Source organism: Ursus arctos, chromosome X (assembly GCF_023065955.2).
Source record: "Ursus arctos isolate Adak ecotype North America chromosome X, UrsArc2.0, whole genome shotgun sequence".
Taxonomy (NCBI): Eukaryota; Metazoa; Chordata; class Mammalia; order Carnivora; family Ursidae; genus Ursus; species Ursus arctos.
The window spans coordinates 80,276,638-80,348,271 of NC_079873.1; the positions used below are offsets into that span (position 1 = coordinate 80,276,638).

Sequence of the window (71,634 nt, forward strand, 5' to 3'; positions counted from 1 at the left end):
AACTGAAGGCCATCTTGTTTCATCTATAACCCCACCCACTGCTCCCCCCCACTCCGATTTTTTTTTTAAGCTCACCGAATAGCTGATTTTCTGCATTTTATTATGGAAAATGTCAAACATATACCAAAGAAGACGGAATAATATAAGGAACCCCGTGTGCCCCATCACTCAAATCAAACAATTATTAACTTAGGACCAGGTTCGTTTCATCTATACCCCTCCCCACTTCCCCCTACCGCTGAGATTATTCTGAAGCAAATCCCAGTCATCAACGTATCTGAAGTCATTCCCAGACATTTTATTACTTAATCCGCAATATTTTCCTATATATCTCTACAAGATAAAGATAATTTGAAAACATAACCATTAATGCCATTATAACGTCTTAAAAATCGACATCAATTCCTTAAACCATCAAATCCGTCTTCAAATTTTCCCGATGCATCTTAAACAGGTTTTCTTTTTTTTTACTTCATGTGTTCGAATCAGGATCCAAACAAGGCCTACTCATCGCATGTGGTTCATCTCCTGATCGCTCTCGTTCTCCATCTCCCCCCACCCCCGCCTTTTAAACTTTTCAATATGGAAAATTCCAATCCCCGCTATTTTGAGCAAATTCTCAAATAGTATATTATTTCATCCGTAAAAACTGATGTATCTCTTTTATAGCTCGAATTTCCTATAGGAAAGAATTTGACGGGCAGGAAAAACACTATAACGAACGAATTTACATAATTTATGTTTTTTTCTCATTCTGTTACGCGGGTTTTTCACTCCACAATAATAGCGAATAGCTTTCGGAACCAGGATTGGTATTAAGTATCTTATACGCACTAATACACAGTACAAGCCTCTGAGGTACACGTCTCTGAGGTAGATACTATTATTATCACCATTTTACAAACATGGAAACCGAGACACTGAAAGAACAGGAGCCAGCCCAAGCTGGGCGTTGGCGACTAGGAATTTGAACGCAGCTCTGCCCAACTGTGAAGCCATTAGTTAATCTTCTCAATATATGCGACGATAAAAAGAAATCGTCAACCCTTTCACCCCACCCCCACCCCGAAACCTGAAACGAGAATCCAGTTCTTTCCAGCAGCCGACGTGTGATCACTGCCGTCCCTCCAACCGCCATAGTAAAGCCAGGTTTCTCTGGCAACTGATATCCATAGGCAGACACGTCACCCTGGAGGCGGGCTTATGGCCTCCAGCCAATCACAATCGTCTTGTCTAAGTTTTAGAATGTTCCATAACCAAATGATTGGACGAGGCCTAACACGTCAGCGATGACACTTCGCCGCAGTAAAGGCGGGTGCTAGCAACCTGCTTCTTCATGGTTAAGGCTTGAAGCAAGCCAATCATCTTTCTCCTTTAGTGCGGACTCTGGCCAATGACGCTCGTCCTCTTAGGTTCTTAGCCCGCCCCCCAAAAGCGCGACAGCCGTTGGGTCATAAGTCTATAGGGCAGGGTGTTCACGTGGCCTATTTTCACGACCCAGAGTTCCTCTGACCAGAGGTTTTTTTTTTTCCTGCAGGGAGGCATTATGGGTTTTTTTTTTCCACTGGGAAAGGAAGTGTCTACGTGGCCTGCGGAAACAGGATGGGCGGAAATGAGCTAAGGTTCCCGCGAGTGGGGAAGCGCGAGGTCAAATTTGGGGCCACGCCCCCCAACCTCTTGCGCAATTGTCGGAGTAAAAAAAATAAAAGCGGAGCGGGGGGTTTTAATAAGTGTGTTGGGGTGGTGGGTGTGTGGGGGCGTGATGTTGGGGCCCGTGTGTTTGTGCGCGGACGATCTCGCGTAGCCTTGGGGTTGGGATGTGTGCGCGGCAGCCCTCGTGGCGTCGCTGGTGGTGGGTGTGCGCAGGCGTGCGCCCCTAGCGTTGGGGCCCGTGTGTGTCCCGTAGCGGGGGCGTGCGTGTGTGTGCGCGCACATGTGTATCTGCGTGTGTGCGTGCCCGCGCGCTGTGTACGGAATGGTCTCTACTTTTGTATTAGTTTGAAAATTGTTCTGATGAAAAGGAAAATGAGTCAAGGCGACTATAAGCAATAAAGAACCTTTGCCAGAAATATTTTGGCCTCTCCTATCGATTTAATTTTCAGACCCCAAAAATACACTTTCTTCCCACGTTTTTCTCTGTTGCCAAAATTCTGTTCTAAACCATAGCCCTCCAATAATTAAGAGTCAAACGCTCCCATCCCCATATTAGCAATTCCAAGGTGGCGCTTCTTCCCGTTCCCTAGTATTCTCTCCCTCCCCCCTCCAAAGTTGCCTGCCATTCTCTTGGCACAAACACAATTTTCTGCTGGTAATATACGTTATAGCCTTCCCCTCCAGTCTCTCTCTCTATATACACACACACTCGGAATTTCTGCAGGGACTGAGGCTCTCTTACCTTTTTGTCCTGATCTCCAAGCACAGTGCCCTTCAGACAAGTACGCACTCAGCTAGTTTTCCAGAAAGTTCTCTGGGTGAGGTTTATACCTCTTGAGTCTGCCACTAGATGCCACCAAATCCCAGCAAAGGATTGGCTGTTTAGTCCCTGGAATTATGGGATTTTGTTCCCCCCTTTCTGATTTGTTGAACTCCACAATGTATAGGGATCATGTATATCTTTCATTGCTAAGAAAAAAATCAAATTAACTTTTGTAAATAGCCCAACCAGGCAGAGGACTATGGCCCTAGATCCAAATGTTTTTCCTTGTTTCTTCTTAAAAAAAAATTCCCCCCTCTCTTCATTCCTTCTTGCATTTTGCGGGGTCAGAATTGATGAATGACTCCAGGCACTGATGCTGATGAAGATCTGAATCCTTTCTGTGCACCTTCTCTTCCAATCCTAACAACATTCCCCAGTGGAAAATATAGGTGGCTGTTTAGTCAATAAAGACAGATAAAAACTTAGATCCTGGTATTTTTTTTTTAAAAGATTTTATTTATTTATTTGACAGAGATAGAGACAGCCAGCGAGAGAGGGAACACAAGCAGGGGGAGTGGGAGAGGAAGAAGCAGGCTCATAGCAGAGGAGCCTGATGTGGGGCTCGATCCCATAACGCCGGGATCACGCCCTGAGCCGAAGGCAGATGCTTAACCGCTGTGCCACCCAGGTGCCCCTAGATCCTGGTATTGAAAACTGATCTTTTTCTCTTGAAATTTTTATTAAATATGTGTGTTTGCAGTGGTACTGCTACACTTTGTTATGTCTTTAGAGTTAGAGACCTACTTTTAATTCCCCACTTATTAGCTGTCAGACCTTGGGCAAACGATTTATGTTCTGTGATACTGTTTTCTTGCATGCTTTCTATATATTAGATGCTATGTCATATCCTTTACATGGATATTCTTTTATTCCTCACAAAACCTCATTAGATGGGTATGAATAAAACTCAAAAACCAAAATATATCTTTCAATTGCCAATCATATACACTTGTGTGCATGCATACATGTGCACACACACACACAGGGGATGGGGCAAGATTTAGAGATGTGGTTCTCAAAGAGTGTTTTCCAGACACACCAGTAGCATAATTATCACTTTTGGGGAACTTGTCAGAAATTCAGATGCTCAGGCCCCACCTCAAACCTAATGAATCAGAAATCCCGGGGCCAGGGTTTGGTTATTTGTGTTACACTGTGCTGGTGATTCCAGAGTACAATGAAGTTAAAACCATGGCTTTGGAAGGCAGAAATGCAATGCTGATATTTGTACACTCCACTAGAGGGTGCTACAGAATGTAAAGTGCAGTAATAAATGCTATGTTTATTGAGACACCCTGAATATTTTATCAAAAATTTTTGTCCTTTTTCATTGATGTATAGTTGACATACAATGTTATATTAGTTTCAGGTATGCAACATCCAGCATATTATCAGACCCATTTTAAGATTAAAAACTAATGTACAGAGGTGTTCAATTGTTTTTTTGGTGCATACCAATATGGGAGTCAGGATTTGAACTTTACCTGCTTCTGAAGCCCAGGCTCTTGACAGTACTCTGTTTTTCAGCTATCATAGCTTGTCTTTCTTTGCCTCAAAATACATTACAAATACCTTGTTCCCTGCTTTGGATAACATTGACTAGAGCGCCAAGAAGAGGACAGGAAAGCAAACCAAATTAGTGGAAATATTTTGATGATTTCATACCCTCCCTCATAGCTATTCTATAATAAGATATCATGTAAAGCTCATGAGTGTTTTCCTTCTTGCTTTTGTATTTCCCAAATGCTCTCTCTACCCTACACTTCTCTTTTTTCGTTTTTGTCTGAACCTTTTCTATGTGTGGGAGAGAAATAAGGGTGGTGAGGAAACACAGTTGTTGAAAGCCTATTATGGGCCACACTATATAGCTCTATACACATTAATCCCAACAGGAGGCCTGTGAATTAGGTGATGATTATCATCATTTTATAGGTGATGAAAGTGAGTTCTGGAGACAATAATTATTTTTCTTTGGTCATACAACTAGTAAGTGGTGGAGTCTGGGTAATTCCTGGTATATCTGACAGTATTACCCTGCTAAACTTTCTGCTGCTCAGTTTTGAATCTTGTTTAGTTACGGTTTATGTAACTTTCATCATGTTCTTTAACTTTTCTGAGCCTCAGTTTTACCATGCATTAAGTGTATGCAACATCCAGCATATTATCAGTGGGAACATTAAGTGGGAAAAAATATTCCTATTTCATAGTGTTAGAGTTGCAGTATCCAAAACAGTAGCCATTAGACACATGGGTATTTCAATTTGAATTTAAGTTAAGTAAAATTAAAAATTCAGTTCCTCACTTGTACTAACCACATTTCAAGGGCTCAATAGCTACTTATGGCTCGTATTAGTACCATCTTGGACATCAACAGATACAGAACATCCCCACCATCCCAGTAAGCTCTATGGTACAGTGCTGATTTAGCATATATAAAGTATGTAAAAGGACTTAGCATAGTGTATAATTCATCCAAAAAAAGTGATTTCCTTTGCTCTTTCCTTTCAGCATTAGAGCTAGGTATGTTCTCCTGTTTTATTTACAGAGTCAGGAGAGGGGAGTAACTTACCCAATGTACTATAACAGAGGATATGTCCGGCATTGGGACCTACATCTCCTAGCTCTCACGCCAATATTCTCTCTAGTGGTCCCATCCTTATGTGCTACTCTGTTGAATGAGATCTCCAGGATGAGGATGTGAATAATGTGAATTAACTTTGGAGTCAGGGTAGTAGCAGAAAAAGACATAGGAACTGAATGCCTTCTATGTGCTAGTCAACACTGTGCTCAGTTCTTTACATTTATTATCTTAGGGAATCTTCACTGAAGCCCAGGGAAGTTAAAAACTCACTTCAAGTTGCCAACAAGTAAATGGCAGAGCAAACATTCAGACTTCTTTCTGACTCCAAAGCCCATGTTTTGTTTTGTCTTGTTTTTTTCATTATGCAATGCTACCCTCTCCAATGTGAAAACTCTCCTGCTCCTTCCATTTACTAAGTAGGATAAAGCTTCAGCAGATTACTGCTTCTTAGCGGGTCTTCAGAAAATGCAAGTTACTCTTCTTCCTTTTGCATTTATAGCTGAACCATTGTCTTCACAATCTGTTTCAACTGGAAGGGAAAGATAGCTTAAATTACTTTTTCTTTGGCTTCAAGACCCAAGTCCAGACAGAGAGTTTACCGTCCCAGCCTTCAGAGAGAACACCAAATGGCTCCAAGATTTCTACATTAATTTTCAAGGCTACCATTTGCTCATACAATGCCTTTGTGCTAATTAGAAACATGAGCCACCTGGGGGCAGACAAACTGTAGAGAAGTGTCCACTCCAGTGAAACAATGAGAAAAATACTTTTCTTTCTCATCGATGTTGGAGCTCCACTAGGGCAGTGGAAGAATGAATTTCAGCCTCTGCGTGTTCCCTCTCATTGGGTACTCCTGCCCTGCCTAACGGTGTCTGTTGCCCTTGCCTGGTGGCTAAGAGCCTTCCTAGGTCTGGAAGGTAGTGTCAGTCTTTTCTGGAGAGAGTAGATAGGGACACCAGTCATGGTGTCTGGATAGTAGGTGAAATTGTTGCGTTCTTAGGTTATTTTGATATTTTTTCATTTGGTTCTTACTACTTATTGGATGATTTTTAAGAGACTTTGGTTAATTTAAAAGTTAAAAACCTTAATATTTCAAGGCTAAGCAAAATGGTATTTCTTTAATAATAATGTTTTTCTATCTTTTTATACCTGCCTCATTCCATAGGGATTTCACAAACCAGTTCAGCAAATTATTCTGCATCAGTCTAGTTTGCTAGCCTATGACAGACAGGGCAAAGGATGGAAATAGTCATGGGAAAGTTTTATCCTTTTAAGATATTCTCTTCTAGCTCCTCTCTCCTCCTATAATCAACCCTCCCCTGCTTCAACTGACCCATCCGTTTAGTAGAAAGAGGTTACTTCAAATGACTGAGACCCTAAATCTAACCAATGTAGTCCTTGGGTGATCCTGCACATAATGCCTTGGTGTCCCCTTCCTGAGTCAGTAGTTTAGCATGCAATATGCTGAAATTTGTGGTTTTGTGAACCACAGGCTTTACTTGGAATCATCATGTTAAGTTATCCATGTTATACATCAACCAACAGCGATGAGGACTGATTTTCACCAGTGTATGTAGACTCCTATAATCTGATCATTGCCTCAAGTGGATGCCTTGAGCCAGTTTTCCAGAGATGACTTGCTTATGCTTATAAACTGCACCCACAGTCCCCATTTTATTGGGAATGAGAAAAGCTATGTCTTTTGAAAACTTCAGCTGCCATATTATTAAAGAGGACAAACCAATAGTACTTAAAGTGCTGCATCTTCAAATTGTTGAAGATTTATGATGGGTACATGGGGGTTCGTTATACTATTCTTTCTACTTCTGTGTATTTTTTGAAGTCTTCCATAATAAAACACTTAAAAACAACAACAAAAAAGTGCTTCATCAGTCATGGGGAGAAGAACATACATAGGTTCCTCTTTAGAAGAGTACTAATTAACCTAGGGGTGGGGTGGAATGTACACCCCTTTAGTAGTGATGTGCCATGTAAAAATCTGGGGAGGGGAGATTTTAAATTGAAAAGGCCTGTGCATCAGAAATTCTGATAAGATCCCCTAGAAGGACAATCTCCTCTGGCCTGCAGTCCCCCTCCACCAAACCCCTGAAGAAGCTGCTGGAATCAGCCACTATTAGTGAAAGAAGTATATCATATCCCTTGGGCATTTGCGAGTAGGGGGAGTTTGAAAACCATGGAAATAGGCATCAGGTAATTGATGGAAGCTGTGTTAGCCAGCAGGCAGAGAATCACAGGCAAAGGGTACCTGGGGGCAAGAGACAGCTAGTACTATAAAAAAAAAAAAGGCTTCATTCTCATTCCAGGTGAGTGCTGGAGAGGGCAAAGCTACTAAGGAAGTGGGCCAGGGAGCAGAATATGTGGCAAAGAGGACCCCACTTGGAATCTCAAAAGGTATTCTTTGAAGACTCCAGACCCTATCTGATTTGCAGGCTTTAAAACAGTTGGGAAAGCCATCTGAAGGCAAAGAGTACACACACACAGACAACATATATGCACGCACGCATACATGCGCTCATGCCCAAGGAACTGGAACCTGTCTGCTGAGCTTGGAACCGGCTCCATAAGGTACACATTGAAAACTATGTGGTTTGGTTCTTGTTATTGTGCTTTTACTGTGCCACTGAGCAAAGAAGGGTATTAGTACATTGCTGGAAGTAAGATATGGTTGGAGAGGTGGGGCATTGTTTAGGGCGTGGGGACCTAGGAGGACATGTTCTTTCAAGGCCCTGAAGGTTGAGGTAACATGATTAGAAACTGGGGACAGAGAAGAGAGCAAGGGCAGTTCCTAAAAAGGTACAAAGCCGAGATTCACCCAGTTGCTCCTAGGCCAGGGTTGTGGGTGGGACGTCAGTGAGACCCAGGCGGGTGCCGCCAGCTTTCAATAGAGCTGGTCTGTGAAACTTGGCTGGGAGGACAGAGGAAGATTGATGTTTGCTTCAGAGTGGGGCTGTCAGCTGTGCTCACCACCTCACCATGGTCCCAGCTGTAAACAAAAGTCCTGGCGCTTCATGGCACTGCAGAGCCGTCCAGGCTGGCGTAAGTCTCTGAGGACAGCTAGACCATTTTCTCATCCTGGCTGACAACCAGAAGACAGAAGAAACAATAGAAGGTGGTGGCGGTGGTGAAAGGGGGGCAGGATTGGAAGGGGGTGAGAAGCAATGACCAGTGGGAAGGAGCTGTCGATTTCAAATCTTAGGTCTTTGGATGCAAGTAACAGAAATCTTTCAGAGAAAGTAGACCCCTTTCCTTCTCAGCTTCACAGATAATAGTAAGTTACTAAAGGAGCCCTGCAGGGACTACAGTGCCTCACTCACTCACTCATTCATTCATTCATTCTTTTTTTTTTCAATAGGCTCCACACCCAACAGGGGGCTTGAATTCATGACCCTGATATCAAGAGTTGCATGCTCTACTGACTGAACCAGCCATTCGTTCATTTAATAAGAGTAACTTAATGTGCCCATCAATGGGCTAGGTACCTGGGATGATGCCAAAGTCATAGAAGACAGTTCATAAATTCAAGGACCTTACAAGGAGTTTGGAGATATGTATAAAGTTAAGTAAAAATACTAAACAGTGTATCTTTAAATGTTAGGCGACAAACATGGAATAGGAGTTTAGAAGCAAGAGAAGCCATATCTGGGCATGATCAGAGAAGGAGGGATTTGAGATGGCCTTAGAAAGATAGACATGATTTGCCTAGAAGGAAAAGGCAGTTGGCATTCCAGGTTGGGACCAAAGCATTACAAAAATGAGGACTGCTTTGGCTAAAGCAGTTATTGTGTCAGAGACTTTCTTCAACTCCTCACCCCCAAACTTCTCAGCATAGCTAACCCAGACTTCGGGTCTCACTTGAAATGTCATATCTTCAGAAGACTTCCTTGATCTCCAGGCTAAGTACCCTTGCTTTATGTTTCCCTAGCACCCATTACTTTCCACTTTTTAAGCCATGACTGTTTTCAACTAATAACCTACTCTTGTCTTCCTACAATTTTTTTCCTCACACTGCACTCAGAATGTTCTTTGCAAAATGCAAATCTGTTACAACACTTCCTTCTTTAAAACTCTCCTCCCCGACCCTTTCATTCTTCTTTGCCTCCCTTTATGTCTTCCCTGCTTCCATCGCTCTTACTTTTCTTTTAGATCATATCTTAAATGTCTCTGTCTCAGGGAAGCCTTCAAGGACATCTCTTCTCCAAATTTCAACTACAACTAGGTCAAGTCCCTCTCTTAAATATTTCTTTTTTTTAAAAGATTCTATTTATTTATTCGACACAGAGAGAGAGACAGCCAACGAGAGAGGGAACACAAGCAGGGGGAGTGGGAGAGGAAGAAGCAGGATCCCAGTGAAGGAGCCTGATGTGGGGCTCGATCCCAGGACTCTGGGATCATGCCCTGAGCCGAAGGTAGATGCTTAACGACTGAGCCACCCAGGCACCCCACCCTCTCTTAAATATTTCTATAATACTTCTACATTTTCTCCATTTTATTATTCTCTAATAACTTAGTACAAGTTTGTCTCCCACGCCAGAATACAAGCCCTCTGATGCTGGGGCTATGTTTCTTTTTCACTGTGTTGCCCATATATTTAGTACAATGCCTGGCATATTGTGGCAGGTGCTGCACAAAAATTTATGAATGAATCCAAGGGAGATGAGGCAATATTGGTAGGTGAAAGCCAGCCTGAAGAGATTGTTCTTACATCTAGGGGCAAAGAGAAAGCTTTAAAAGTTTTTGATTATGGAATGAGGAAATAATTAGATAATACTGACTTTTAAAAAACAAAACAAAAAACCGATTCAAACAAAACCCAAAGAGCTCCAACCTCAGCTTACCCCAAGCCCTAGCCTCCCAGTTATCTTGTGAACTCCTATTCTCTCATACCTGTTCCCGCTACCACTTATTCCTCCAAAAATACAAGAAAACTTACTCATTGATTATTCCAACCAGAGAGATTTGGCACTAGAGCTGAAAGCATTTACTTTAACACTTGCATTTGTTCATTCAGCTGGTATTTATTGCTCACCTCCACTGTTTCGAACTCTGTGCTCTCAGTTACAGATGAAGAAGATATTCGTACCTTAATGGAGTTCACAACTGAGTGTACTCTTTATACTGTCACTCACTTCATAGCTTCAAATTTCTAGTGAAGGATTTTGCCTTCACTGGGCTCAATTAGGGAGATTTTCAGGGCACTAAGAGCCAGAATCTCAGGGTTAGGTCCTCTGTAAAACGAGGAGTCAGACTCAGAGAATGGATGCTTATGCCAACCCACACTAGACATTTACCTTTCTATGAGAAGGCTAAATAGTATGGTGGAGAATGTCTGGAAGGGCATCTGGGGAACAGCCATTCCTTAACCTCATGAGGCTGGGCCTAGTAAGGCAAATAGGTCTCCAAGGTGTACCCCTTGAGTGAACCAGAGTAGAGGAACTCAAGGAATGACAGGAAAGAGGGTTAGACTTTCGAATAAAAATTGAAGAGTTGTCCTGTCCCCTGAGGGGAGCTGAAACAAAAATGTGGTCCTAAGAAACCTTCCAAAGATAATTGGAAAGTACCAACCCTCACCCTGGGGTAGATATTAATGCCAGGGGATGGCTTCTTTTCATCTTAGATTCATTTCCGAAGTGGTTAGGAGGATAGCAAATGGGGATGTCAGAAAGGCAGTACACCTCTGCCCTGCTCCAAGGAAGAGTAAAGGGAAGAAATGGAAACTGTTTTGTAGCTGTAGTCCTAACTGATAATCTCTTGGTTGAGGGATAACATCAAAAAAATGGTATCAATAACATTTTGAAAATACATTGATTAATTTTGACTCCCTCTCTCTCCCTTAAATCCTTTACCCTGAACATGAATCCACCACCAGGATACCAGAGAGAGGGAATACATAAGTAGCAGATAGACATGAATGAGATAAATGTCCATAATTCATTGCTCTACTCTATTAGGTGGCTTTGGGTGAAGATGGTTCATACACCTGGAATTTGAAATCCTAAGACATGGGCAGGAAGAAATCAGTAGAGCATATTTCATGGAAGAATAACAATGTATTCTACGTATTTTGAAACCATATTGTATCCCTCCTAAAAGGACCAACCTGAAGTTTAAGCCACCCAAATGGTGATAACAGGATATGTTTCTTCTAGGGAAAGGCTGAAAAAACTATAAGCTTAAGGGATTCACAAATAAATTCACAAATAAAATTCCCCTCCAGGGAACCCCTGGAGGACAATGAGTTTGTAGAATTTGGAGCTTGGCATGGCCATTTTTTAAAATGATTTTATTTTTAAGTAATCTCTACACCCACTGTGGGGCTCAAACTTAGAACCCCAAGATCAAGAGTCACATGGTCTACCAACTGAACCAGCCAGGCACCCGTTGGCATGACCATTTTATACCTGTCATATCCTAACTAGTGCCAAGATTTGGACTATCCTCTTTCTATGGGGACTGTGGATATCTAATATGGGTATCAGCCAATGATTAACATGTCAGAGGCTGGGGACTGAATGGTCATCACAAAGACAGTTTCCTCAGCTACAGATTACCTTTGGCCTTTAAATCATCTGTAGTCTATGTGTCACAGAAGTCTCAGAAATGAGCCTCTGAAGCTGATACATTATGACACACTTTGGTCCTTCACCTTCTCCATTCTTTCCCTTTATAGCTTCAACTAAGTTGGAAAAAAAAGGGAATTACACCTACGGCCTGGGGGCCCTCAGTGTCCCCATGTTGTCTGATGAGCAGACCAGACTAAATGATATGGGAAGGCCCTTCAAGCTCAGTTGTACCAGGTTCTAGGATTCCAAGACATTGTGATCCATTGACCCAGTTGCCTTATGGGAATCCCATGAGAGATCGGTTTTCTAAAAGAGCGAACTCTTTGTTTCTCTGTGTTGGAATAGTGGTAAATGCAGTCAAGATAGCAAATGTGCTGCTGTTGACCAAAGGTCCTTTCTGATGGTCAGGGCTGCCTTTATAACAATGATTCTCACTGCCTAAGTAGTTAGGGATTAATGCTAAATTGAGGACTGTTAAGACTGTGATCAGTCAGCAAGGCATTGTCAGTTAGTTAAAGGGGAGCGAGGCTAATAAAGATTCAGGACTGGGTTGATAATTCAGAGGGGAGCATAGAGTCAGAAAGATCCCTAATTGTTAGATTCCTTTGTCATAACTGCCCTTAATTTTGGATTATTCTCAAAACAGCAAGTCTTCCTTTATACTATTATCCAAATAATACTGTTCTAATACCCTTGACCTGTTAAATGAATTACCTCTGTAAGTTATAGGTGATGTAGTGTTGTTCTCATATTTTTAAGAGCAGGAGTAACCTCTCTTGCTTTCCCTATCCCTACCCCAAACAAAATATTATGGTGAACTAAATATATCAGCTGAAAGTAAAGTTAGTCTGACTAAAATGTGTGTATAGTGTGTGGCAGGAGGAGGAGAGGGACTGCCTGTTGTTCTAAGGTTTTTTGAAGCTTTGAAAATCCCTTGCCCAGTAAATGGGGCATTGATCCAAGAAATGGGAAACCTGCGTTTTGGTTTTGCCACTGTCACTATCTCATAGTGACACTTGGGTAAGTCACTTGGCCTCTCTGAGTCTCATTTCCTCATGTCTTGAATGGCTACATGGTTATCTTACCTCAAAGGTTCACTTTGAGAATGACATACCACCTACCTGCTTTGAAAAGAAAAAGACTACAAGCACACTTGTTACCCTGATGGTATAGTCCCTCATGACAACCCTTGCAAAGTAAGTATAGTTGGTGAGAACTGATGCTGCAATTGGGTGCTAAAAAAATATTTTTGAAGAACCACAGTGCTCACTATTTAAAAGAAATTAACAAACACTAATTCATTTCATGCTGTGAACTTGGTGTGGGGAATTCAAAGATAAATACATGATAATCCTTGACCTCAAACTCGTATATATGTGTGAGGGAAACAGACAAAAGAACCCTATATAATCTTACAAGTATAAATAAAGAGCTATGTACAGAGTGTTACTGGAGAACTCAAATTTCTCTGCGTGTTGGGGTGACAGGGGTTTGAGATGGTTTCACAGAAAATGTGGTATCTGGTTAGAGTCTTGACAGATGAGTAGGGACCTCAGGTGGAAGAGGTCATAGGAGGGCATTTAAAAGCCTAGGGAACAGCAAAGGCACGGAACATTAAACAGGATGAAATATTGGGTTCAGGGATCTGTGGGTGAGTTGGCATGGCCAAATGCAGGGTGCATTTAGGGAACCAGGGGATTGATGAGAGAAGAGGCTGGAGAAAACTGGCAGGGGCCAGAGTAGAAAATCTCTTGGAGGTCAATTTAAGGAATGTGAACTTCTTCCTGAAGACAGTAGGGAGCTATTGATGGATTTAAAGCAAGGAAGTGTCATAGGTTTGTGTTTTAGAAAGGTCAAGTTGGCGATAGTGTAAAGGATACAAAGTAATACTGGAATCAAGGGTTGAATCAAGATGAGGTCAGGGAGAATAGAGAACAAGGGACAGACTTCAAAATATTTGAAAGGTATACTCAACAGGACTTGGTGATTGATATGATCTGAGGGCTATGGAAGAAGGCATTGTCAAGGATAACTCCTAGGTTTCTGGCTCAGGTGACTGGGTAGGTGGAAGTCCCACTGATCAAGTTTGGAAAGATTGGCAGAGGGAGTGGAGGAGGAAGTTTGAAGGAAATTGTGAATTTTTTGGCTGTAGATATGTTGAATTTGAGGTATTTGTGGGATATCCAGTGGAGAGATTCAATAGAGAATTGGAAAATAGGACTAGATTGGCAGAGAGTCTGAACTGAAGACAGAAATTCAAGAATCGTTTGCATACGGGTTATCACAGCCATGGAAATCATTGAGAACAGCCAAGCAGTAAGTAGGCAACAAGGAGGATAAAGTCCTGGAGAATAAGGAACGCCAAGAAGCAATGGCCAGAGGAGCAACAGAAGAAACTGGAGAATGAAAGTCAAAGAAGAAGAGAATTTCAAAGAATCTGTGACAGCTCTGACAAATCTTACAAGAAGTCATGAAAGCTAGGACAGAGAAGTATTGACTTGATATAGCAATTACAAAGGCAGAGTGAAGAACATGGGAAAAGCATTTTCAGGAGGGAGTTAAGGGGAGGAAGCAGAGGATAGATCACTGTGTTAAGGAATAAATGGTAGTCATGAGCACGTGGAAACATCTAATAAGGATAACCCTTTTAAGAAACTTGGTGATGAATGGAAAGAGCAATAGATCAATGGGTATAGGGAAATTCAGGGTCAAATGAAGGGTGATTTTGATTTTATTTTTCATTTTTAAAAAATATTTTATTTTTAAGTAATCTCTACACCCAGTGTGGGGCACAAACCCACAACCCTGAGATCAAGAGTCGGATGCTCCACTGACTGAGCCAGCCAGGTGCCCCTATTTTTTTTAAGTAGGCTCCATGCCCAGTGTGGAGCCCAACATGGGGCTTGAACTCACAACCCCAAGATCAAGACCTGAGCTGGGATCAAGAGTCGGATGTTTGGGGTACCTAGGTGGCATAGTCAGTTGAGCTTCTGACTCTCGGTTTTGGCTCAAGTCGTGATCTCAGAGTTGTGAGATCGAGCCCTGTGTCAGGCTCTGAACTCAACACAGGAGTCTGCTTGTGTTTCTCTCTCCCTCTGCCTTGCTGTGCTGCCCGCCCCCCCCCCCCCCCCCCGCTGCATCAAATAAGTAAATTTAAAAAAAATCGGATGCTTAACCGACTGAGCCACCCAGGTGACCCAGTTTTTAATTTCATCATATTTTTTAAAGATTTTTTATTTTTATTTATTTTGACAGAGAGAGAGCAGGGGGAGGGGCAGAGGGAGAGGGAGAGAGAGAATCTCAAGCAGACTTTTGCTGAGTGGGGAGCCCAACTCAGGGCTGAATCTCATGACCCTGAGACCAGGACTGGAGCCAAAATCAAGAATCGGATGCTTAACTGACTCAGCCAGCCAGGCACCCCCCTGTTTTTCACTTTAAATGGAAGAGATCTTCCCTCTTTCTCTTCCCTCCCTCCTTGCCTTCCCTTCCCCTCTCATCCCTACTTTTCTCCTCCCTTTGCTCCTCCTTCTTCTCTTCCACCTCCTCTTCCTTCTTCTTCTCTCTCTTTGAAAAAAGCTAAGGCTCAGAAAGAAATTAAGCAATTTGTCATGGTTATATAATTTGTAAGCATGTTATACGCTAGCAGGAAGAACCCAGTGACAGTAGAGATTGAAAATACAAAACAGAGGTGATTTTAACTTGACCCTTTTTGTGAGTGTGGACTCAGCAAAATGAGACACACAAAATGGAAATCTGAAGTTCCAGTCTGGTCCATATGCTAGGAATTTGATGCGTATAAGAGAAAAAAATATGATGATGTGGTCTGCTCATGTAATAGCTTATCTTTATTAAGTGCTTACTATGTGCCAAGCACTGAGTTAAGCACTTCGCCTGAGTTATCTCATTTTTATTCTCACAACAACCCTATGAGGCAGGTACTATTATCACCTTCATTTAACAGATGTGAACATTGAATAACAGAATGTTCAATGATTTGCTCAAGGCCACATAGTTACCGTGTGCTGGATCTTTCAGTGCTTTCATATGACCCTCTAGAAGAGGAAACCGAGGCTGAGGGAGGTGAAGTCATTTGCCCAAGAGCCCCGTATCTAGTGAGGATTGGACCTGTAATGCAAATCCAGGCTCTGTCTGGTACCAAAACCATGCTTTTAATCACTTCGCTGTCATGAATGGAAGCTATTAAAATAGACAATATGTGCATATTTTTCTAGATCCAGCTCTGTAAGGCAAAACATTCCTTGAATTTAAGTGGTACTAGAAATTGCCTTTATTCCGGGGAATTGATAGTAGAGTAAGTTCTTCCTTGTAATGCACCACACAGTACAATGGAGCCTGGGCCTTTGTAGAAAGCCTCAGGGCGAAAGCAGAGACTGAAAAAAAAAACAAAACAAAAACCAAAAAACAAAAAACAGAGCTACTCAGGCAGAGTGGCAACAGCTGAGATCTCATGTGACTTTTTCAGTTGGCCTTTTCAGGAGCCATACTTCGTCCTTCCATGCAGAGAATACTCTGAATGAGAAAGCTCCTGGCTCAGGTATCTTTCCTCCTCCTGGCCCGAGATTTGCTAACAAGCTGTTCCGATGCCATTAGCCCAAGTCTTTAGGCTATAAATGTTATCCTAGATGTGAAGTATAATAGAGCAAGCAGTATAGGGCTGAGAAGAACAGCCTAATTGCTATCCCTTCAGGGATGACTGTCTCTCTGGTGGGAAAAGCATGTGAATCGGGAGAGGCATATTGTACTGCCCAAATCCCCACTTCTGTACTCACTTGTCTCTGCAGAGTTTTCATTTGATGATCGGTTTTTGAAATACAGCTTGACACTAGTCTTCATATTTGGAATAGAATTAATGTTTAATCAAATCATTATCATTCTTTATTTAACAATGCAATTTACCAAGTTTTGATGTTTTCTTAACTTTGGTTCTGTTATACCCGAGGACCAGCTTGGGTGTGTGTGCGTGCACATGTGTGTGTGAACTCTATCTGATTTGATAAGTCCCCTTCCGGGTCTATTGTTTCTGTGATCAATAAGTTAACGGAAAGGGAATGAATAGAAATGTGGTCTATAACAAACCATGCGAGAAGTTGTGCTTTCATTCTGTATATACATATTGAGCATGCTATGTATTAGAAGCTGTGTGAACTAAAAAGCTGTATAAAATGCAATCCCTGCTGTCAAAGAGTTTATTCTACATTTCTTCCATTCAGCAAGTGATAACACTACCTGGGTTCCTAATCCCCTGAGAGTTCCCATGGTTGGCTGATTTGTCTTTCATCAGCAGTGGAGCCTAGGAAGATCGTTAATCTCAACATAGTGGATTTGAATTTAAGATTTTGACAGTCAGAAATAAGATAATAATAATTACAATGTTGTTGATAGGAAATTGAGAATGGAGAGAGGGAAGTGGGGACCCATATAAAGATTCCCAGGAGGTGATAGGTTCTGGACAAAGTTGGGATATTTGCATGGCTCAGTGAAAAGAGAATATAACTTCAAGAGTCAACTTAATATTTCAACTAGAAGAGTGTCAGTTCTTTGGTGATAGGTGGGGGGAAAGGCTTGTGGGAGAAAGTAAAAGGGATAAATTTTATTCACTACCTTTCTTCCACATGAAAAGCTCTTTTTGATTTGACTGTGAATTCTGGGGAGCAAGAGGCCCTGCTAGTGGATTGAGTGGAAAGAGGAAGACAGAACACTGGTTTTCCAAAGAGCAGAGCAAACTGAAGGGAAGATAGAGGTGCAGGTAGCCAAACAACAACTGAAAATGTGCTGTTTTGGGGTGCCTGGCTGGCTCAGGTGGTGGAACATGATTCTTGAACTCAGGACCATGAGTTCAGGCCCCACATTGGGTGGAAAGCCTACTTAAAAAAAAAAAAAGAAAAAAGAAAAAAATGCTGTTTTAAAACATAAAATCACTTTTATATGTGATTCAGCCAGAAGGTAGGTTCCAGTAGTACCTCCAGGTCTCTGGAGGGGTAAGTACTATGAGGGTAAATGGAAGTGACCTTCAACTAAGTTTCTTCTATCACCTCCTGCCAACTCACTGTGGTGAAAAGGGTCCAAGTTCAAGAATGTCATGATTGAATGTACTGCTAGGTGTCAGATGTTTCCAGTGGGACCCAGCTTTCCCATCTCCCTTCCCCATGCATGTGTGGGAAGGGGGAGGAAATGAAAGCCATTTGCACCTGATTCTGACACCATGTGTCTCCTTTCTCCACTTGGGGGCTTTGATAGGGAGGAACAGTACCTTCCACCTGGCATTGCCTCTGAGTAGCTTTGTGGACTCCTTTGGCCTATTATGTTGGTTGGTACTTTGGCTTCTTTGGCTCCCAGCACCAGCTGATGCCCTGATCTGAGTCCCAGTTGGGCAGGCTCTATTGCTCAGTGCTGTAGCTGTCTCCAGGGCATTGTTCTTGAGACTTCCAACAGGGCAGATTTGTGCAGTTTGGCCCATCTGGACAAGATCTATAACAAGTAGAGCTCTGTGCAGTAAACTCATCTCCATAGTCCACCCCCCACTACCCCCGCCTTCGGGCTGCAGCAGCCTGACACTCCAGCCCTGCCATGGAGAGTATCAAAGAGGTACTCTCTGCTCCTTTCAAAGGGGTATTGCTTGTGGCCTCTCATTGATTGGCACTACCTGGGCAGAAATGGGAAAACAGGGACTCTCTGCCCTCTTAATTTAATCTCCTCCCTTAAGCCAATCCTTTAGTTTTGAATCTCATTGACACCAGAGTTATAATTAATATCATCAGTAAGATTAACTCCTGGTCTTGCTACCCTGGTCAGCCCAGAATGCTCTCCTCAAAGCCAAGAGACAGACAAGAGGAGTATCTCAGTGAACAGGAAAGAGCAGACAAGCTCAATAGGAAAAAGGGGGAAAGAAAGGTGAACTCTTGCTTTGACTATAGGATTTGCTTTGGTCATTGGATTTATTTACTTTCAATTTAGAACACCATTTTGAGGGCAAGAGGGAGGGAGGAAAGGGTAGGGGGGAATGAAATAGAGGGGGGGGGGGAGAGGGAGAGAGACTGGACTCACATAGTTAATTATTCTAGGTCCAGAGAAAAGGACAAGATATTTAAGAGATAATTTGATCACCTGTCTTCCAGCTGTTAGCCCTGTACTTTAATATTTCCTTTTTCAGTTCTTCATAGATGGGTCACTTCAAAGGATTCAGCATACCAGACCCATGCTTCCCCATGTCCCAGTGGTATTTTAGGCCTGAAATGGGCTCTTCCACATCCTCTCTATTCTGACATTTCTGGTAGCTTCAACTGACTGCCACCCTCCTTCACTGTGGAATGAGAAGGGAAACAAGAGAAGGGTTAAGAAATAACTCCAACTTATGGCTCTTTAACTTCTACAACTACTACCCTGTGGTTGGCCAAGCCAATGTTTGTCCAGGATAGAGGTCCTCTATATGCCTAGTTCCTTTCTAGGAAGCTTGAAGCCCATTTTATCCTGGACAAGGTTGAATGGCACTATTATTTGGTCACTAAAAAAAGGTTAAGGAGCAAGTTAAAAATGAGGGGCCCTGGGAAATAAAGAGATTTGGGGAAAAAAAGAAACAAATGAAAGCCCAGCCAACAAAAGATTCTCTGAAGATAGTTTCTATATTTTACTCCTCCTGGGTCCTACTACCTTGGATCTCACTTTTCTTGAAAGTTTTCTAGAATCACTGAGTAAGTTTCTTAAAGAGTAAGCATTTTTCTCTTTTTATACTCCCCAGCAGCCAAACACACTTTGCCACCATACTAGTTAGGGGAAAAAAAACCCAAATATTTCTGAGTCTTGGAAGTTCAAATGAATATGGAAGGGTGGCTTTTTTGAAAGTCCAAGATTCCTGCCCCCCGTTCTGACAGTGTTGAGCATCCTATGAGATCTGAAGACCTCTCTGTTGAGTCATATAACAATGCCCTACCTCCTTGCAGCCCATGACTGTTCCAACCTTGCTGAGAGGTGGGGAACCTGTCACCTTGCCTTCCTCCCACAGTCAAGGAAAACTGACTGGGTCACACAGGGCAGCACTTGTGAAAGGGAAAGACTCCCTATTTGAGCCTGTGGTAGGAAGGACAGAGGGCAGAGTAAAGCCAGGCTCTGGGTGGAGGGTGGCAGGGCAAAGAATGGTGCAGGTTAAGATAACAAATGCCAGAATATAGTAGCAATGATCTGAATATTCTCCACTGGAGAATTGGAAAACAGAGAGGCTCCAGCAAGGTAAGAAGGTCATCCTTGCCCCAGGAACATGGCCAAAACTTACTCTCATGAGAAATGGGATAGCATGGAGAAAAACCAGATTAGAGCAGAGAAGCCATCTTTCTAAGTACAACCATCATTGGCACCAGGCAGTGTAGACCCACATTGCTTTGGGATTGGCCACTGAGGTTCTGAGTGGGAGGTCAGAAATGAATTGTCCAAGCCCCTGATGGAATCTAATGGAAGGGGAAGGCCCACCCAGGAGGAAGCAGGAAGCCAACAGCTGGACTCTCTAGCGCTCACCCTCACAGTGCCTGGTGAATATCTTCTGACCGTAGCACTTTATAGACAACCCAATAGAAGACATTGAAGATGAGGAAAGTGAAAGGGAAGACAGCCCGGGAGATGGTGTCAATCCTCTTGGCTTGGTCCACGTAGAGTTTCCGCAGGGTTTCTCCTTCCCTCAGAAGAGGGGCTGGAGGTTGGGGGGTATAAATGCCAGAACCTTCCATTGGACCTCCATCCCTTGCCTGCAAGCAGTGGCCCAGGCCATAACCACGGAAATAGAAGCGACTTTCTCGGATGATATCTTCCTCCTGAAATTTCATGGAAGAAAAGACAGAATGTGAGGTTACAGCTCTATCTTAGGATAGAGACCAGGCCACACACATGTATCTCATAGGTGATGCTATGCAGACAGGTGGCTGGGTACACAGGCCCACTGCATGCTTCTTTATGGCCACAAAACTATTCATGCAATAGATGTATGCTAAGCAGCTATACATGGTACATATGGTATATATTATGATTCCATTTGCAGATAAGCTCCGATATGCCTTTTTAAAATGCATAACATTGGGGCGCCTGGGTGGCACAGCGGTTAAGCATCTGCCTTCAGCTCAGGGCGTGATCCCGGCATTGTGGGATCGAGCCCCACATCAGGCTCCTCCACTATGAGCCTGCTTCTTCCTCTCCCACTCCCCCTGCTTGTGTTCCCTCTCTCGCTGGCTGTCTCTATCTCTGTCAAATAAATAAATAAAATCTTAAAAAAAAAATAAAATGCATAACATCATTTAGAGCCATCTAAAACCCAGTGAAGTGCCAACCCACTATGAGAAGGATATCTCAATGTTGAGTTATCTCTGACTGGTAATCAACCTAATAAACAGAACAATAAAACCTTTAGAGTGCACGGCTAAGATATTTAGACTTGGTGAACTTGACTTTAATGACTTTCAAAAGCTGCAGAATTAATTCTCCTTGTATACAATATCTTTTAAAAAAACGTTTATCTCAATTCAAAGCTGAAAATTACAGAAGTTTTAAATAACCTAGCGGGTCATCAAAATTAGGGTAAACCATGATTCCTCTATTGCAAATACATGTGCTTCTCTGCAAATCAGCAGATTTTGACAAAGGGGTCAGTACATCCAGGGTAACATTTATTACCCAATACACATTCCATTTATGTACAAGATATGCATTATGATGAACACATTCGCACTGGGGAAGTAAATTTTATATCAGCATTAAGAAATGTAGCAGACTACGCGAAGTTCATTTATCCAATAGTCAGCTGACAACCTTAAGTAGCTATAACAGCTGGAGAGCCAGGAAGTAAGGACAGACAGACAGAGACAGAGACAGAAATAGAGGGAGAGGGAGATATAGAAGTAAAGAGAGGAAAAAAGGACCAAAGTCCCTGAGTGATAAATAGAGAGAGTTTACCTATATGAGAGCCCTTCAGGCCCCCACTCAGAGCCTATTTACTCTTAGTTTATATACAACGTAGACCTGCCTAATTTTGTCTACTTCTAAAACACACATTGCCATCAGAAGTGATGGTTCGCAGCCTAGAAATTGGACATATGACAGGTAAGTATATACCAGAACCTAAAAATACTTCATTCAAAAGATGGTTATAATTTTTGAAAGTGTTGATGTTTACAGGAGTAAAACTTCAGCTATCTTAGAAACCGCCTGAAGTGAAATGCCCCCTTGTGGGATGATACCAACTACCTACTTGGTTTGCCCAGGACTGAGGGCTTTCTGAGACTTGGGATATTCAGCGCGGAAACAGAATAGTATACATGTATATTGAATATATATGCCATAGATGTACATAAAATGTGGATAAAGTAGGTTTTACACACATTGTGCAGTTAGAAGGACATCATAGGGTCTTCATAATGGGACCTTTGCAACTATGGTAACACATTGAAAAGTGACTTTGTGGGTGAGATATTGGTGTTAGTGGGTCCCAGTAGCCCTTGATTATTACATCACTAGAAGGTTGAGCCTGTTATTGGACATCAGGGGGCAGGCAAGCTCAGGCCACAGATTCACCAACAGATCCCATCTCTTTCTCTGCTTCCTGTGGGCTCATAGGACAAACCTGGGAAAGGGCATTGGTCTTGTTCACTGCCATGTCCCCAGCACAGTGCCTGGCATCTAGTAGGCACCCAGTAGATATCAGTTGAATGAATGAATGAACTGATGAGCCACATGCTTCAGAATACAGGACAGGGAATGGCTTTGTTCTCATGAAGCCAGCATCCTTTCAGGGTCTCAAACTGAAGAGTCTACTCAGAAGAGAGTCTTACTCAGTTACAAAGTGCTTGGCAGGAAAAACGATCACTCCTTGCCCCACCCCTGCACAATGGCCTGATGCCCGTCAGCCTCTAGAAAAAGTGGCACTTTTGTCATAGGAAAGAATCTAAGTCAGCCAGCCAGAGAGCTTTCCTACCCGATCTTTAGTTTTGCCAGTCTCTGTGGAGAGAGTTGTATGTGTGTAGGCCAGAAGCAATTCACTACTGTGGCTGTGCTTTGACCCTGAGTTGTAGTGGGGCTCTCTGCTCAAAATTACTTCCATAATCTGTCACTAGAGGCCTTGGCTCACCTCACCTGTTTTTTCTAGTTCATTTTCACACTTTTCCCACATAGTTTGTGTTTGACCCATTTAGAAATGAAGAACCAGAGGTAAACAAAATATCTTCCAAGTAATTGAAAAATGATGGAGTACGGGGCACCTGGGTGGCTCAGTTGGTTAAACATCTGCCTTTGGCTCACGTCATGATCCCAGGGTCCTGGGATGAGCCCCGTTGGACTCCCTGCTCAGCGGGGAGCCTGCTTCTCCCTCTCGTTTTGCCATTCCCCCTGCTTATGCTTTCTCTCTCTGTCAAATAAATAAATAAAATCTTAAAAAAAGAAAAATGAGGGAGTAAATAAAATGATTTCCTATTTTGTTTTCCATTTCAAGGTCCCTCTCACCCCCAGTTCTCTACTGCTCATTCAGATCTCCTCGGCCCCTCAGCTAGAGGATAAAAGTGTGGAATATATTTGTTTGCAAAAGACTCTGAAAGAGGAAGTTGAATCCAACTGCTGTTTCTGTTTCTATAGATTTAATTACTTTTCCTTTTCTCCAATCATAGTAAATCTAAAGGGAATTATTTGGAAATATTTCCCAGGCTGAAAAAAAGCTCTCTCACATGGGAGAAAAAATGTGATCACTAGAGTAAGCGGCCCTTTTCTCTTTTTGATTTTAACATATTGTACAATTTGCAGTTGGGGGAGCAAAGACAAGTGGCCTGAAATCCAAGGGTGGGGGTGCTGGATATGAGTATTATCTATTTAAGCCAAATTCTGAGGAGTGTGTGTGTGTTGGGGAGAGACAATGGAGACTTAAACACCACTTTGTGGCTTCCATGGCTGTTGAAATAGAATATTTTTGTTGCAGCTATTTATAGGGGAGGAGGGCTGGGGAACTAGACAGTAAAGACAGTCCAAAACCAAGTTGGGGAAGGAACGCACAGTGTGGGAGGTAAGGTGTGGAGATGGGAAAGAGTGATAGATATTCAGTGATACATATTGAAGTGAATGAAAAGAAGAGTCTGAAGAATGGGGGAGTGCTGGGGGATGGAGAGAGGCAAGCAGGGCTCTGGGACCAAACCCCTGAGAGGACTCGGCAGTATTTTGAAATCTCTTCCATTTCTCAAGTTACTCTGTTGATTCTGTCCAGCTTGAAAGAGAGCCCTCTCCAATGAGCCTGCAAAGATTGGTGGAGTGGGTAACTTGGGTGCTATGTTCAGAGCCTGGTACTAGGGCCTGCTGAGATTATAAAAAAAGAGAGACCCCTCCCTGTGAAGCATATAGACCAGCTGGGAAGACAAAGCAGAAATATATGGAAAAGAAATTAAACTACTTTAGACAGTGACGTGGAAGGAAACCACCATGCAGTGGAGATGGGTGTTTGAGGAGAGATTAGAGACGAATGTGATTAAACCTGGAGCTGGGTGAATAGCTGGCTGTCTCCTAAAATACTCCTAACTTGCTCTTGGTTAAGGGCTCCCTGAAAATCATACGGATGCTCTCCCCTTCCTTAAGAGGGCTCTTCTCAGAGCAAAGACTTGCTTTTCTAGCTGGAATAGCAGGGCCCAGAGAGAGGTTCTTGAAATAGATGAACTCTGCATCAGCTTTTACAGCTGGCTCAGTGATCTCCAGGATTCCTGCTCCAGTTCCACTGGGATGGAAGAGGCTTTAAGAAACTCAAAAAAGGACATGGGCTAATGGCACAGGTTTTGATTTTCAGGTTTTATTTATATTAATAATAAGCCCAGCCCACTTTTTGGCAAGACCCAGGAGCCTAAGCAGAGCCCAGGCCGCTGTTTTAACTTTGTAATAATTGAGCACTGATTATGACAGACTCCATTATGACATCAGGGTCAACTTATTTATATATGACCAGGAGGGGATGAGCTATAGGCAGTTGGGGGTTGGAGAGGTGCAGAGAGGGGGTGGGACTAGTGTCAATCTGGAGTAGCTCTACAGTAACCGCAGCAAGCTGCTGCTGCTGGAACACCCGCACAGGCAATTTAGCTGGCAAAGGGACACTGGAGACTGGTTGGCAGCCTGCTCTTCTTTTTCAAGGTAGGCATTGAGAAGGCATCAAGATCAAAACTTCTATCATAAAGATAAGATTTGGGTACCTGCAGGCAGGTTTAACACAGCTAAAGAGGCGATGGAGAGTTATCTTAGAAAAAGGAGCATTTTCTTTTCTTTCCCTTCTGTCAAGTCTGTATAATATAAAAAAGGCTTTACAAGGCTCTTGAAGGAGTCCTCCTCAAGGAGATGCAGTTGTGGATCAATCCACTAGAGGGCGTGTTTCGCAGAGCCTGACCAAAGTCCGGGCAAGGATTGATAGATTCCGACAAACCAATAGATGAGACAGGAGCCCTGCTCTCAGCCGAAAAGGATCTTAGCCAGGGACATGAGTTCCCAGAGGTAGTTTTAAAGATATTTTTAGCGTGGACATATGGTCGGGGCACCCCAGGAGCAGCTCAGGTGGGAGGTGGGTGTTAGGAAGAGAGAAAAGTCTTAGTGCTAGAGTGGCGCCAACAGGCTGGAACCAGCGGGGTCAGATCATCGTTTTCTCTACCCCCACCCCAGAGGTCATAGTGCATCTCCTCTGGCTTGAGAGCCTCCACGTTGGGCAGAAAACAAGGAGTCAGAGCTCAAGGTAGACCAGAACTGTGTCTGATGATTAAGGGGCCAGTATGTAGCTCAGCAAAGTCTCTTGACTTTGCTCATAATTGGACATTGGCTCCTCGGAGACTGGCCCAGGCACCTCTGTTGTCATGACAACGTGCCTAGCACCCTTTGGGTAATGGGGAGGGGCGAACTGCCTGTTGTTAAGGGCATCGAGCTCTCTATTTCCCCAGGTGATCATTCTACTGTAGAAGAAATGGGGTTAACAAACAAGAGTGAGGGAGAACAACAACTCACACCCAACAACTCTGATACACCCAACAACTCTGATACACCCAACAACTCTGATGCGCCCAATGAAGATCAAGGCCAAGAAATCCAACAGCCAGAAGAGGCAAGTAGTGGTTTTTCAATTCCAGCTTAGCTATAGGGACCCTTTTATAATGCTCCCCTAGATAGGCCCCCATGCTTGACTCTTGAATTCTTAACTACCAATCAATGTATGGGAATCTGGGGTATCTTCCTCCTGGGTAAGGGGAGAGCCAGGAGCAACCATTACTAATTCTCAAAATAATCTCATATTGACTAACTTGATAAGGTTCTAATATGAGCTAACCTTTCTTTCAGTGCTTACTATGTGTCAGGCACTGTGCCCATGCTCTCTCTTTTTAAAAGTTTATTTATTTATTTATTTATTTATTTATTTATTTATTTATTTTTAAGCAATCTCGACACCCAACATGGGGCTCAAACTCATGACCCCGAGATCAAGAGTTGCATACTCTTCTGCCTGAGCCAGCCCAGGCCCCTGTGTGTCCATGCTCTTAATCACTTTACTAGACTGCCCTACAGGGATTAATGTCTCATTGGACAGATAAAGAAATGGAATCAAAGAGGTTAAAGTACTTAATCTGTGACCAGCCCAGGACTAGAATCCAGGTTCCTGATTGCCTTTTTAGTCCATGTAGCCCTATGTGGAGTCTTAGTTTGTGGGAGGAGTAGTAGGGAGGAAAGGATCCAAAGAAGAAAGGAAGTGGGCCCCTCCCTAGTTATATTTACCATGCGTTGGCGCCTCTGCCTTCTTCGAAGTCGTATGAATTCCTTATGCTGACGAGAGACAAAATTGACAGCAGCGTACTCCAGTAGTGCAGCGAACACGAAGAGCAGACACACAGCCATCCAGATGTCGATTGCCTTCACGTAGGACACCTGCAACACCCACCAACAGAGCAATCAACCTTCTTGGAGTCCTTCCGTGGCCTATCCAGTGGTTCGCCAGCCCATACCAACTGCCTGCTATTCTTCAGTTTTATCCTGAATTTATTCTGGTGTTCAAAGAAGCTCTCCACTGTATGTCCCATTGCCTGAAGGCCCATGTTAAAGAGATCGGGCTACCCATCATACTCCACCTCTCCGCACTCTCCACCCTCCACTTGCATCTGCCTTTCCTCCCTATACTTCTTTTCCTTTCTTTCTTTATTCTTTTCGTACTTCTGTTCCTGCTTCTGCTTCTTATTATTCTTTTCATTCTTTTTTTCTTCTGATTCTCTTCTTTCAATAAACAGCAACGAACATGAACACTGCATTTGTTTGTCTTCTGTTATCTCCTAGGGTCCTCACAGCTCTGATGGAAATTGGGCAGGGTTTGTTATTCCCATGTGAAACATGTGAGGACACTTGAAGCCTAAAGAGGAAAATTCTTAGCCAAGATTACCCAGTGAGGATGTGGCACTAGGATTTGGGGGTTCTGGGCTTTCAATTTAGTGGCACTGCCATTCACCTAGGCTGCAGTCTCAATATCAGACTAGAAATTCCTTCCTTTCCCTCCTCCATTCCCATTGTTGTCTTGACTGTGGTTTTTCCTGCTGATCTTTATGAGAGGCCCTGCTGAAGAATTGATCTCAGTGGCCCACGGGAGTGCCACCCAACCCCCAGCTATGGACACTTCTCTAATTTTAAGGCACTGTGGGCATCTACCTATCTGGTTCTTAGGGCTCTCCTCCCACTACTTGCCTTGGAAGCCTTTAAGTGCTTTTCTCTCCCATTTCCCTCATGAAGATTGAACACTTACCTCTCCTAGAATGGGGTTTCGGCTGGATGGGGCTGGCAGGGGTACAGAACTTAGGTTTATTGCTCTTTCACCTCTTCAGCCAGATGGACTCCCTACATAGTTTTAAGCTGCTGAGCCCACCTCATAGGGCTCCCCAGTAGAAGTAGGTTTTATGACAGACATCCTCTTTCACCAGACAACCCTTCCACCTTAGTGGTTCTTAACCTGCGATGCCCCCCTACCCCACTTCCTCACCTGAGTGGTATTTGGCAATGTTTAGAAACATTTTTGCTTGCACAATTTTGGGAAGGGTTACTACTGGCATCTAGTGGGTGGAGGGCAGGGATGCTGCTAAACATCCTACAATACACAGGACTCCCCCCTGACACACACACAGACACACACACACACCCCAATTATAAGGTCTAAAATGGCAATAGTGCTAAGGTTGAGAAACCTGCTTTATCTCTTTAAAGGCAATTCCATTAAGGTGGTAGTGGTGGGTTACTAGGCACCCCTGATTAAATATCCCTTGGTGTTTCCAGTTTGCCACCTATTAAGAGGGCAACCTATTTCATTCACCATCTCCCAGTCTCACTGTGTCCCCAGGGATATCGAGTAAGTGCTAAGAAAATCCATAATGAGGTAATGACAAAGGAGGTCCACAAAGGGCTTTGGATCATCAAAAGGACACCTTAAGAAGCAGAAATAAAATCTTATTAATAATGAGTGTGTCAATAATGGAGTTGTATGGAGAGTGAAACTGCTGCACCATTCAGAAGCCCCTGAATTCGTCCCATCTCTTTCCTTAGGGCTCCCACTAAATCTAATGTTGTACAAACTCAAGGGAGCAGAAGCTCCCTGACTTACTCAGCCCCTTGCTTTGTGGGCTGGCCAACGAGTCTATTTAGTTTGGGGTAAATGCCTACATATTTTGCTTATTGGCCAACAAGGCCAAAAAAGGTCATCAAAATCTGATGAGAAGGCACCAAATACTGCAAACAAACAGCCCTCCAACAAAGTCCATTTTTTTCCAAATGAGGAAACTGAGTGATTCCTAGGATCAGATAGATTGCGCTTGCTCACAGGAGGGGACTGGAAAAGGAAGTTCTCTTGGCAAGAATAAGGCACTAATTGCAACCTCCCTGGGTTAGAGAAGAATCTCCTTCTTGCGTGGCAGTTGCAATAAACTAGGGCACATTTCTAAGATCTGAACTACTTTTCTGCCTCTAGTCTTCCTACAAGGCTACTACCACAACACGGCCATCACAGCCCCACCTGGCCCTTTGGTCCTTGCCTAAGCCCCATCTGTCTTTCAGAACCTCTTCAACACCCCTGTCCATTTAGGAAACACATTTATAGGAAATACTTTCTGACAACTTCCCCTGAGACACCTGAGCCTAATCTGAGCTTTGTCATTGTTTATCACGAGAGGCCTTTGGGTTACCTCAAAAGTTTTCTGGCAACTCAAAAATAATTGGGAACATCACTGGCTGCTTTAGCCCTAGGTCCACCTAACAATTATAACAATAACGAACATTTATTGAGTGGTTATTAGGTGCCAAACACTGTTGTCTGTGTTAATACATTATCTTATTTATTTCTTGCAATAACCCTATGGAAGAGATAATATTCTTATTCCCATGTCACAGGTAAAAAGGCTGAGAGGTCAAGGAATTTACCTAAGATCGCCATCGGTAAATGATGAGGCTGGGACTTAAACCAAAATCTGCCTGCCTCCAATCTCCTACTCTTAACCACTACACCACCCCTATGGCAAATTTGTAAATTTACCATGGATGCCCAGATTACCCACTGTTTAAGTCTCTTGTAAATATCTTCTTAGGAATAAGCACTGAGAGATAGGAGATCACAGGGCCTGGTTCCCATCAAATCAAAATGAGAGGGCATATGGTCACAGTAAGATCCACAGGGAACTATGTTGCTTTTGCTTCCCATTATTTCTCCATGGCCTAGAACGGTGCCTGGTACATAGTACATGCTCAATAAATATTTATTGAATGGATGAATCAGCTTACTCCCTAATTACTCAGAGTCTTGCTGACTGTAAGGACATTGAGGTGACCTCTAAATTCCCTACATGAAGACACAAGGCAGGGAGAAGCTGGGCCCAGTCTCATAGGCACAAATCTTCTGTGTAATTAAAGCATCACCAGGCCATGGACGTTCAGAGCCCACGGACTTTAATTGACATTTGTTACCTCAAAATTTCCTCACCCCAAAAGAATGGACATTGTCTCTAGATGTCTTTGTAATAGTTCCCAGCTTCTGACATAGTAAGAGATGGAGGTTGGTTTAAAATCCTTATATATATAATTTTTTTTTGTTTCTTATGGGGCATGACCTTGAAAAGTTCGTTCTATCTCTCTGGGCTGTATTCACCTCATCTGTACCAGGAGGGAGTGGGACTTTCTACTTGCTAAGGGTTTTTTGATTTTGGACATGCTAGTATTTCCTGATGAAAGTCAGAGTAAGTCAGGCACTGTCTCTACTCATCCCCTAGCCAGACTACACCCACAACCCCAGCTTCCACATCTTTAGCAGTATCATTAGCAGTATGTTGTAGGGGAAGAGAAAACTCTGGCCACCTGTTCTTGCTCAATGGCTCTCATCTTCCTTAAATCTAAGGCAAATAGTGAGCAGAAGAGAACAGGGGATGAAGAGGAACTGGGGAGCTCTATGGCAAACAAGTTCCCTTGCTTCTCTCTTCACCTTAGGCAAAGAGGCCCGGGAGCCAGAGCTCTGAGTTGTCATGGTGAGTACAGTGGTGATGCCTAGGCCCACACGGGCAGGGGCGGCATCCATGTTGATCCAGAAGGAGACCCAGGACAGGATGACGATGAGTAGGCTGGGGATGTACATCTGAATCAGATAGTAGCCCATCTGCCGCTCCAGGTGAAACTTTACCTCGATGCAGGTGAATTTCCCTGCAAGGAAAGAGGTGAGGTATCAGGCCTCAGGTCCCCAGCCTGGAGCTGAGCCTGAGGGGCAGGACTAAGGCATCCCTATCTCTATGGGCTGGCCTCTGGGCACCTCAACTGGGCAAATAAATGAGCCTTTCAAAATGGCTCCAGGGAGCACCAGAGGTATGTTCTGAGGAAGTTCTCAGAGCAGCCATCAAAGACTTGACCTCTTACTCTAAGCGGTAGTTTCCAGCAGAGGGCCTTCCACTTGACCACACAGCAACACGATTAAGAATAGAAGGGCTCCAGAGCCAGACCACCTGGGTTTGAATCCCAAACCTTCCACTCATTAGCTGTGTGACCTCAGGCAAAACACCCAAGCTATTTGAGCTTCAGTTTCCTTGTCTGTAAAACAGAGTAACAATATCAACTCCAGCATTGTAGGAATTAAATTAAATAATGTATCTGGGGTGTTGAGCTATAGGTAGTTGGTAGTATCATCATTATTAATAAAGCAATGAGTTTAGACTCCGCCCAAATCTCAGCAGCCTTGCTTGAGCTTGCTGGTACCCCAGAAGCTCTCTAACAACAATGATTCACTGAAATAAACACTGCCTGCGTCTCAAGCAAGTGATAAGAGCTAGATAGGAAATATCTGGAAACAGTGTCCAACAGAGACCAGCTCTGGACAGTGGATAGCAGGGGCCCAGAGAACATGAGGCAGCAGCATTCTATCCCACCAACAAAAAGTGCATTGGTCCAAAGCACATGTACCAGTGCTCTGCCTACTCTGTCAGCCATCTTCATTTTGCCCAGCTTCCCATGCCCTCAGGGTAAGAAAACTTAGCTCAGAGCTTCTCCCTGTGGCAGAGGTTTAGGATAACCAAAGCAAAAAGCAGAGGATGTGTATATTGCTATTTTATTCTGGACTAGGCTTATTCTTATCAGACCTGATTCCTCAAGGCTAGTAATTTCGTCAATGATTGATTATGGCTTTGACATACTGTGTGATGCTGTGATCTCCTACTGTTCCCTGAGTCCACCTCACCCCAGGCTTCTTGTTATGACATAGCTTTGCTAGGTATCCATAGTTTCCTTCCTTCCTTCCTCCCTTCATTTTATCTATCTATCTATCATTTATCTATCTATCTATCTATCTATCTATCTATCTATCTATCTATCATCTATCTACCTACCTATTTTTTGGTAGTGGTGGTTTTATTTTTAATTACAGAATTAACACTTGTTTACTACAGGAAAAAAAGTGAGAAGTAGAGAAAAATAATAATAGTTATAAGCTCAATAATATTTATAAGCTCACATTTATCAAGCCCCTACTAAGTGCCCTGACTTTATATAGTTTATTTCATTTAAATTCCATAGCAACTATTTGGGGCAGGTTAAATTATTCTTTCCCATTTTACATATAAGGATACTGAGACTCAAAGAGATTAAGTTATGTTTCTCAAGGGCACCCAACTAGTAGATAGTGGAGCCATAATTCAAACTCAGCTCTGACTGCAAAGTTCTTGGTTTTATCTATTGTATCACTTTACTTTAGAAACATTTAGTGTTATTTCCTCCCAGGATTTTTAAACACATGATTTCGGTTTGTTTCTTTTACCACAATATAATGATTCTGTGTATACAACTTTGAATCTTAGCCTTTTCCACTTGTACTTTCCATGTTGACATAAGCAATTTGCAGGCATCCTTTTTAACATCTGGGTAATATTCCACCAAACAGATGCACTGTGTAATTTATTTAACCTCTGTCTTATTGGTGGGTATTTAGAAGACTGCCAAGATTTTGTTAGTATAAGCACTGACCCAGCGATATTTTGGAATATTTCCTTATAATAAATTCCAAGGAGTGGGATTCCTGGATCAACACGTAGGGGAAAAAATTTGGCTTTTACATTTTCTCAAAGTATGCCCCTGGACCATCCGCAACAGAAGCCTCAGGATGCTTGTTCAAATGCAGATTTCAGGGCATCATTCCAAGTGCACATAATCAGAATCTCTGAGAGGCAGAGCCCAGGAATCAACATTTTAACAGGCTCCCCAGGGAAATATAATGCACACCAGAGTTTGAAAACCACTGACCTATATACAAATTGCCAGTTTTCTCCCCAATAAATGTTCTACCAATTTCTACTCCCACCAGCATTTTCTAAATTCAATGGCCTGTTCCTCTCCCTATTTTGCACACCCTACATACACAAACACACATATTCATGGGGTGGCACCCAAAGCATGTCGGCACACCATAGGAGGTATCCAGGATCTCCCCTCTTTAGCCTCTGGCCTCTATTTCAGGGTCATAGCACTTTGTATCCAAATTGCCAGGGGAACTGAGGAACAAGTAGCTCTTAGGGAAGCTGCAGGGAGCAGATGCTCAGGCTGGAAAAACAACCTTTCTCCACTTCCTGGCCCACATTTCACACCTGGGAAAACAAGCCAGTTCAAGAGTTGGGCAGTGGTGGCTGTGGTATGAGGTGTGGATGGTTAAGCCTGCCAGTGTTCTAAAGTATATTGCTTCCTGGTTCAGCGCAGCCATTGGCTACTCCCAGATGTAGATTCCCCACCTTCCACACAAAGTTGGCCCCAGGACAGGTGGGGCACTCCTGCCACTCACTGGCACAGGCCCATCTCCTCTGCAGCATGTGACAGGGATAAAAATATGGGCTTTGGAGTTAGATCTGGAATTGAATTCTAAATCAACCATTTTCTAGGTATGTGACCTAGACAACCGATTTAAAATGGGGCTGATAATTCCTACCATAATGAGATAAGGCATATGAAGCACTTAGCACATCTGGTACAGATTGGACTTTCAATAGAAGCTGGCTGCCTTGCCCCCTTCCCTCCCATCTGGAGACCCTTCTGTGGCTCACAGTCAGTAAAGATCCTGGTTTTTACCTGTGTTGTAGTGCTTGGTACAGTAGCCTAGATCCTTCTCATCTCGCAAGATAAACTGGGGCAGAGTCAGCCCCTCAGCCACTTGGACAGCAGGAGCATCTTCCAGCCACTCAAACACGAGGTCATTCATGGTGTAGCCAACTAAAAGTGACAGAGATGGCAGAAGGCTGCAGAGTGTGGTGCTGGGTGGGGGTAGGGAAAGAGTTAGAACTAGCAGGAAAGAACAGATGAGGAGGTAAGGCCTGGGTTTCAGGAGCTTCATGTTCATCTTGGAAAGAGAAACCTTTCTGAGGAGGGTACTTGGTCAATTGTCTTATGGGCCCATCCTCACTACGTAAAAAAAAAAAAAAAAAAAAAAAAAAGATTCCAGACTCGTCTTCTACCTAGTTCTCAAGCTTTAGAAAGGCACAGAGAGGAATTATTCTGGCAGCCTTAGAAAGCAGGTCAGAAGGGTTGGAATGATGTCAAGGAACCCAGCTGGGAACCTCCTGCCATATCTCAAACCCAGGGGAGTAAGCATGTGTACTGGCCACATGTCTCGAGCTGAGCCAGCCTCAGAGCTAGGGCTTCTGCCACTTCACCCCAGGGAGGAAAGAGCTATTTATACCCTGCTAGTCATGCATCAGACAATGTATACACCACAGACTCCTAGCCAGGGCCCTGAACTGGGGCAGATTGAGAGTTAACATCTGAACATGTCAATTTTCCACAGATAGCAGGCAGTTTGTGAAAGCTCCTGACATATATATGACCATATTCATACATGGCAAGTAGAAATGGGAGAAGAAACACTGAGGCTTGCAGATGTCCAACATAAGGCCTTGCTTCAAAGTAGCTATGTGACTTTGGGCAAGTCATTTCCTCTTCTATAAAATGCTCCACCTACTCTTCAGTGTTGTTGTGAGGGGGCAATAAGAATCTGGATGTGAAAGTGTTTTATGAACTCTAAAGAGCTGACCACATAGGACACATTCTATCCATCACTGTTATTATATGACGGAAACAGCTTGACAAACATTCTCTAAGGATTAACTTGGTGTGTATTGATCTCACAGTCTCACCTTGCCTAACAGATGGCAAAGGAGTGCACATAGGTGATGGTCCAGCCTTGTTGTCCTTTGACTTTTCTGCAATTGGGGCAGCCCCATAAGCTGGCACCCCTGTCACAGAGTAGCCCTTGGCTGACCTTGCCACCCTAGGCCCTGTCCTATACTTAGAACTGTCTTCTTCCACTTCTCTACAAAAGTTATCTGTGTTCATGCGGAATCAGGGTTCAAGAGTACTCCTCTGCCAACTCTGGCATTTTTATAAGTATCTTGAATGTCTTAACTCAGGGGGAGTAAAGGTAGAATTACCTCAGGCACTGTGAGAGACAATATCTTTGGGCAGGGGAGGTGTCCTTCAAATGCCCCCCATAACTGACACAAGCACATTTGCATGTCAAGCTGGCGCCTTCCCATTCCCCAGCCCTGTGGAATAGCCAAACCAGTAAATAGTGTGAGGATGGAAAAACACACTGGGTTGGGTACTAGTTAGTCCTCCTAGTCTCATCTGAGCCAACACCTGACTGTGTGTGCTTGGGTAAGTCCCCACTCTGGGTTGCCGTTTTCTCATTTGGAACATCATGGGATGGGGTTAACTACCTGGTATTCCAGGCCTTGCTCTGTGATTCTCTAGAGACACTTACAGCTCTCCAGCTGCATGGTGCATGTCTGGATGTCCATGGGGAAGTTCTTGAGGTCCATTGGGCAGGACAAAATGAGGGTGAGCCTGGCAGGGACAGTAAAAAAGAAGTGACATCAACTTACTGGGACCTGGCACAGCACAGGGGACCCTCTTCCCACCCCTCAGGCTCTATCTGGCTTCTTCCCCTTGACCCAAATTCTCCTGGCTGTCCACCAGGTGCACCTGATGCTGTAGAGCACATTCCCATTCTTGAAGATGCGCAGTAACTTGTTGTCTGTGGTCACCTCATGGAAGTTGGCCCCTTTCTCATTGGCAAAGAACAGGTCTGGCTTCCAGATAGAATCCAGCATAGAGGGATCGAGGTCCAAAGAGTCATCAGGGTATTCTCTGTAGGCTAGGCGCGGGTCATTCCATTGTTGCCGCAAGAAGACGTTCACCCGGTAGTCCTGAGAGGGTGCACAGATGGGCCCATCAGAGGCAATGTTATTCCAGGGGCCCAGCAAGCCTACATGGGCAGGAGGGCCATGAGGAGGAAATGCTGGGAGCACATCTCTGGGGCAGTGGGCATTTTCCATTGGAGAAGGAGCCTGCTTTGGGCTGATATGATAAAGATGGGAAGGGAAAAAACATTTATTAACCACTTACTATGAGCTGGGGTCTCTCTGCTAAGTGCTTTCTTTATATGCATCATCTCATTTAAATCTCACGCCAACACTGTGAAGAGGGTACTGTTATGATCCCCATTTGACAGATGAGGAAACAGAAACAAGGACATATTTAAACAACCTGTCACATAGCTATTAGATGGTAGAGTCAGGATTTGAACACAGGTTTGTCTGATTCCAAAGTCTGTGCTCTGTACCAAGTTGCCTCCCATGCTTGACCATCTGTTCCTTAGGCTAGTCTGCCTTTGGCCACTGAAACCCCAGGCTGGGGAAAGATATCTCCCAGTGACCAACTTCAGACATCCCATGGCTTTAGCCATGACCACAAAACAGGGAGAGGACAGCAGAAAGAGGAAAGGCTTGATATCTGGTGGGCTTCTCTCATTCACACTTGGATGGAAGCAGGGAACAGGAAGACTCCTTACCATAGTAGTCTCGGTGACAGAGCCAAAACTGTTGATGAAGATGTTGCAGGTCACGTTCACAGGTGGGCCTAGGGGTGGCAAAACACAGCCATATCGTCAGGGCATTCCAGGGGGCCGGGAGTAGTTTCCAGGACTCCCTCCCCAAGCTTGAGGCCAGGGCACTGCTAGAAGGTAGTGCCAACTACATAGACCCATAACAATAGGGAGGCGAAGCTCCTTCTGAACTGTATGGGTTAGCCCTCTACCTCCAGCCTCCCGTCCTTGGGCTAGGCAAGAGGGGCTGGCATGGCAGTGTGTTCCCAAAAGGAGTAGGGAAGATAGGGTTTTTGTAGGATGAATGCTTCTTACCTTTAAAATTGGGCCGAATTCTAGCATCATATCCAGATGTTCGCCCCATAAGCTTGTCCAGGAAATCAGAGGGAGACATGGGCTGGGGTTCCTTGGTCCCAGATTTGACTTCCTCTTTTGCCAAGGCCACCCTGGACAGGAGAGATAAAAAAGTCTGAAGCCAGTTGTATTCTACATATATCACAGACCCTCTTCTTTGCTGTCCCCACATACCTGTGGCTGGTCTCTCCATCAGGCAGGAAGATAGGAGAAGATGGGTCTCTGGGTACCCATTTGCAAAACGGGGAGAACAGAAACAGCCATAAGCCAATACTGCAGCTCAGTAGTTAGACCTAAAGATGTGCTTTCACATATATGAGATCTTTTTACTCTCACAAGTCTCAGTGTGATGGGGGAAAGAGAGACGAGAAAAGTGACTTGTGGGATTGTAAATTGGAACACCCACTCTAGAAAATAGAATGGAGTTTCTTCGAAAAAGCAAAACTAGAACTACCATATAATCCAGCAATTCCACTTCTGGGAATATATCCAAGGAAAATTAAAACACTAATTCGAAAAGATGCTTATTGCAGCATTATTCACAATAGCCGAGATAAGGAAACAATTTAAGTGTCCTCTGATGGATAAATGGATAAAGAAAATGTGAGATGCAGATATAGATACACATACATACACACAATGGAATACTATTCAGCCATGATAGAAGCAAATCCTGCCATTTGCAACAACATGGATCTTGAGGGCATTATGCTACATGAAGTAAGCCAAAGATAAACAAATACCCTGTGATCTCATTTATATGTGGAATCTAATAAACAAACAAACCAAAAGAGGAGTGACCCACCCAAAGTCTCAAGGCTGGTGAGGGACAGGATCAGGGCTCAAACCCAAGGGGCTGAGGCCTCATCCACTGTTCTCTTTCTGAAGGTGCTTCAAAAGCACTCAAAGAAGAATGACAACTCCCCTAATGTGGCTGTTGCAATGTTTTGGCTTAACCAAGCATGGGAAGGACTCAAGGACAATCTGCATCTCTGAGAGTTGGTTTCAGTTGCTTGGCCTTCATGCTGAACCACTCAGGAGCTGGGGACCCAGCTTCTAGAGAAGGAGGCTTGGCTTCTGGTGTTTGCACCAGCAGGAAACTGTGTTTTGAGCTGGACCTCAGTTCATGGTTGGAGCAGCAGCTCGCTTGTAAACTCGCTTTGGCAACAAAATAGGTGAGGATGCAGGGCTCTAGGAGCATGCGAAGGACTCCCAAGTAGGATGGCTATGCTGAGAAGCTCAACTTCCATCTTTTTTTTAAGATTTTATTTATTTATTTGACAGAGAGAGAGAGAGAGAGAGAGAGAGAGAGAGACAGCCAGTGAGAGAGGGAACACAAGCAGGGGGAGTGGGAGAGGAAGAAGCAGGCTCCCAGTGAAGGAGCCTGATGTGGGGCTCGATCCCAGGACTCTGGGATCATGCCCTGAGCCGAAGGCAGATGCTTAATGACTGAGCCACCCAGGCACCCCACTCTCTCTTAAATATTTCTATAATACTTCCACATTTTCTCCATTTTATTATTCTCTAATAACAAGTTTGTCTCCCCCACCAGAATACAAGCCCTCTGATGCTGGGGCTATGTTTCTTTTTCACTGTGTTGCCCATATATTTAATACAATGCCTGGCATATTGTGGTAGGACATCAGTCCTCCCAGATAAGGGTTATTATCCCTCTTATATAGATGAGAAGACTGAGGATCAGCAAGTAAAGTGGCTTATTTGTGATCATACGGCTAGTAAATGTAAAGCCAAGATTCTAACCCAGAGCTATTGACTTCAAAACTAAGTCCATCTACCACAATGCCGTGACACAAGCAGCCCGGGTAGGCTGCCAAGGAACCAGAGTGAGGGGAAGGTCAGTGAAAGCCACATCCTGATCTCCTAGAATCCTGCCTTCTTGAATCCTCTGAACAGGAGGAAGCCCTTACCCTGGGAACAGAGGCCACAGTGGCCCCAAGCAGGGGCTGCCAGAGCAGGTGGCTTAAGCAGGCTCTGAAAATCCAAGGAGGCTGGCAGTGGTGCTAGTACAGCAGAAGTCTGTGGCTTCACCACAGGGTGTCCTTGCTGGCCAGGTGCTGCTCCTGGCTGCCTGCCACCTGCCTCCTGGGAGGCCACATGGCTCTGTACGTGGAGCAGTCAGACCCTTGCCACCATCTTCAACTCCACTCTCAGGTCACCTTTCACAGTAGTCCCGGTCCCAGGACCCTGTGACAGGTTGTGCGATCAGTGGTCTTGGGCCCCAACTCCTGTCATAGACCTTCTTTTCTGGTGCTGCCTTGTCTATGGGCCAGAGAGCAGAGTCCCTGAGCACAGCCACTTTTTCCTCCCTTTCGTTCCTGAAAAGTCTCAAATACTGGCAAGACCCAGGAAGTTCTGGAGCTGAAAAATCTGGCTCACGCAAAGCCCTGGGGTATGGTAGGGGAGAACTCTGATTCTGCTACTGGGTGCCTGAGTGACCTTGGATAGCTCACTCTCCATCTGTAGGACTCAGTCTCCATATGTACCATGAAGGACTTGGACTCAAGACTTCCTAAGGTCCTGCCTTTCTCTAGTTGCTCAAGTGGGAATGCTGCCACCAAAGCTTGGGCCTTGAGAGAGTCTCCCTTCCAGTGAGCCCTTCCAGTGGCCAGTGAGCCCCCTCTACGTTCCCCCTTCTGCCTGCATCCTCCTACCTACCAACTCCTGCTGAGCTGCCCGTCTACTTCGGGCTACTTTTCACTCTTAGGAATTTTGCCGCCCACACGTATTGCATCCCTGCCTTCCTGCCAGCAACGTGTCTGCCAGCAGTGAGGTAGGAGGTGCCTCAGAGACAAGCAGTCCTGGTGTGCTCCTTGAATTAAGAGGAGGAGGAGGTACATTGCAGTGGTACCCGGCCCCTCCACCTTGGGAAGCCCTTTTCTTACAACCAGGTCAGCCCAAGCCACAGTCATCTTTCCTCCTCAACTCACCTTGTCCACCTCGACTGACCCCTGGTCTCATGAGAAAGTGGGAATGAGGAGGGAGACATTTACAGCTATCCCAAAGCATGTCTTGTCCTCAAAACCCCAGGAAATGACTGCCACTGAGTGCCCCCTCAGGACAGGAAGCAGCCGTGTGTGCACAGGCAGGGTGAGAGCAGAGGGCCAAGGTTTGCTCAGCCCAGCTTCGTTCGGACATGGTTTAGGGCAAACCCCTGTGACCTGAAGCCTCTTTGGTGGGCAATTGACAGATGCTGGTGTCATTTTTAGGAATTTGAGCAGTGTGTGGCCACCCTAGTAGGAAGACAGGAAAGGATGGCAGGACAGATGGCCTCCGTTCTGGGGCTCGGCTACCTCTCCCCTCCCCAGGCCCGGGAAGCTCTCACCCATGCAGAAGGCTTCCCACTGGCTCTGGGGCTTTGGCAGTCCTCATGAAAGGCTCCTGGGTCCTGGTTAGGAGAGGGTGTGTCCTTTCCTGGAGCCGTCTGGACTGTGGGCTTTTTGTAAACTTAGAGGAAACTGTACCAGCAGCCCCTGCTGCCCCGGCCAGCTGGTGTTTGCATGCACCTCCTTCTCATCCCGACTCAGCTCACCTGAGGAGGACGTGCCCTGGCAGGGTCCAGAGAAGAAGGAAGGAGAGGGTGACAGGAACGAGAGTTGTCATTCCGCAGGGACCCCGGAGACCTTTCTCAGCCTGGCTGCCAAGGTGAGAGGGATATCCCAGCAGGGGGAACGCTGCAGAAAGTACAGAGCCTTCCTCCAACTTGGTCTGCTCACAAGGAGCCGGTGGGGCCGGCTAGGAGTTGTGCGCTCTCTCTCTTCTGCTCTCTTCTCCTCTGCCCTGCCGTTACCAATCAGGGGCCAGAACTATTCCCCTGGAAATGATCCTGACACAGATGACCCTTCTGGTCCCTGCTCTGGCTCGCCTGGGGTTCCGGAGGGCTTCAGCCTGCCTGCCAGGGAGCTGAAGGAGATTCTCTTTGGGCAGCAATCACTCTCCAAACCCTGGAGAGTCTTGGAGGGGAGAGAGGAGGGAGACCGGTAGGAAGATGTTTCCCTCCCTCCCACCTCCCCCTGGATGCGCCCTCCGAAAGCAGCAATTTAAAGGCACAGTCCCTGGCAGCTGGAGTGGGGTTCCGAGCGGGTCGTGTGCAGGGGAGGAGCTGGGGCTGCCGCTGCCGCTGGGAGAGGGCTGGAGGTGCTCTGTCCAGCTTCTAACTCTCCGGCTGGATGAGCGCTTGCAGGCTGCACTGCTCTCAGCTCCCCAGCAGCATCCCTTTTAGCCTGGAGCTAAGCTGGGGCCACGCTCTAACGTCCTGATGATTTTTATAAGGGGGAAAAAGACCTGAGACGGTTTAGGCAGAGCCACTGGGTTTTCTCAAGCTGACTGCTTCAGGTTTGAGAGGAGGCTGAGAGGGAGGCCGAGGGCAAGGGTGGCTTTTCCTCAACCCTCTGGATGGAGGCACAGGGCATGGATGATACAGAAAGCTTTGGAATCTTCTTCATATGGGGTCTGCCTGCCTGTCGGTCTGTTTGTCTGCCTGCCCCATTTCCTTCATCCTTGTAGTTGCACATCCTTTTCCCTGGCTGCCTTCCTCCTTCAGGTGTCTCTGGTGAGCTTGGCCAGCCCTCCGTAGTTCTTGGAAACCCCCTTTCCCTGACACCCTTCCTCCAGCCCTGGCAGGGCCAGACCAGGCCTGGCACACAGCAAGCTTTGCAAGCTTCAGAGAAGTCAAGGGGGCCAAGAGCAATGACCTGGCCACCCAGCCTGGATGGATGGGAGAGGCAGAGAGGGTGAATCTATCTCCTCCTTGGCCTCTGCCCATTTGCTTACAGCATCCAGGTGCTTTAGCAGCCACATGTCTCTTGCTAGACCCTTCCCCAAACTTGCCCAGGCAGCAGCTCAACTGCTCTGGGACTTCCCCCAGTGCCTCTCTCCCTCTCTTTCCCTCTACTCTCTTCCCCCCCCTCCCTGACACTTTCCTCCATCTCTCCTCTCTCCAACTCCACCTCCCTCCTTGTTTCTTCTCTGGGTCTCACCTTTGGAGTCTGTCTCCCCCTCTTCTTTGGCCCCCACTTTCTCTCCATCCCCAGTTTCTCTCTCAACCTCCCTGTTATCTCCGTTCTCTCACTTCTCTTCTAAATCACAGCAATGAGAAGACAAGGGGTTTAATTCCTTCTTCAACGGAAATTCTCACACCAGCTCTGCTGAGTTCTGAGTGTGTACACGGGAAGGGTCAGTGCCTCTTTACAGGGGTCAATTCTAGAGCTGACTGCAGCACCCCCCAGCATCACCAGATAGAGGTTTGTGGGGGTTTCAAGCTCATCTAGGGGCCCGTTGCATTGTTAGAGGCAGTAATGATGAGTAACAATGGGTAGAACTTGCACTGCATCTCTTTTGGGCTGCGTTATTATTCAAGAAGAGGAATTTTTAAATCACAAGTGATGGGGAAGGATATTTCAAATAACACACACTGAAATGTTGTTGGGGGGCGCTGGGCTTTTGGAACTGGGACTAAGGACATTACAAGCCACAACTAATGTTTATATGGTCAGTAAATACAAAAAAACCAAAGTACTAATTATCCTAAAGACATTTTTAGCAGCCCCTTTACCTGTTCATTCTCCCGCCTAGTATCTGGCAAGCATCACAATGCCCAGTCGCAGGCTGCAGGCCCAGAGCAAGCTGCACAGAACCTTTCCTGGCCAAGCTCCTGACTAGGGAGCTAAGAGCAGGTGGGGGTGTAGGGAGGCACTTGTCTCCTCTGTGTAATTCACTCCTTGTGTCAAACCTAATCATGTCATTTCTCCCTGCCTCAACGGTTCCCTATTGCTGTCAGGCTGAAGTTCAAGGTGCCGCATGATCTGGTCACTCGGCTTGTCCCACTGATGTGTCTAGAGTCACCTGTCTTTCCAGCTTCCAGGTAGTTTCACATGTTCCCTCTACCAAAGTACTTTTCCTGCCGCTCTTATCCATTCCTGTAAACTAAGCTTTATTGTCACTTTCTCAAGAAAGGCTTCTTGAAGTGGCCTCACCCCCATCCAAGTCTGGGTTAGGAGACCCTCCAATGTGTTCCCACAGGACCCTGGCCTTCCCCCTTCACAACACCCATCACACTTCGTTACAGTCGTCTGCTTACTTACCTCTCTTCCCTGCTGTACCATGAGCTCCCTGAGGGCAGAGACATATTATGCACCAACTCCCTAGGGCCCAGCCCAGAGCCTGGCACATTATAGGCAATTAGTGTATGTTTCTTAAAAGGTGCATCCTGGGCACTCAGAGATGCTTCCCCAAGCCCAGTGCCTCTGCATCTTTGTCAAGCTAGAATGGTAAGTTTGACACTCAGAGAGAGGGCCAGCATGAGATAATGGTAATAAGGAGAAATGAGGAAGCAGTGTCCTCATACTCAGTCATCTGAAATTCTTGGCTAATGGAAGTCATAAGCCCCTTGGGACTGGTGAATTGTCTCGGTCTCACTTCTTGTGTGTCCCGTGGGATCCCTGAGTGGTGAGAGCACAGCAGGGTCAGCTTGCTGGGAGGAAAGATCCTTTCCTAGGAGAGGCTGCAGTGATGACCAAATGTCTGGCTGGCATGATGAAGGGGGACAGCTTTCCTAGAGATCTGGAAACAAACTTTCTGGGAGAAGAAGGGAGGGAGAGGTGACAAAGAACTGGGGAATTTCTCCTAGGAATTGACAAGAGGCAGGAGAGATGCCCATTCAAGAGTTCCTGTGCTAACAGGAAGCCACACTCTGAAGATGACCTCAGCATTTTCTGACCTGGGAAGGGTACAAAGTTGTGTTCAGCTTTGCCCCATAACCCTTTTCTCTTCTTATCATCAGACTATGATGGATATGATTCTCCACGTTCCAAAATGTATCACACCTTTTTTCTGTTTTGCAACTGATGGCCACATTGGCCCAGACAACTGGCTATATTGCCATGTTGAAGTTGTATAGAAGCTACAATAGGCAATATGTTTTTCAGGATGAAAAATATTATTTCATCATGAAAAAAAACTACTGAGCTGCTAAAAATGAATTAAGCACATCTTCATAAATGTTTCATTCTAGGAAAGAGTCTGTCACATTTCAGCCCTATGCAAAGAAAATTGCAATTGTGCCTTCCTGACAAGCAGACTTCCTGAAACCTTGGTCTGAGGGGCAGCATATCTGTTGGGGTGGTCATTATTGGGTTAATTCAGTGATTTCTAGGGCTTACGTTTGGGGACAACGTTGGAGAAACATTTGTCCTACCTTCCTGGACTCAACTCCCTCCTATTGCCTATCCCACTTACTGAAGTAGAAACTGGTTTGAAGAGGTACCTCAAAAGGCAAGATCTGTCCCCAGTCTGATGAAACTCACAGAGCATTAGGTGCTTCTCAGAAGCACTGAGGTAAGAAGATTTTTGTTGGTGGTGGTGACGGGGGTGAAATAAAAGACAAATGCCCTTTTAAAAATCTGCTGACAAGGACCAGGGTGTTTCAGTTGGATCTCCAAGGAGCAAGGCTGCATCTTTTTGCTGTGTGTGAGTTTTTCCCTTCAGGGTCATTTTCAACGTCCAAGTATGTGACAGTTTACTCGAAAGAGGAGGCTCAACTTCTGGTGCTAAGGGAGCACAGCTGGTGGAGGTGGGAATCCCTTTCGCCCTCAGACTCAAGGAGACATGCATAGTGTGTGCGGGTAGTAGTGGCATTGGGAGTTTCACAGTCCTTGACTCAGCTGGAGGAAGGAATAACAAAATGGCAGATGTGTTAGGTGTGTTCTGTGCTCTCTTAAGGCTTTTGGAGAGTGATGGGTTTAAGTCTGATGTTTCAAAGATTAGCCTTTCTTCTTTTTATGGAATATTTCAGGCATGGGTTTTACAGACAAAGCCTGAGGTATCTGAACTTGGGGGGCAGCCTGTAGAGAGGTTTACTGAGCTCCTCCCTGTCCTCAAAGACAAATTAGGTAACAACACCAAGATAACACCAGTGAGCAATGGTACCACCTCTGTTGCTAGGCTCTCTGTTTAGTCTCCAGGGGACAACAGAGATGTGGGGCTCCAGCCAAGGAAGGTGTATTGACTAGCACCCAGGTATGTACCATTTATCCCCTGTTGGACCCTCAGAATCATTCCTCATCCAATCAGCCACTTGAGAGCAAGTCACTAAGCATGCAGGAGATTTTCATTAAGGTTTCCATAGAGTTTGCATTGACTCTCCTTGTCTCTTGGCTCTCATAACTCTGAAACATTATTTTTTAGGGACAATAGGACCATGTCATGCCTCTCCTGGAGAGTAAATTGGTTTTTGCTTGTGATCAAGCTCATGAGTCTCTTATTTCACTCATTTGGAAATTGTGGTCATCCATGCCATGTAAGGTGTGAAGCCCTTACATAACATAAAAGCAACAGAACTTGGAAAGATGAATAAATATTTACTGTTTTGAATGGATCACATTCCCACCAATTCACACTTGCACTCCACAAATATTTATTGAGTGCAAATCATAGGCCAGATGTTCTAGGTGCTGGACATAGAGCAGTGAACAAAGCAGATTAAGTCCATGCCTTTATGTAGCTTACATCCCAGTGGGGTAGTAATATAATTCCTTCCCAAAGAAGGTTCTGCATAGGTCATCAGCAGTGCCTCAGGGCCTGAGTATCTCTCACAGCATTTGAGTTGGGCATTTATTCCATGTCCTGGGAAAAAGAGAGACTACAGGAACGATCTTCATTTCCATCCATCCCAGAATCGGTCTGCTAGTAACATCACACAGGTCATCACCTGCTAGACAACCCCCCTCCCCCGGCCCTGCCAAGAATCTTATCCTCCAATAATCCAACCCGAAACAGAATACACATGTCCAAGTCCCACGAGTATCTCTGGTGGTGCATACGTATTTGTCTGTGACTACTAATAAGCTCGCTCCTTGCTAGGAGAGTCAGGGGATAGCACACTTAGAACTTTTGCTGTGGGGCTTCTCTAAGTAGCCTCCAATTATTTAGGATTCTCTTTCTCTTTTCTGCCTCTCTTCTGTCTTTGTCTTCCCTTTCTTTCTTTCAACCTGTCTTTGTGTCTGTCTTCCTGTCTTTTTTTTTGTCTTTCCTTTTTTGGTTTCACCATGAATAATCTCAATGTCTGCTGCAATAGGACACTGGACACTGAAGTAAGGAAAAGTTTAGTTGGTGACCACATAGAATTAGGCAAAAAGCTGAATTTGCCTTAATGATACCAATCATATAGTTATAGTTAAATTAGCAAATTTTATATGGCAAGACTTAGAAATTTAATATTAGAAAAGTGCACTAGCTTAATCTTGCACTCCTCTCTGAATATATACACATGTATGCAAGCAGATGAACACACATTTACACAGAGCTCTTCTTGGTAATCTGAAGACGATGGCCTTGCAACCAACAATTATTATTCAGGAGTGTGATTGTGGGGTACGATGAAGTCAGGGTGTGATAAGTAGTCCTTTTCATCCTGAGTGCAGGCGGATGCTATTCTTTGGTTTGTGGCCATGGCTTCTACATATACTGTACTAATGAAGCCCGTTTAGCCACAGTCACTTATGCAGAATAACTGGAATCCCTAGGTAAGGTGCCAAATTGAACTACGTGTCTTTGTGCAGGGTGGATTAATTCATTTTGCAAAATTTATGCTGCATATGGCCCAAAGCGACAGATTCTAATCAATGACAGTCACTCCCAAAGAGTCACCAGAGATGCTAATCAGACAAAAGTCTACTCTAAACCTCAGCAGGTCACATACACCAGCTTTTGCTGCCACTCACTCCTGCACTGTCAGCAACATCATCGTCCAACACCGAGAGAGCAGTGCTTTGAGAACTCTGACTTCTCTTTCCTGCCCATTGTCAGTTTCTTTCTGTAACCTTCACATTGCCTTTCTTCCATGTATTACATCCCACGTGTTCTATAATCCCCTCACTTTCCACAGCAGTATGCCCACTGCTGAGTCAAAGGCAGGTGCTGTTTCACAACTGCTAACCCAGTACAACCAGCCTCAATTATGGTCCAGTTTCAGGAGAGACAAATAGGATGCTGAGGTCTTGACATTTTCAGGCAAACAGTGGCACAGAGCCAGGGAAGTCAGCTCGGTTGCATCACCTTAAGCACAAGCACTTGAGAGACCAAATTATTTTCCGTGTTCAGAACCAGGTCTATGAAATGGTAGAAGGGAGTAGAAGAGGACCATTTAGAAGGTTGACTGAATTAGGATGAACATTTTTGTGCTTTAGAGAAGCATCCAGGAGGAAACTGGAAGCATGGGCATGGGAACTCAGCTCATCCTGAGATAGTAGAGGGAGAGAATTTGAAGTGGCTCTTTTTTGGTGGCTCAGATACTGGCAAAATTTTGCTGAGATTCCATTCAAGATCAAGTAGTAACCAGCAGAAGTCAGAAGATTCCTAGAGAAGACTAAACTAAAGAGATATGCCTCAGACCAGAGACCATATCCTGGAGAAGCTGTTAATCAGTGCTTAAAAAAAAAATCCAGTGCCTGGGGAGTCTTAGCTCAAGTTAATTGCATCAGTTGAATCCTAGGATAGAACTGAGTTCATCATAAACTCTAATAACACCAAAGGGCCCTCCTCATCTCCTTACTATGAGAGGGTTCTTTTGTCCCCATGGAGACTGGAAAAAAGTTCTCATTGCTGTGGGAGAGACGTTTCTGGCATTCAAGTGCTTCCAACTTATCAGAGGTAGAGAAGATTCTTTGTTCCAAGTTGGTGAGATTCATAACCATAATTGGGTACATTGCAGTGTCTTTATTAGTTAATTTCATCTTATGTGCTATTACTGGTCTTTCCTAGATCCATTTTACAGATGGGAAAATGAAGACCCACAATACTGTTCATCTCTGTCTTCTCTGCCTGACATCCTGCACCCATACTCTCATTCTGCCTCTATTTTCCCAACATAACTATATTATGCTTACAGGTTGGTAAAAATCAAGCCAACCAATAAGACAGACTGAAGCAGAGATAACACTGGGCTTCTTTTTGTAGTTATTAGCCAGGAAATGTTTAGATGCCTATCTCATGTCTAATTCTATATTCAGTCTCTGGCCTCTCCAGTGCTCCACAGCTACTCAAACCTATACTCACCTGCATGTTCAGAGTGTCTTCTTCCAGAGATGAACTGAAGTCTACTGATACCCAGTGAGGATCAGGGTAGGTCTCTTCATTCCATTCTTCGTAGGAAGTACAGTGATTAATTCATCATAGGACTTGATTCTGCCATGCAGTTCCCCCTGGTGTCAGGAGGTGTGTACTGGAGTGGAGAAAGAACAAGTGTCTTAGTTTCCTAGGAACCAAAGGATATGCTGAAGGCTTTTGTAGGAAAAAACTACACTTTTTCCAGCCTGCATTTCACAGAGCTTGGCCACGGAATAGGCCCCTTTTCTCAAAGATCAAACAAATTTGCCATGAAGCCAGGAGACAAAGCCAGGCAGGCCTATCCCTCAACTGGCTGCTCTAGTCAAGTGAGAACAAACTGGATCCTTAAAACATTAAGGGACAGTGTACAATCAATCCATAATCAATACTTCCTTCCAAATCAAACTTTGCTGTGGTTAGTGATGAAGTGGTCTCCAAGTGGTAAGGGGATATTTTCAGCCACCAGAAGAATCATGGATGAGATTAATACAGCAGCTATTGTTTTCCCAAAGGGCTTGATTCTTCTCTGCTCTGCTCCACTGCCCCCTGCCCCCTGCCACCTATCCTCTTCAACCCTGCTCTGTGCTTGAATTGAGTAGATGGAAAATGCAGTTGACACCCAAATTTGTTCTAATGTTTTCATGCAGAAGCTTGGCCCAGCCTGTCATGAATAGAGATGGTAGCAACCTTGACTGCTTTCTCAGGTGTTTTACAAGTCCCTTGTGGCTTCCATTTGGTGCTTGAAAACGTATTAATGTGGTGAGGAATGGGGAAGGGACACTAAAATTCAACAAGAGAGACTTGCATGGGGCAAATGAAGAAGAAAGGCTGGAATTCTCCTCAAAATCTCATGCACAACCACCAAGTCATCGAATGTTGGAAGTAGTTAAGATAGGGGCGCCTGGGTGGCTCAGTCAGTTAGTTGAGCATCTGACTCAAGAGTCATGATCTTGGGGTTGCGAGATCAAGCCCCACATGAGGCTCAGCACTGGGTGTGGAGACTGCTTGGGATTCTCTCTCTCCTTCTCGCTTTGCCCCTCCACCTCACCCTTGCTCACGTGCCCCCCCCTTAAAAAAAAGAAAGAAATGGCTAGGATATTAGAGATCAAATCTAGTCCCCTCTTTTTGAAAACCAAAGAAAAGACAAAAAGAGTGAAATGATAGGCTCAAGGCGATCTAGTTATTTGGTGCAGAGCTGAGAGTAGATCTCAGAAACTTTGGCTCTCAATGCAGCTGCTCCCTATAACATGGCGGCCTTCTACCAAAAGCTCAAACCAGTCCTCTGTGTTGTGCTCTGTGACATTTTCCTTATGTCTCTCTCCATTAGGCATGCATGTGCACACCTACATCCTGCACTGCACCTGGTAGCCATGAATTCTTCCCAGCAAAGCACAGGCCTGGGTGATCTGGCCTTCCCGAGTTGCTACTTTGCAGTAAAGGTTCAGCAGTAGGGCCAAGGGAGTCCATTTATATTAACCCACAAATCAGCTAAAGTATGCACACACAAACTGCTTCCTGCACTGTTTACTCAGTAAGTCGTTCTCCTCGCCCACTCCTTAAAAAAAGAGCTGAGGAGAGAAATGAGAGAAGAGGAGAAGAGAAGAGAGAACAAGAAAGAGAAACAGAAATGAATGGATTTCCTTGGAATATCTTGCTACCCACCCCCTTTTACTCAATTTCTTTTTTTTAAATATGTATTTCCTTTTTAAAAGACTTTTTATTTGAGAGAGAGAGAGTGAGAGAGAGAAAGAGAGCATGAGCAGGAGGGAGGGGTAGAGGGAGAAGTGGACTCCCCACTGAACAGGGAGCCCGATGCAGGACTTGATCCCAGGACCCTGGGATCATGACCTGAGCTGAAGGCAGATGCTTAAGCGACTGAGCCATCCAGATGTCCTTCACTCAATTTCTTTAATCCCTGCTCTACGAGGCCAACTTCCCTTGCAACCCTGGGCACACATTGTCCCGTTATAATAATGATGATAAAAAATTATGCTGCCTCAGCAGTGTCTTTCTTTATCCAGAGACCTCATCAGCATAGAAGATTGGTGTCAGAACCAAATGCTGTGTTCTACAGATGGCTGGGTCTCTTCTTCAACCACAAGAAGTAAGCAATTTAGAAAGAGGAATCTACATGCTACAAAAGGTGAGTAGGTACAGGCCATGAGAGCCCACTCCCTCTCTTGCTTTGACAAAACCCACTCCTGAGAGAGTTGGTACAGGGCCCAGAACTCCCAGATCTATTCCATCTCTGGAAGAGTTCAGCCCCAACCCCCTTGTTTCAGGTGGAACTATCCCATGTAGCAGTGATTCTGCCTCTACAAGGATGGCCCCTTTTTTGTCAGTCACCACGTCAGGTACTTCTATAGCCATGATTTTCATCAGTTCACAAGTATTTTTATCCCTAGAAACAAGCTCAGACATGGCAAATGGAGAGCTAGGCTTCATAAAAAGTGCTTCTAGCACCCAACAGTCTTTCCGCAACAACAAGGTGTCCACGGATAGGAAGAATGGCTCATGGGAAATACTTGCTAAATATGTGTTGGATGGATGAAAGAAAGTAAATGCATTAAGTGAGTGTCTGAAGAGAGAAGAGGTTCACAGTAAGGGCTTCTCAACTCCCCTGCTCCTTTTCCAGCTCCACTGCTCCCATGCACCTAAGCAGAAAGACATGTGCTCATTGTCTAGGACATTTTTTTTTACCAGACCCCTTCTAAAAATGCTGATTAAAGGGTTTGCCTGGACCCCATTCCCATTCGATGAGTCAGGATGGGAACTTCCTCCCTAGACCTCTTCTGAAAGTAGTCATGAAAGGAGCAGGCTTTGGTGCTAGGCCACTTGTGTTTAAATCCTTGCTCTACCATTTACTAGTTGTGTAACTTCTTCCAAGAGACTTAATCAGTCTAAGCCTCAGTTTCTCCATCTGCTAAGTGAGATAATAAATAAGACTTGTGCTATCAGGGTTGTCATGAAGATTAAATGTGATAATAGAGCCTGGTACAGTTAGCATGTGATAAACTTTGATTATTCTTGACCCTGGAGCATTTTTTCCCTTCATCTGCTCTTTGGGCTGAAGTGGCATTACTGCTCTGTGCCCCGATCCCCAGCTTGGGGGTACCAGAACAGAAAATGTGGGCTTCCAAGGAAGTACAATGTAATGCTTACCCAGAGAGCAAAGACCAAAGCTTACTAGATTAGAACTGCAGCTGATAAAACATCCTGGATGAGGGCTTAGCTCTGGGAGAAGAGATGGTTAGAGAAATTGCTCAAGAGGAGGGGACAGGAAGTTGTGGGGACAGGCAGAATCAACAAAGGAGATAGATAGAAGGGAAAGGAAAGATGGGGAGACAGGGGAAGAAAAGGTTTGGGAGAGACAGGGAGAGGATGGAGAGTGAGGAGACACTAAATTGCTACTGGAACATTAAGCACAAATGAGGGGAAATAAAATTAACATCTTTATCAAAAAGAAAAACAAGGAAGTAAGAAATATCCCTGTTTGGGGAAATCTTATGTAGAAAGGAGCAGGTGCTGAGGGCCTTTGGAGGCTGGTTGCCATGGTGATGCTATATGTCTTCTTTTCTATTACCCTGTGAATCTGGCAGCTGATACTTCCTTTCGGCTCTGGTTTCTAAGTCTGGGGCTTAGCCCTCAGTGAAGCCTTGGTGTTTCCATTTCTAGCACCTTGCTTATGCTGTGAGACCTGCTGGCTTGTTGTCATGGTTCCTTCTTTTTTTTTTTTTAAAGATTTTATTTATTTATTTGACAGAGAGAGAGACAGCCAGCGAGAGGGGAACACAAGCAGGGGGAGTGGGAGAGGAAGAAGCAGGCTCCTAGCAGAGGAGCCTGATGTGGGGCTCCATCCCAGGACTCTGGGATCACGCCCTGAGCCAAAGGCAGATGATTAATGACTGAGCCACCCAGGCGCCCCGTCATGGTTCCTTCTTGATATGATACTTGTCCAGAAAGAAAAAGGAGAGAGGGCACATGCTGGCAAGCTGCAGTGAGAAGCATTCTATGCGGCATTTTCCAAATAGATGAGAAGGCAAGTTTAGCAGGTAAGGAGCACTATGACCAGAAGGATATAGGGGCACTTGTAGTGACTCCTCCCTTTTCAAGGTAAATCTAGGTGGGCATTTCTCTAAGAAACTAATGTGACCAATCATCCTGGTTTGACTACACTGAGGGGTTTCCTGGGACATGGAACTTTCACTTATACAATGAGGAGAATCTCAGACAAACTGGGACCATTGGTAACCCTAAGAAAAGACCCATTCAGAAAGTCCAAGATGAAGGGGACCCACATTTTTCAGAGCCTGACATTAAACAATCACATTCAGGGACCACAGAAGACTCTTGAGAGAAAGTCACTATTTAACCCAGACTCATAATAAGGACAATAATTTAATAGCTTCTTTCTTGCCACTAAACCATTTTCCCCATGCTTTAGTATGTAAAGAGATTTTTTTTCAAGTTCCAGCAACATCAAAAACACCTGGAGACCTTGTTTATTTTTTAATGCAAAATCTTGGACCCTGCCCCGACCCCCTAAATCTAGGTCTCTGGCGCAGTCCAGGCATCTACATTTTATTGAGTTTTCTGGCCAGCTCTGACGCACATGGTCTGAGAGTTGGTGTGGAAAAGACTCAGTGGCAGCAGTCAGAGAGTCTGTTTCACAAGTGAAAGCCAACAAGTGTCCAGACCTCAGAGAGCCTGACTCCTCCAAGGCAAAAGGGTTTGGAAATGCCCTGGGCCTGGGGCAGGGACACACCTTGGCCCTTCTGCACCGATCTCCCCTGCACTCTTTGCCTGGCTGGTGCCTTCCCTCTGTCGGGGTCAGACCTACACGCCACCTTCCTTGGAGTCCTTTCCTGGCCTACTACTTGATCGTGTAGGCATGCACAACATCCTGCCCTTTATTTTCTTCTGTTTATTCCAAGTTGTAATCTCACATCCATGTGTGTGGTTCTCCATAAACCCTCCTCAGCCCCTTCACTAGACTGTAAGCTCCAGGAGGTCCAGGCCCCTGCTGATTGTGCTCATGGCTGAGTACCCACAACACCTAGTGCAGGGCCGGGCCCTGGATAAGTGGCGGCTCCATATTTTGGAATTGAGTGCATGAATGAATAAATGAAGGTATGGATGGGGAGGCACTGGTGACAGCTCCAGCCTGGAGGACACTGCCAAGTGGCAACCCTCTCTGGGGCCAGTCCTGGCTGCTCTGCTGGCAGGGCTGCTCGCAATAGCATGGATGGGTTTGAAAGGTGACAAAGCAAGGCCTGGGCCCCTTGCTCACAGGTTTCAGTGTCTTCCAGAATCCTCGGTCACTCTCCAAATGGAAAGCAAACAGAGAAGCCAAGGCAGCCAGGTCTGAGGCAAGAGGCCAGGGGAAGTGCCCCGTTTCTAGCTGCTTGGCTGGGTACCTGGAGGCCAGGGAAGGACAGGCCCTGGGACTTGCTGTCCTTTTGCCCTGGCCCTGGCCTACCCAGCCTCTGGCTCCCTGAGGGTGGGCACTGAAGAGGAGGAGAATTTGCCACCCCAAAACATGTCCCTTTGGCATGAGGCTTATTTTAGCTGAGTCTTTTTAAGAAAGAGCAGACAGGAGAAGCTCTGAAACTGAGTACAAGTTACCCTTTTGGAAGAGACATTTACATTTACAAGGGAAATCTCCATTTGTAGAGGTGTCTCCCTCTCTGTACCAGGAAGAGAAGGATGACTAAATCACTAGAAACTCTTATCCATGGGGAAGACAACAACCTCCATCTGCATAGCAACCTTACCCTTGTTTACTGTGCTTTGCCTGGTAACCTATCATAACTGACTCCCCTCCCCACAAACATCTTCCTCTGTCTTTAGCTGAAGATGGTATTTAAGGTGGTGGCTTGGGCCATTTGGGGGGAGTTACTCAATTTTCCTGGGTCTGTCCCATGTATGCAGGAAGTACACATGTTATTAAATGTCTGTTTATTTTTCTCTTGTTAATCTATCTTTTATGGGGGGGGGTTCTCAGCCAGGAACCTAGAAGGGTAGAGGGAAAATTATTTTTCCTTCCCCAAAGCCCTTTCACTGCCATATGCAGAGTCATGGGCAGGTGGCTGTGAAGCCTGGGAGCATTGTTCTCCACAGCGGGATTTCCAAGGACACCTGGAAAATGAGGAGGGTCACACGTGGGTTTGCATGCAATCATGTGCAATTTGCGTCGATCTGCATATTTTCTGAAGGGGTGGCTCAGGCATTCTGCAAAGCACATCTTCTCATCCCCAGAATGTCATGCTCCCTCCAGATTGAAAAGCGGGTCCCAGGGACTTGAACACAGGGACAAATGAAAGACCTGAAAGGTCACCATTCAACAGATTAGACTCTGGAGAATGAGCATCTCTGATGAGAGACACATAGCTACCATTTATTGAGTGTTTCTTAAGGCTGTGTGCTGCCTGCTGTACGTGCATCTGCAGCAACCTTTTAAGGCAGGCACTATCGTTGTCCCTATTTTACAGATGAGGAGACTGAGGCTTTGCTGGGCTAAACAGATTTTCATGGTCATGTACATCAGGAGTGGCAGAGTTGGGGTGTGAACCGGGGCAGTCTGGCTCCAGAGCTCACTCCCTGAATCACACACTGTATATGCTTTGTCCTTCGAACAAGTGAAGATTCAGACACAGAGAAGTCAAGCCATGTGCCCAGGATCACACAGCCAGATAATGCCAGAGCTGGAACCAGAAATTAGGTCCCTCCTCCACTCTGGTTCTCTTCCCCACGTGGCCCTATCCCTCTAGGTACAACAGGGATAACTTGGCCTACTTTACCCAGACAAGCAGAGTACAACAGCCTAGACAGAGGCTGAGTTCTCTTCAATCCCATGACTGGATTTCCTTGGACTCCTCAGCACTGCAAGGTTCTAAGGCTGGAAAGCATGGTGCAATCGGGCTTCTGTGTTTGTCCAAAGCTTCTGAGAAGGATGACACAGCAGACCAGTGCAGTGGTCACTGCGCAGTAAAGAGCTTTCATGTGTCCCATCACTCTCCTGCTTCTGTGGGTCTCAGGGACTCCCTGTCACAAGCCCTCTAGAGCAAGCTCCCACCCCTGTCACTGCACCTCTTCCTCTGCTTGGCTGTGTCTCCAGCTAGCTGTGAAAGCTGGGGCCAGGCAGGTCACTCCCACCCAGGGCTTTTAATGAGAAGTTTTGTCATGCCTAGGCAGCAAAGATGAATAATTCAGTGAAGGAAGCCCAGGAAGTGTTATTCTTTCAGAGAAGAGTCCCTTGACAGTGGGAGAAGCAGAGAAGGACTGCATCTTATTATGGGAGGAAGGGGGGTGGGGTTACAGAGGTACAAGAGAGGAGGAGGAAAAAGGAGGCTACACAGGGGTTCCTAACAGAATTCCTAAAGATCCTTGCCAAGCCACTTTGCCACTTAGAAGTTAAGCCTACTTAGGCTGGTGCAAATCCCTAGTAATCTGTTGCCTTTTGCCCTATCAAACAGTGATCTTTTTATGACCAATGCCTATTTCCAGAGAGCAGGGTTGTAATCTCTAGGGGTGATGGCCTGTTTTCTATATTCATTGGACTTTAAAAATGATTAAGAGTGCTCAGAAAGGAAAGAGGACAGATGGGTAGAAGGAGTGACATGAATTCCTGGTCCTCATTTAGGTGCCAGGGAATAGAAACAAACTCACAGAAGCCCTTGCCAGCTTGCACTGAATATGAGTTCATATCCCTCCCTAGTTTGGGGGTGGAGACATGGAGAGGGAAGGCTAATTCTTAGACAGCACCTTTGAGGAGAAGACATCGAAAGGTTTTCCTGCATGGGGTTGTGTTTTTGACAGCTCATGACAGATGCCAATCTTCCTCCCAGTTGGCAAATTGGGATACAGCACTAGGGCCCTTGATCATTCTTGTCTGAATAGAAGGCTACAGCCCGTTACTGGGAATTGGCATATGACACAAAACAAGGTTTCCAATGCCTTATATACCAAGGAGACCCAGTGGCTTATGCTCTGGGGTTTTAGAATCAGAAGAGTTGGGGCTTTTGGGTGGCTCAGTGGGTTAAGCATCCAACTCTTGATTTCTGCTCAGGTCATGATCTCAGAGTCATGAGAAAGAGCCCCACTTTGGGCTCTGCTCTCCGTGTAGAGTCTTCTTGAGAGTCTTTCTTTCCCTCTCCCTCTGCCACTCCCCCCTCTCTCTTGTTTTCTTTCTAAAATAAATAAATAAAATCTTAAAAAAAAAGAATCAGAAAAGAGTGAATTTTAGTCCCAACTGTACTACTTGGCTGTGGGACCTTAGGCAATTTGTATCACCTCCTTGAACCTTAGTGTCCTTATCTGTAAAGTGAGTAATAGTAACAGAACTCCCTCTTTTGATTGCTTTGAAGACTATAGGAGAGATAAAGTGTTTTGGGAACTATAAAACTTTGTACCTGTGCAAGGGATATTGATTAGTAGAAAGGCACACTTCGCAACCCATATTCTCACTTGGGCCTCTTTTGACAAACTGATCTGCCAGTGTTGGGAATAAAGTATGTGGCCAAGGAACTGTCTCTCTGAAAATCTAACTGGCATTTGGTGTAGCTAGATAGTGTCCTTAATCTCAATAGCACTTCCCTAACACTGGAAGTATAGGGAAGCAATCTTTAAAGTCCAAGAGACATGGGTTTGGTACCAGGCTTTGCCATTATCAGCCATGTGAATTTAGAATAGTTAATTAACATCCTTGAGCTTCATTATTCTCATCTATGGAATGGAATTGAATAATAGTCTACCCCTTAGTGTTGTCATACGGTTTAAATTAGAATGTGCTTAGGAAGTACTTAACACAGGCCCTGGTACATATTAATCGTTCAATAAAGGTAAGGTTTAGATGCTGCTGCTATTATTTTAAGTGATCAACAAGCTCTGAGATCATACACATAGCAGGGATCATTCAAAGAAATCTTCACTGAATACCTACTGTGTGCCAAGCAGGGACTGGAGACACAGTGGTGAACAAAATCAGATGTGGCACCTGCCCTCATGGACTCTGGCCTGGAGATTTTTACTAATGTTTGGTGAATGAGTGGGTGAGTGAAAGTAAGATTCCACCTTGACTCAGAAAGTTAATAAGGTCTTGGATGAGACGATTATTTTTCCAAATTCTGGGACTCAGTTGCTGACTAAGGGAATGGGAAGTGTGTGCAGATGGTATCAGGCATAAGAGGACATACAGAGGAAGGAAGATAATGTTTTTAAGGAGGAAAGAGTGTCCAGTTCCCTTTGCAATAAGGTAAACCAAACCTACTAAGAACAAATTGAACAAGTAACACATCACTAGCTGTGGACCTGAGTAAAACTTCTGAAGCCTCCTCTGAGTTGTTCCTCCCCAACTTACTGCTTCCCCTTTCCTTGTCAAAACATGGATTTAGGAAAAGATCTACGAATTCAGCTACACTGCTGTGGTATAGGATGAGTAAGAGCTACCTGGGGACTAGCCTCAGGTCTGGTATCTGAGGCAAGGCCCAGCCTACTATGTGAGTCAGTAAACCTGCTCTAGCTCCATACTTAGCTCCAGCCTCAGTTTCCTAGGAAAGATAGCTGCCAAAGTAGTCACCAGTGAGAGTTATAGAGCCTCTGATATGACTTGAAGGACTGCTCACCTTGGCAGTTGGCTGTCTGTCCATGGGGGTCAGTGCACTTTTGTGGACAGACTGAACCAAACAAAGGCAGTAAAATAGTATCTTTGGGAAGCCTGACATAGCAGAGGATCGGAGTTGCCAGGAACTTTTCCTAAGGAGTGTGCCTTGTGTTTCTGGGGAGAGTTATACTCTCACCAATGAGCAGCTACCTCCCAGGCAAGGTGAAAGTGGATACCCCGCTGACTTTTACTTTCTTTTGAAGAGGGAAACTGCCCAGAGCAGGCCCAGGCTAGGAGGCCCCAGAAGATGGAAAGTTACTAACACTAAGTTAGATATAACCAGAAGCCCTACTGGGAGCAAGAGATAATCAGCCGTTTCTGCTTCTGTAAACAAGCTTCCTGCCACAGGCTCCCTGCCCTACTGTTCCCGCCTAAAGCAGCCCCCACTCCCCCAGTTCCAACCCACCTAGTAGCAGTCAGCATAGCCCTTGGAGCCTGACTGCCTACAGTCCCCTATAAAAGCCCTGTAACCCTATTGCCTGGTGCCCTGAATTTGGAGCACGAGTTCATCTGGGTCCGCCAAAGTAAAATAAACCTGAGTTCTCTTACTTCTCTGAGTGTCACTTGGTCTCTTGGAAGTCTGATTCGTTTCTTTTTTGCAACACTATCTCCCTCTTCTGCTTTTGGCCAAAGAAGGAGCAAATCACTTTGGCCCGCCCCACCTTTCCAAGACAGTTCTGGAGAGATGCGGCCTAATGAAAACCTGCCATCCCTCACCTCAGTGTTCCCTTTCCTCCCTCTGATGCTTCCCCCTCCAATTTCTATATTTCCTTAGGACCAGTTTAATTAGCCCAGGGTTGAAATCATCCCAGGCAAAGCAGTCATCCTCCGCTCTTCACTAACAACTGGATTGAGGACTGAGGAGGCCTGGAGGCTTACTGGTTGCCATGGCGAGGAGTAGGCCCTGAGAGGATTAAGGAGCTGGGAGCTTGAGCTTTTTTGTTTGTTGGTTTTGATGAGTTCTGTTTGCTTTTCTTCCCCAACCCCACTTCTCCTTCATTCCCCTCCCCCCAACTCCTCCAAATTCTCAAACCACTAAAGCAGAAGGAGATTACTAGGAGGAAAATCAGCTCCTGATGCAGCCTGCACTAAATACAGGCTGCCCTGCTAAGAATAATTGGTGTGTATTTTGCAATGCAGACTCTTGGGAGGGCCAAGTTTGGACAGCAAGATGTTTCACCTTTGTAGCATGGTGCAGCATCCTGACGCAGAGGGGATCTGGTGGGGGAGGAGGTTTCACTGAACTCTCTGAAGCCTCCAGAGTTTTTCCTTTCTGGCCACAGCATAGGAAACGCGTAGACAAACTCAAAGCCAGGAGTCTGGGTTGAGGGAGATCTCCGGAAACAGGGTGTCAGCTCAGTTCTGGCAGTCGGGGAACTTTTATCCAGTGTCTCCCACACCCCCAAGATCCTTTTTAACTGGAATCCAAGTACCCAGTCCACATCTCCCTCCATCTGCTACCTCCCTTCCCACTGGTGACCAATGTAGAGCATAGTTGTGGAGAAAATGTGGGCTCCAGAAAGAAGGGCTATGAGGGTATCAATTGCTGTTGTTCTATAAATAGTTCCCTTCAATTCAGCCCATTGCTCTGAGAAGGAAGACAGCGGATTCAGAGAGATTTTGCGGACTGGGTGCCTGGACTCTAGTAAAAAATGACCTTGCTTCCTTCTTAATTGGTACCCTGGGGCTGAGGAGCTATATGAAGGGAGAGCTGGGAAGGAAACCCTGACTGCACCAGCAAGGCCAGATCATGGCAAATGGTGATGTCCCCGTGGCTCCTATGTTCTCTTTCATCCTGTGGCAACTATAAAGCTAGCTTGATTGGATGAACATCTCAGGGTGAAGGTATCAAATGGCATCCCTGTATTCTAGACCAAACTGTTTATCCATTCTAACCTGAGAATAGGGACCCTGCCCCCTTTTTACCCCTGCAAACTTGTATTGTCAGCTTCCAAGGTCTTAATTTATCCTCACTTAGGTGGTGTTGTGTGTATACCCTCAAGACTTTGTGTCCATGTTTTGTTCCCCAGCTAGATGGTATATTTCCTGCAGACTTGTTCTGTGTCAAAAACCCCACTAGACTCCTTCTTCAGGACTTTGGAACACAATAGGAGCTTGGTAAATGGATCTTGACTGCTCAAGAACTGTGGGTCATACGAAAGGTCCATGCTATGTAAAACAAGCATAGTGTAGCAATAGTGGGAAAATTTGCTCATTATGTAGGAAAACAAGATTAAATACTCATCTCATGTCATATAGGAAATAAACTTTAGAGGTATTGAAGACTTAAACATGACACACATTACTATGCAACTAAGTAAAAATGTAGAAGAATATCTTTGCAGCATTGGGGTACATAGGTTTTCTTAAGGTGTGGAGAGCACGCACATCATAAAGGCAAAAGTGGATGGATTTGATTAACGTCCACTACAAGTAAAGATTCCTTTTCTACGGAGGACACAATGGGCAAATCAGAGGTGACAGATTTGGAGAAAATATGTGTAATGTATATGAACAAAATCCAGAATATGTAGGGCAAGATAGAGATAGGAAATCTGATAGAGAAAACGATAAATGTACAAATAGGCAACTTACAGAAGGGGAAGCTCAAATAAGTGTATTATTATCATCTGAAGAAATGGTCAACCTCATTATAATTAGGGAAAGGCAAATTAAAAGAGCAGGGAGATACTTTTATACCATCAGACTGGCAAAATATTTAAAAAGAATAAGATAATAACAAGTGTTGGTAACAGTGTAGGGAAACAAGGATCCTCATGCGTTGCTAGGAATTATGTAAATGGATATAGCTGTTTTGGAGAGGAATTTGGAAGTGCTTAGAAAATTTTCGTTCTTACATGCCCCATGAGAGAGCAATTCCACTTCTGGCTATATATCCCCCAGAAACTGTTCTCTCAGGTACACAAAATGGCTTGTATGAGAATGCTAATTGCAATGTTGCAATAGAGAGAGGTTGGAAACAACCTAAATGCCCATCAACAGGGGAATGGATACGTAAAATGTAAAATATGCAAATCATGAAATACTATGAAGTAATCAAAGAGAACACACTAGATCGATCCATAGATGGAAACCTAATCAGCTCTCTATAACTATGATACTGCATGAAATAAAGAAGCCAAAAGAGATGTACAAAATAATGTCATTTATGTGAAGCAAACACACAAGAGTAGGTGTCCATCTGGAAAGGATATGGGATTGGGAAGGGCAATAAAATGGGAAAGAAATAAAGTAAGATGAATAAAAATAAGAATAAAACAAAACAAAGTGGGTAATGCATGAACTAATGATAACAGGCCTCTAACAGAATTCTAATCAATGCCATTCTTTGTATGTGAGGCACAACTTGCCCACCAAAAAGGAAAATAAAATAGAAGGAAAGAAATAAGAGAAGGTATAAGAAAGTGCCCAAAGCCATGTCTGGCAGCCAATACTTGCTCAGCAAATGTGAGTTTCCTTTTTCCTGATTCATCTCTTTTTTTTTCTTTTAGAGGGAAGCGATGGTGAGTAGGGAGTCAAACACCTGGGCATTTGGATCTGTCCATGGATGCCAACTGGTCCACCTGGAAAAGGTGCCCCTGCTGGAGGACACCAAAAGTGAAACAAGGGCATGTGGTTAGAGACCAGCAAGAGGCTTCCACATCCTGAATGTTTTTCACTGGGATGTGAGTTATCTTTGTTCCTAATGTCCTCAGTCCTACCATCTTTGTCCTGAGAACTTGACCCAAAGAGGCCAATCAGTGGGGTTGCCAGGCTGGCTGTCCCGGATCCTGTTTCCTCGATGGTAGGGAGAAACTTTCCCTCTTCTCCTGACTGAGCCAACACTACACCTGCCCAGAGACTTTGTAGCTGCTCTGAGAAATGGGCTCCATAGCCAAGACACCAGACAGCTAGTTCAAGGAAACTGCCCCTCCCATATAGGGACACAGTAAATGAACCCAAAGGCAGTGATACTGTTGAAGAGACTTAGCTCACATACTGAGTTGGAGTCCCTAGCAGGAAGGTGCTCAGAAAGTTTGCTTTTCACTTGCCTCAGCCTTGATCTCTGCTGGAGGCTGATCTGGTTAGCCCAGCATGGCACAGCCTGAACAGGGCCAGTTCTAGAGATAGTAGCTTTCAGGGACATGCTGCCAAAGTAGAGAGGTAAGGGAAGGAGTGGGAAAAACCTTGCTCCCAAGGCTTTGGTTTGGGAAGAGCAATCTGTGAGACTTGAGTCGTGACAATGGAGCAACCAGACAGGAATGCCTCAAGTCTCCAGTCTTACTTTGACCTATTTTGTAGCTGAGGGATAACATTCACTCATAGAGCTCCCAGGAGAGAACCAGGCCAGTGTTCTAAGAACCAGGAGAATGGTATTGTAGGAAAGGAAAAATTATTCCTCTATCCTTCAAGATTTCCCAGCTGGACTAAGAATTAGATTGACATGAGGCAGATTAACAGAAAAAAAAAAACCACGAAGTTTTATTACATTCACATGGGAACCCAATGATGAAATTGAGACCTGAAGAAATGGCCAAGGCAGGCAGCTTTTGTACTTTTTAGACAAAGAGACAATGAATCTGTGAGGAATTGAGAGCACAAAAAGCGCTTAACTTTGGGAGCTTCAATTACTAAGGAATTCTAAACAGAATTTGGGCTGGGGTACTAAATTAGTAAAAGTAACAAGTGTTGTTTCTATAGCCTTCTCAGCCTTGAATTTCCTAACTCTGGTGATAAGGATGTTTCTTTACCTCCTGGGACAGGGAAGGGGCCTTTCACATGGGAGATTTATTTCCTAATTTCAGGTGGACAGAGGAGGGTCTGAGTGTCCTTGCATAGTCTGTCTCTTAGGTAACTTATATTTAAAATAACCAATATGCCAAAGTGGCACATTTTGGGGCAGTCCCCCCACACTGGCCCCTACAGTATAGGGCAATATAGGTGGGAAAGGAACAGACAAGTATACATGGGGGCATGAAAAGGAAGGGCTTCTGGAAAGAGCAATTGTTTATCATTTACTTTCTTTCTCTTATGAACCAAGCTCCTGTTTGCTGGGATTCTTATTGGGCCAATGTTAGGACTTGACATTTGACCTTAGCTTTGGTGCTGCTGGAGGCCTGGTCCTACCAGGCCACAGAGCTGCTTGGCTGTCTGTCTGGGGAAAAAGGGACTCAGCCTTGTGGTGAGCATCCGTATTTATGCCCACTTATCTCCTTGCCTTCATTGTATCTCCACCTCCACCTCCTCCCCCCCTTCCAAGCTGTAGAGCCCTCAGTCCTCCTGGCTCATTCTTCTACATCTGTTGTCTATCTGTCTGTCTCTTTGCTTTCAAGGTCAGGCAATTGGGATTTGCTGATTTATTTTTTTTAATTTGTATTTAAAGATTTTGCAGGCTTCCTGCCCAGGAACACAAATGGCATGGGGAGTGCCAGTCCACTCTGAGTACTCTGAGTACAAAGTAAAGACTTTGTCCAGCGTTCTTGGCAGGATGAGGAAGGGAGGAGGGGCTGGGGCCAGGTGATAGGGGAAACACTGCTGGTCACGTGTTCCAAGACTCACTTTCTCAGCTTTTGTTACCAATGGCCCTTCCTTCTCCTCCCACTTGGACTCCTGAAGAGATAGGCACTGAGGTTGGGGGGGAGAAGATGCAGAGAGAAAGGAAGAATCCTAAGAGTTATGAAACACTTACCATGTGTCTCTGAAGTCACTACTACTATCATTCCTCAGTTTAGAGTCGAGAAAACTGAGGCCCAGAGAGGATAGATAACTTCCCCAAGGTCTCACAGGCAGTTGTCTGTGGAGATGAGACTCAAAGCCAGGTGTGTCTGACTCTAGCTGTGTTGCCCTTAATCACTCAGCTGCCCTGTCAGGAGCCCTAGGTTATCATCCTGGCCATGTCACCAATATTTGTGGCTAATAATGCAAAAACCTTCCTAGGCCTCCATTTTCTCTGGTAGAAAATGGGAATGACAGCCTTGGTCCTACCTAACTCTTGGGGTTGCCATGAAGATCAAATGGGCTAGGGGATATGAAAGAATAAAAAATCACACCCCCTGGTAGGAGAATGGGGAATGGAATGAACACTGGTCTGTGAGTTGGGCTGCTGGTGTTCCAGTCATGACTTCTCTGGTACTATGACCTTGGGTGAATTACATCAGGTTTGGGCCTCAACAGGAAAATGAAGGAGGTAAACTCGAAGATCCCATTCAGGTCTATGGCTCTGATCATTTCCCCTGCTGCTAGAGTGAAATTGTCCCACTCAGCCTTCTTCCTTCACTGTGTTCACACTTAGTGACTCTGAAATGGTTTGGAATGAACACAAAGCGAGAACCCAAACAGTCTCTGTGTCTCCTACTGTTTCCCTTTCACTCTCTACTGTCACAGTGTTGGTTCCAGATGTCACCCTCCCTGGGAGAAAAGACTGTGCCTTGACCCCTTCTCCTTATAGCCTAGCACAGCCCTATTCCCACTGGACCCCTCTGAAGAAAAATGAGTAACATTGGCTTCACTTTGTTCACCTGATGCTGCCTTTGGGAATATGGGAAGATCCTGGTCCCAGGCTTAAGCTGTGAAGCAGTTCACAATAACAGAGGCTTGACTGCCATTTGCAGTCCTAAAATGCTATGCTACCAATTATAACATGAAGCACCATTTTATTGAGTATTTGTTATGTGCAAAATACTCTGCTGAGCACTAGGAAGGGAATAATCAGGTAGATGAGAAGTTTATAGGCTCGTGGGCTAGACGAATGTGTCTCCCAGTACATGTAGCTCTTTGTGTATTTACAAGAGCATTCAGAACTTAATTGCATTAGATTCTCAAAACTTGTAGGAGATATGCAGGGCAGTATCATCTTCATTTTACAGATGAGTAAACTGAGTCATGCAAGTACATGTGAGACCACATGCCTGTAAAACTAGAAGAGTAAGAATAGAAAAGTAGGTGGCAATTGCAGAGCTGTTTGATGATATGAGGTGGACGCATTATAAAGACACAGGGTGGTAAGCCACTGGGAGAGAAGCATTGTGGGAAGGCTTCACTTTATTTTTAGCAGCTCATTCTCAGGGAACTGAGGGGGTCAGTGATCAGGACTGTATTTTTATGCAGAGGAGTCAAAGCTTAGGGAATTCATGGGGACTGAGCACTGTTCTCAGGTAGCCCATGGGTTGAGAAGACGGAGGGGTACTCCAGGATAAGCAGAGTGAAGGGAATAAAACTTGCTCTGGATACCCTCCATTGAATCAGCCTTAGGAAGTTTCCAGAATGGAGTCTTAGGATTTTATTGGGAGTCCAGGAAGGTCTCCCCACAAAGTTTTGCTCACAGAGCCTTTAATATGCCAGTCCTGTAGGACAGCCTTCACATCTGCCCTCACTCGGAGTGCTCTCTGAGCCCCAGGAGCACGTTGTGTTCCCCAGCCCCCAGTGCTCTGGCCTCTTTCAAAGGCATAGCTGGAGGGCACGTTTGCCAACCTCCTTAACTAACAAGCAATCTCTTCTCTGGCAGCCCTGCTCTCCCCTTCTGCTGGAATAATTGAGCACAGAAGTATGTGCATGTGAGTGTGTGTGTGTGGGGGGGGGGAGCTGGGAGAGCAGTTGTATTGCCTGGGGAGGAGATTCTCTCCCACTTTCCAGTTACTTTACCTCCTTCTCCAGACATCTGGTTTAGCTAAGCTTCCTCCTTTCTTTTTTTGGCCCTTCTCAGATTCCTAGGAGGGGCTCCCTGCTCTGTGCCCTAAGGACACACTGGCCCAGGGCCTTACTAAAGCAATACAATAGGATTTTTTTTTTCTGTGCCCCCAGGAATGGGGAACCGGATCCTAAGTGGGGAAGGACGAAATCAGGAGGTGAGGGGCAGGGGAGCAGGCTCATCTACACAAAGTCACACATATCACCACGGATCAAGGATTCCCCCCTCCCGCTGGCACTAGAATTCTCTTTGCAGCAGGAACAACCTGCCCGCCTCACCACCCTCCCCCGCCCCCAGCCGTCTGCCTACAGCTGCTGTTACTTCTGGTCTTCGCAGGGCCTGGGCATGACCCTTTGCAGGATTTGGTGGCACCATGTTGGCTGACACTTGAGTTTATGTTTGCTCCATACTTACTGAAGGTAACTTTAGATTGGACACTGGGGGTGAGGGTGGCAGCAGAGTCCTGTCCCTTGCCTCCCCCCCCCGCCAGCCAACTTAGAGGACTCCAGAGGAGGTTGGAGCTGTGGACTTGAGGCGGGAAGAAAAACATTATTCATCCCACAAAGTCCTTCAAAGAGGCAGGTCCTCAGTAGAGAGTCATTTCACTTGGGGCTTTGGCGTTTGTTTGGGATAGGATGAGGCTGCAGCATGGTCCTGCTCCTAAGGGTTAGGTAAGAGGATGCCGACAAGAAGACACTGGCTAGGAGGGAGCTGGGAGGGTAGAAACCTAGACAAGGTGCTTGTCAAGTCAAGCCAGCCTTTGGGCTATGGGGATGTGGGAAGGAATTAAAGAAAGAGAACTACTATTTATTAGGTCTCTATGATTATGTGTCAGGCAGAGTGCCAGGGCTTTCCTGTAATAATAATGGTTACCTTTTAATAAGCACCTACTATGTGTCACACACTTCCTGTACGTGATTTCACTTAATCTTCACAACTCTCTGAGTTTGGCATTATCTTCACTTTTAAGTTAGGCAACAGAAGCTCAGAAAAATTGACTTGCTCAAAGTTGCACGACATGTACAGAACTGAGAATTGACTCTACTTCTGACTGAAGTTGAAGCTGGTGCTCATTATACTACACAGGCATTCCTCAGTGTAAAATCCTCAGAAACTTGGTCCCAGGAAATGCTCCAGGAAAAAAGAATGTCTTGATTATATTAGTCAGAATAGGATAGCATAAATATTGTTATGAATAGCCCCCAAATCTCAATGGTTTAATGCAATCACCAAATATTTTTTTATCCACTTCACAGTCCAATGCTGCTTGGAGAGAGTGATGATGGGCTGGACTGGTGGGCACTGATCTACATAGTCATTCAGGGACCCAAGCTCATTTCATAGTATAGCTTGGCCCCCTTTATGTTCCTGAAGCTCTTTACTGGATCCTCTGCATTCTGCCAATAAGTGAGAGAGAAGAGAGAAGGTAGACGAGGCATACCCATTCTTAACTGTCACAGCCTGGACGGGACACACATCATTTCTGCTCACATTTCGAAGTAAGGATGACCACCTCATTGCAAAGAATCCTGGGAAATGTAACTTGGTGGTGGGCCCTGTAAGAAGAGGAAATGGGTTCAGTGAGATCTGTACAGTCTCTGTCATACTGATCCAATACTCTAGTGCAATGCCCTGAAGTATCTGCTGTGCTGATGACTACCTTGTGACCTTGGACGGGTTACTTAACCTTCTGTGCCTCAATTCCCCCATTTACAGAATGAAGAGAACAGTAGTATCTATTATGTGATGAGGATTACATAAGTATTAGTTCATGTGAAGCACTTCTCTCAGAGCCTAGTGCATAGCAAATGCTTGATAAATGACTTCTAACTGCAAACTTCATTCTCCTCATCTTATAGAGACCATATATACACACATTTCCATCTTGGAGATTCTGAGATGTCTTGAAGTAGAAACACTTATTATTTTCAACTTTGGTTAATCAGCCTTCACCCAACAGAACCTAGCAGAGCCCTCTTTTTTACATTACACCTTTCAATATCCAGTGGAACTAACTGGCATCCTCTGGAACATACTTTGGGAAACTCCACTCTCCTTCCAGCCAGGGATTCCAATAAAATGTGTCAGTGCTTTGGAGATGTTTCCATTTGATGTTGTTGGTACTTTCTTATTCATCATCTCCTCTTTGGAGAGGGGATGAAAGGAGGCTTTTTTTTTTTAATGCCCGCCTATATCAGCTGGGCTGCTGGGGACAGGGAAAGAGGCATTGTGTCTTTGTTAGGGCTAGGGCTTTCTAAGAGGAGGAGCAGAAATTCGGTGAGTGGCTTTGGTGGCTGTAGGATAAACAAGAGGATGGAAGTCCAGATGGACCAAGTCAGCCCTCCATTCTACCCTCCCAGATCAAAGCTTGGAGAATCAAATCTCAAGAATGCCATGGATCATTCCAATGATTCTATTCCTCTCTTAAATCTATGAGTGGAGATGGGAAAATGTTTTGTCATTAGTTAATAAGGACCAACCATGAATAAGGCACGATACTAGGTTAGGGCTTTGTGGGGAGAGGATAGCTAGTCCCTAGAGCCCTTACATGTGGGCTCTATGCAACACACCCTCTTCCCCTGCTAGCCACAGTGCCCTTGTGGGAAGGCCCTGAACATGGGCTTGGGCAGCTCATAAGCAGCCACGGTCTTATCCGAGTCTCAGGAAGGAGCCACTGTATTTGAAATAGTTTCCCTCTACTGCCGTTTTCTCAGGACGCCAGACCCTCCTCCTTGGTCCCATCTCTCTGGTTTCCTCTGTTGCCTGCTGGCCCAGAGAAGAAGCCCCTCTCATCACATCTGAAACCAGGGATGGCTGACAGCAGCTTTAGCCCTACTCTTCCTGCTGTAGACTGCTACCTGCTCACCAAGCCACCCCAAATGAAAGTATAATCCAAATAAAGTACCATTAGTCAGATACTCCCCTGTCCTCCTAACACACAATTCGAGATCGCTGTCCCTAAACCATAGCTACATAAAAGTGGCTGGAAATTTGTTCTTTGCTTCCCTCCTTTTCTCTCTCCTCACCACCTCTTGAGACTTTCTTAACTGGTAATTGTCCTAGGGCAGACATGCCTAGGTCAATGAATGCTCACGGTTCTTCATCTGACAGCTCTCACAGCTGTGACTCATGCCCACATCAGCCAGCACATCTGCCCCCTCCTTCCAAGAGCTCTTCCTTTAGCATCTCGACACATGGCACTGGATGGGAGGGAGAGAAGAGGAGGCAGGAGGTAGAGCCATTTGCGGGAGGCTAAAGTAAGCTCTCCGGTGTGGAGGACATGTCTTATACCCTTTCTGAACCCCCTCCTCCACCGCTCCTCCAGTACAAGGTGGGCAGGAGGCTAACAGCGGGAGGAATTCACTTCATCGTTGCTGGGTGACGGACAGCCAATTCTCCACTGTCAACACTCGTCAGAAGCTCTGCAGTGCCAGCTCTGGCTCCTCCCCGCAGGCTCCCTTGCAACCCCTGCACTGAGCTAGCAGCCTCACCAGGCTGGCTCTGCTGGCCTATGAGCTCATTAGCTCCCCAGCTCTTCAGCCTGGAAGGGGCCTGAAAAAAGAGGTTTGCCTGGTTTTGTTCTGTGCAGATATGGTGGCGTGATTCAAGTAGCCAGGTGCAGGCCCTGGGACATGTCACCGAACACATCAACATACATCACCACCACCCCCACAACACACACACACACACACACACACACACACACACACACTTTGATGAGCAACTACTGTGTGCAAGCTTAATGAGAGCATTTGAAGTGGCTGGGAGCAATCACAGAGGGGATGGTATACCAATATGTCAACTAAGAGTAAGATTTATCGGCAAATGGGTTTTTTTTAGAACAATTGCTAGGAACCTAACAGAATCTCCCTTGAAACACTCTTTTAAAAGCAGCATGAAATAATGCAAAGAACAAGCCCTGGGTTCTTGCATGGGTTTCTCTGCTTACTAACTAGGTAGTATTGGGAAAGTTTTTTAAATTCTCAAGAGTCTTGGGTTGCTTGGGTGGCTCAGTCGGTTAAGCGTCTGCTTTCTGCTCAGGTCATGATCCCAGGGACCTAAGATCGAGTCCTGCATCGGGCTCCTTGCTCAGTGGGGAGCCTGCTTCTCCCTCTCCTTTTGTCTGGCGCTCCGCCTCCTTGCGTGCTCTCTCTCTGACAAATAAACAAAATCTTTAAAAAATTCTCAGAACCTCAGTTTCATTATCTCCAAAATGGTGATGATACTAATTTCTTCTTTGTGGTATAAAAGTGAGATAATGTACCTATTACTCATTATAGGAAGGGAGAATGCACACCGTGGGGAATCATGGGGTGTTTCAGGATTTGGACGTAGGTGATTTGGGAGAGGGTTTAAAGAAGTAGGGTTTCACTCTGAATTGGATGCTGTCAGGAAGCAGAAGTAATTCCATAATTGGGTATCTCAAAAAGTCTTATCTAAGAGGGGAGATTAGAGCTAAGATAAAGATGTAATTTAAGAAGTAGGAGTCGTTCATATTAGCTAGAATTGGGAAAAGTTTGGTCATGTTTATGGCTTAGATAATGTTCATATTCTGTGTTCAGATTTTTTAAAAATGTTATTTATTTATTTATTTGACAGAGACAGCCAGTGAAAGAGGGAACGCAAACAAGGGGAATGTGAGAGGGAGAAGCAGGCTTCCCGTCAAGCAGGGAGCCCGATGCAGGGCTTGATCCCAGAACCCTGGGATCATGACCTGAGCCGAAGGCAGACGCTTAACGGCTGAGCCACCCAGGTGCCCCTGTCTGTGTTCAGATTTGATGACACAGCAGTTTTTCCACTCTAATCCTTTCCCAACCGAGCTATTTTAGCCCCCACAGTGATCTTTTTTGGTCTTGATCCATCATGGCCACAGAACTGCCTGCTTGATGTCATTGTTTGGCAGGAGAATAAGGCCCACCTGATACTACCAGAGCAGGTCCTTATTGACAGGGGCTCCTTGTTTCTTTCTTAGTGCCTCCTTTATAGCCAAGGGCAGATGAAGTCCAGCTGTAGGACACTAATCAGTGACATCCCGATTTCCACTATTGCCAAGATTTTGCTGACCAGGAGGTTGCTTAGAGAATACAGTCTATGGAAAGACTAGGGTTAATCTGTTCTGTTCCTTAGGCTGCAGAATGAGTTGTTGAGTCCTGTAATGTGACAACGGCTGTGCAGTAGCATTTGAATTTCTGAACAGGATATATCAGCCAACTGTAATACTGACAATTATCAGAAACAAAATGATAATTAGTCAAGGAAACAAGTGGCTTTCCCCTGCTCCCCGGCTGTTTGATTTATCTTACGGTATAGAAGAATAGCAAGAAGTAGGCGCTATAGCATAAAATTCCCCTTGACTAGTTAAGAGGAAATAAAAGGTAATGTGATGTCCATAACAGCTCTGGCTACTGAATGTAGACTAGTTTGTTGGGCTTTCTGAGTAGAGGTTATGTTATATATGACTTTTTCTAGAGTCAGAAATAAATTTTGGACCATATTTTCCAGTTGTATTATTCATAATATGGGAACCACAGCTTGAATAGTATCCATGAAGAGGCAGTCAGTTATCCCTTCTGGGGAATTCTCCAGAGTAGCTTGTGTATGCCTCATTTGGGAGGTAATTGGGTAATTTGGGGGTTATTTAAAAACTATTTCTAGAGAAACATGATCCTCTAAAGAAGTGGTAATTTTAAATATCTGAAAGTCTCTCAGAATTATCCTGAATACATGATATAAGTTAGTGTAATGTCTGATATCCACATATGAAGATGTACCCTAGTGGGGCACAGACTGTATTGGGAACAAAAGTATCATTTATGACAATAGCAGTGAGCCTGTTTTTATGTCCTTCTAAATTAACAGAGTTTTTTGAGTCAAGTTGAACAGTTCTTGCAAAGCAGGCCAAAGGGTCTCTGAAGGTCTGTGTAGGACGTGGAGAATTCCCTAAGAGAAGTAAGCAGAAAGTTGTTCCTTCTTCAAGTAAATGAAGAAGCTTAATTGGGTTTTGAATGTCATAGCAACTGACAGTGTGAAGGGGAAAACAATATTTCCTAGGAGGTCAGGCCACCAGCTGAAAATTGGTAAATGTGTTTTGTACATAAAAGAGTTTGCACAGCATAGGGAACCACTGGGTTTAGTGGAGATCTAGAACTAAGCTAATTGAAGTTTTTATGTTTTGCTGTTGCTGTTACAGCTCTTAGACAAGGTGCTTTGTCTTAGTTGCTGGATCTAATGAAGGGCTGAAATAAGCAATATACCTTTGACCATTCCCATGTAATTAAGTTAGTACCCCAGTGCCTATCTAGAAACCTTATAACAAAAAGAAAGCCTGTGAATCTAAAATCCTGGAAAAGTCTTTTGGTAGAGAGGTATTATATCAGTCCTTGTGCTTAAATATGAGTATATTTCTTTTAACTCTAAAATTATTCAACACAGAAAGATATCCATATTTGCATATTTTACTTCTATCTGGAAGATAAACTCCATTTTTCATATATCAGATTACTTTAAATTTTTTTATTCATTTGACACAGTTAGATACAGAGAAGGCATGAGCAGGGGGAGAGGCAGAGGGAGAAGCAGACTTCCCGCTGAGCTGGGAGCCTGACTCGGGGCTCCATCCCAGGACCTGGAGATCATGACTTGAGCCGAAGGCAGATGCCCAACCATCTGAGCCCCCAGGCACCCCTCAGACTACTTTAATACTAAGTTTGGTAGACAAAATTCTTATAACATTTTGACTTAAAAGTTGGAGAAATTTAGAG

At 44.9% G+C, this 71,634-nt stretch overlaps 2 protein-coding genes across 3 annotated transcripts in view; both read right to left on the minus strand.

Moving 5' to 3' along the window:
- The window catches only part of MORF4L2 (mortality factor 4 like 2), a 12,395-nt gene extending 9,866 nt beyond the window's left edge, over positions 1 to 2,529 (minus strand). Inside the window, exon 1 of one of the 2 annotated variants that reach the window (XM_026489510.4) lies at positions 2,396 to 2,529. The gene's annotated coding sequence lies outside the window, so the exon portion shown is untranslated. Of the gene's footprint in view, positions 1 to 1,072; positions 1,345 to 2,395 lie in introns of those variants that run through there. The other variant, XM_026489508.4, reaches the window with a different exon arrangement.
- Positions 2,530 to 20,166: 17,637 nt separating this feature from the next.
- LOC113248093 (glycine receptor subunit alpha-4) lies at positions 20,167 to 40,025 on the minus strand. Its single transcript, XM_026489486.2, has 9 exons — positions 39,955 to 40,025; positions 36,366 to 36,496; positions 36,018 to 36,085; positions 35,150 to 35,373; positions 34,929 to 35,011; positions 33,242 to 33,382; positions 30,129 to 30,343; positions 26,405 to 26,554; positions 20,167 to 20,457 (listed from the first exon to the last, which is right to left on the minus strand). The coding sequence occupies exons 1-9, from the start codon at positions 40,023 to 40,025 to the stop codon at positions 20,167 to 20,169; spliced, it is 1,374 nt and encodes a 457-aa protein (XP_026345271.1).
- Between the last annotated feature and the right edge of the window lie 31,609 nt (positions 40,026 to 71,634).

What these genes read in the sequence shown, in the direction of transcription:
- LOC113248093 (XM_026489486.2), bottom strand. Translation starts at nt 40,025, where the DNA reads ATGACAACTCTCGTTCCTGTCACCCTCTCCTTCCTTCTTCTCTGGACC. An exon ending in CCAGGGCACGTCCTCCTCAG is followed by an intron (nt 36,497 to 39,954) that starts GTGAGCTGAGTC and finishes TCTCCTGTCCAG; the next exon opens with GGTGGCCTTGGCAAAAGAGG. An exon ending in CCCGGGCCTCTTTGCCTAAG is followed by an intron (nt 26,555 to 30,128) that starts GTGAAGAGAGAA and finishes TGGGTGTTGCAG; the next exon opens with GTGTCCTACGTGAAGGCAAT.